General features: G+C 35.6%; 3 protein-coding genes and 2 pseudogenes across 3 annotated transcripts in view; all 5 read right to left on the minus strand.

Moving 5' to 3' along the window:
- The window catches only part of LOC116117117 (phosphatidate cytidylyltransferase, mitochondrial-like), a 23236-nt gene extending 20357 nt beyond the window's left edge, over positions 1-2879 (minus strand). The window contains exons 1-9 of the mRNA XM_031403141.1: positions 2732-2879; positions 2567-2621; positions 2393-2457; positions 2204-2272; positions 1898-1990; positions 1030-1134; positions 882-959; positions 503-625; positions 31-124 (exon numbers count right to left, since the gene is read on the minus strand). Coding sequence (XP_031259001.1) covers positions 31-124; positions 503-625; positions 882-959; positions 1030-1134; positions 1898-1990; positions 2204-2272; positions 2393-2457; positions 2567-2621; positions 2732-2839 — 790 coding nt within the window. The 5' untranslated portion in view covers positions 2840-2879. The remainder of the gene's footprint in view (positions 1-30; positions 125-502; positions 626-881; positions 960-1029; positions 1135-1897; positions 1991-2203; positions 2273-2392; positions 2458-2566; positions 2622-2731) is intronic.
- Positions 2880-8369: 5490 nt separating this feature from the next.
- On the minus strand, positions 8370-38248 carry LOC116117106 (annotated as a pseudogene).
- LOC116117095 (protein ACCELERATED CELL DEATH 6-like) lies at positions 13206-14616 on the minus strand. Its single transcript, XM_031403123.1, has 2 exons — positions 14165-14616; positions 13206-13969 (listed from the first exon to the last, which is right to left on the minus strand). The coding sequence occupies exons 1-2, from the start codon at positions 14567-14569 to the stop codon at positions 13355-13357; spliced, it is 1020 nt and encodes a 339-aa protein (XP_031258983.1). The 5' UTR covers positions 14570-14616; the 3' UTR covers positions 13206-13354.
- A 2426-nt stretch (positions 38249-40674) lies between the features above and the next one.
- Positions 40675-41807, minus strand: LOC116117092 (annotated as a pseudogene).
- A 5737-nt stretch (positions 41808-47544) lies between these two features.
- On the minus strand, positions 47545-52453 carry LOC116117107. Its single transcript, XM_031403131.1, has 9 exons — positions 52342-52453; positions 51099-51197; positions 50312-50568; positions 49951-50082; positions 49584-49706; positions 49187-49315; positions 48638-48855; positions 48133-48286; positions 47545-47870 (listed from the first exon to the last, which is right to left on the minus strand). Exons 1-9 carry the CDS (start codon positions 52451-52453, stop codon positions 47652-47654), a joined length of 1443 nt encoding a protein of 480 aa, XP_031258991.1. The 3' UTR covers positions 47545-47651.
- Between the last annotated feature and the right edge of the window lie 19636 nt (positions 52454-72089).

A 72089-nucleotide genomic window follows, 5' to 3' on the forward strand; every position in this document is an offset into this window, starting at 1 on the left:
TCTTTCCTATACGGATAGTATGGGAAATACTTCTCTTCTTCTCTCCAAGCTTCATCCCCATTTGACTTCTAATTGCAGGTGGAAGAGAAGACACGAGGGAGCAAGTGACTGGCAAGCCACAATCCTGATTCAAGCGACAGAAACATATAAGAACTTGGCGTTTTAAAGCATAAGATAACGAGAACAACGCTGTTCAAACAACAGTTTCCTTAACAAAACAAGTTTTTAAAACTGTTTTTCTTAAATTTATTATGAAATAACAATTTAATTTCACCAGAACAAAATATGTAGTAAACAATGGAACAATGAACTGAAAATGGAGAAATCATAATTTCAAAGAAAATAAAAACCAAGTTAGATGGATAACAGATCCCTTATCAAGAATTGATTATAAGTAACAAGAGTAAACAGAGCTTCTGCTAAATTGTACATATGTACGTCATATTTGGTATGAGGCCAATACATAATCAAGTATTTGGGTATTGATTCAAATTTTACAAACCTGTGATATATTTGCGTGGCCAGTCCCAGATGATGAGACTCTCAAGAAGTCTTTGGCCTCATATTCTTCAAGAAATGGCTTATACATTAAGTGGAATAAATCAAACTGTCCTTGCACAATCTTCTTCACCAGAGGCAAATTTTATACATGAAAACCAGAAACTTTTGGGGAACAAAAGAAATACTTGTTCACTTTCGTATAACTCTTATTATTAACATAACTGTAATATATTGATGGAGTGAAACAAAGGGAGGAAGAGAGGGACTCTTTCATAAAATTCACAACATGAGAGAGTCAACCATGAACTATGCAAATCAATGCTATTGAAAGCCACAAATCAATTTTCTCAATATTTTATATAGGTGTGATCAAGCTGTACCTTGTTTTTGTCCTCTGCAAAAAGCATACGCAAATCTCCCATATATGAAAGGCTACATATTTTGGCAAACAGATCTTCCTGCACAATCCAAGACCTAATCATAACTCTAGCAACTCTAAAATGAATGAGCAGTAACATGTAAGCAAACCTCTGTGAACTTGGAGGGCAAGGGAAGAAGAGCAGCAGACAATGCAGCCCTCAAATTAACAGAGTTTGTATTTGCCATATCCAGATTATCCACAAGTATGTGTACCTGCACAAGCAACACCAAGCTCCCTGAGATTGGTAAATAATACTGATATATGAGACCACAAACTCAATTTTCAGATCTCAGGTCATGATTAAGAACCAAAATCAGTGCAAAGAAAGCAGAAGATAGCTAATGAAAAGCACAGCTCAGGAGAAGAGGAATTAAGAATAATTAGCTAAACATAAGATCTCCTATCATTGATGTGATCACATGTCAAATGACATCTAAGCAACATAAGGACCATACACGCTCGTCAGTCATGCACATTATAGTAACATCATACTTGGCAGCTTGGCAGCCTACAACATCTTAGCTTCAAGCAATGATTGTTTCAGGGCTTTATATTGACTAGTTGGCATGACATCTAGCAATTTATCCATGGAGATGTTATTGTAGAAAATTAAGAAAAACTAGCAGGTTATATAGAAAAAGAAAAATGTTAAATCCAGGGATGAATTTGTTAGGGACTGAGCACTAAATGATTAAGGAAAGACAGGATAGTTGTAGCACAACGACTTTTGCTTTAGATTAACAGTACCTATGTCTAAAATCTTGTAAAACTGTCAATTTGAAAACAAACAAAATAAACAAGATCTTCAGCCACCTTTGAAGCTCTCTTGAAGGTGTGATCGCTAGGTCTGATTTCCTAGTCCCTTTGCTGAAATTATGACACTAGTTCCCAAGGAAGAAATGTTGATGCATATTACAATTAAGAAGAAATGATAAAAATTTATTAAAAAAAAAAGGGAAAATCAGGAAGGCAGACCGGTTTCTGTAGACGACCACTTAAATAGAATCTCTCCCAGTTCAGCATGTCCTGAACCAAGTCATGCATTCCAACAACCCCATACTTCAACATCTGCCCATAATTGTTTCATGCATTAAAACACAGGAAAATTTCAATTCATTACAGAAATAAATGCAAGAAAATGATTGGAGGTGCATTTCATGCCTAAATACAGAACTCCTTGGTCATGGACAATAAGTTGGAACCAGTTCCGCACAAGTGTGCACACACACATATAGTCCTTGTATTTAAGTCATCAGATTTAAGTTTTTGAAAAGTCAGTACCTTATCATTCCAGGTAACAAACGGGTTGAAGTGTACTCCTACCCCTATTTCATCTGCAATTTGTGTAATCTGGGACAAGACAACCAACCAAATTTTAGTCTAAGTATAAGAAAATGAAATTTCAACATCTGTTAGGAGTGTGCCAGAGAATTGAGAGATAGAAAGAGAAATAGGGAGAGAGAGAAACACCAGCTTTGCCCCGCCAAGCAACCTCAACCACGAAGCATAATGATCTGCATTCATTTTCAGATTCCAGGTCGTACGACGAACCAAATAAGATTTATTAGAAAATCAAATAGCATACTTTCCTAACAGAAATCAATTTTAATCAACAAACACTCTATATTATACATGATCACACCTGAGAATGCCATTGCAGAGGATCCGACACTCCGAGAACATAATCTACCATGGCTGACTGCATAAACATAAACCCATATGTTAAAAGATAAGAAACACTAATTTTTAAAGTAAAATGAACGCGACACTAAAAAAAATAAAGAACGCGAAAGTAAAACAAAGTGAAACCTTGTCTTTATTGTTTGGATGCAAAGTGGAACCATAAACACAGCAGAATTCTACAGAGGGAACAGCTTTCAAAAAGCTCACTAGCTCAGCTCTCTTCTCATTCTCCATTAGTTACACTACTGTTTAATCACAAACAAAAACAACTAAACCATCATAAACCCCCATGGCGAATACTTGTAATCAGTCCATAACAATGCTCATTCCATGAACCAGGCAGTAGTATTAAAGAAAAGCGAAAAGGGTTGGCATTTCAGCTCATGTTTTACTCCAAAACAAAAGTTGAAAACAGAACGATGAGTTTCGAAGAGAATTTTTATCAAACAGGTAGCGTGCACTTCAAATAATTAAAACTGTCGCCAAGATGTGTTTTTGTTTTTCGGAATAGCAAAATTCGAAACAAACAAAGCAAAAGAATCAAGCGGTGCTGCGGTTTCTCACGCTTCAGTTTCACTTTGGAGTAAATGAATGTGACCAAAAGAGTCAAAAGAAGGGATAACGACATGTTCCCACCCAAGGTTTGCGAAACGACCCTTTCCCACCCATCAAGTTTCAAAATAACATTTTTCCACCCTTTGTTAGGTTTTGTTATGTTTTTCATTAATATTTTATTGAAAAAACAAAAATATCCTTAAATATTTTACTTTATAAAGTTTTTATTATTTTTTAATTAGCCAAAAAGCCAAATATTAAAAATTCAAAAAAAAAAAAATAGTTAACCTCACTTAAAAAGTTATGAGTAATACTATAAAATTGTTTAAAGTTAAATAATCTTAATACTGTATTTATTTATAATGTCATCAATAATACATCACTATTATTTATAATATTTTTCATTTTTACTAATAAACATAAAAAATCAATATTCCTAATTAATTAAATAAAGAAAGAAAAAAATGTATTTTTATACTTGGACTAATAAATAATCGAATAAAGACTTTGAATTAACTAATTATAATTTATAATAAACTAATTAAGGAATAAACTATTTGAGGGTATTTTTATCTTTTCAGTCAAATATTAACTGAAAACACTAACAGAACCTAACGGATGGTGGAAAAGTGTCATTTTGAAACTTAATGGGTGGGAAAGATTGTTTCATCAAACCTTGGGTGGGAAAATGTTGTTCTCCCTCAAAAGAATGCCCTTTTTATTTCTTGTTTGCAGCTGGCTTAAATGGTTGCCTGTATTACCTTTTCTGTACTTTATATTTTAGTTGAAGTCTATTACACCAATTTATAGTTAGTCATAGAGATGAGCGCGGATAGTGGGTAGAATTGGAACCTGAGGGTAGAACCAGAACCAAAATTGAAACCTATCCAGAACCGACACTGTACAGTTCCGGTTTCGGTTCTTGTGTATGGAGGAACCAAAACCGAAACCAATAAAAAGAACCTAAAAAGGGTACCCTGTTTGGAACATGTAAGGGGTACCCGGTTTGGAACCGATCTTTGGAACCTGGATTGTAATGAAATATTTGTGAAATGTGAATAATGGGAGGTTTCTATTATTTTACATATAAAAAAATTTAAAATAGAAAAAGTTAAATTTTTAGAATAACCTAATTAAATAAATATATTAATACAATTATACTTATTTCATATAAATTACACCATATTAAAAACTTTAATATATTAATATTAAAGTTTTGATTAATTAAGTGAATAATTGGAATTATGATCCAATTAAAAGTGTTTTAAATTTTTAATGTTATTAAAAAGAACTATTTTTGAATAAAATAGTATATTTAATTGAATAATAATATATTTAGTTATTTACTTCAATTATCAAGTTCTAAGTATATCTATAGTAAATCAGTAATTAATTAATTATATATGATAAATTGATAAATATTAATAAATTTAATTACTAGATAAATATCATACTTAATCAATTATAAGTTTATAACATTACATTATAGTTAAATGATTACTTAATTAATTATAATTTTATAACATTACTTAATTGATTTATAGTATAATTAATTATAGCATTACATTAATTGATTGTTACTTAATTAATTGATTTATAAGTTATAACATTTAGTATATTACTTAATTAAATAATTAGAAATTTAATTAATTATAGCATTACATTATAGATTTATAGTATAATTACTTAATCAATTATAACATTTCATTATAAACATTAGTACAAACTTAATTAAATGATTAAAAAATTAATTAATTATAATATTACATTAAAAATTTATAGTATGATTACTTAATTCACTATAACATTACATTATAGTATGATTACATAATTAATTATAACATTATATAATTAAATGATTACTTAATTGATTATGACATTATATTATAAATATTAGTAATTACCCTGGATGAAGATGACTTGGATGATGCAAAGGCTTATGAAGCGGGTATAGTATCTAACTAAGTTACGATTATGTAATCATACTATAATATTACATTAAAAATTTATAGTATGATTACTTAATTCACTATAACATTACATTATAGTATGATTACATAATTAATTATAACATTATATAATTAAATGATTACTTAATTGATTATGACATTATATTATAAATATTAGTAATTACCTTGGATGAAGATGACTTGGATGATGCAAAGGCTTATGAAGCAGGTATAGTATCTAACTAAGTTACGATTATATTCTTATCTCTTAAATTTATTTCAAGTTATTAGTAAATAAATTTATTCAATGTTTTTACTTTTTGAAGCTACTAATTAACTTTCTTGTGTTTATTTTGTAGAAATGATTGGACTTCAATCACTTGACGAAGGAACATCCATGCCTAATTTGGAGAATTAGACATGGGTCATGTACTCATGTTATGCTTTTTGGGTTGTTTTGTAGTTTTATAATTGTAGTGATTGAAATTAGTGGGAGAATCAAAGAAGTTGGTGATAGTTTCTAACTTTCTATATTGTTGTTTGTTTGAATGATTTTAGTGAAGTTATTTGATGTGAATTGTGATGAATAATTGTTTCTGTTTTGGTTTTGATTGAAGAATTTTATGTGAATTGTGATGAATTGATTGAATTCAAGTATTGCCTAGAGATTAGAGGTTATGAGTTACATTAGACACAAATGAATGAGTAATCAAAATTTGTTAGAGGTGTATTTGTAAACTTTTAAGGTATTTTTATCATTTTTTAAACTAACAGGGGGTAATTGATTTTTTACAGGGTACCCGGGAAAGGAACCGGAACCTGCATTTTAGGTTCCAGTTCCTTGAATTTAGGAACCTGCACTGTGCGGTTCCGGTTCTGGTTCCCCCGAAAAATGCAAGGTATCCGGAACCGCTCACCCCTAGTTAGTCTTAGTCATGTTAAATTAATTTTATTTTTCCTTTTCAAGTTAAAACTGTTTAAACTCTAATAATCTAAATGTTGAAATTATATAATGATACTTCGTACATTATATAATTTCAAAAAAACATCACAATTTAATATTACTTATTTGTATTAAATAAGTATGCATGAATAGAGCTGGTCAAGGACCAGTCCTAAGTAGGACCAGGCTTGGGCCCGTTTGGGACTGGTTCCAAATGGGACCAGTCACTCATGGGGTCCCAGGCTTATGAGAAAAATGAGGATCCGGACCAGACCCTAAGACTGGTAGAGACTGGTCCTATCGGCCCAGGATCGATCCTATGGACTTAGATAATTTTTTCCCCCCTGATCTTTTTTTATATTTTAGGGGCGAAATAAAATTTTATAGGGGGTTTTTAGTATTTTTCAGGGGTTGATTAGTAAGTTTCCAAAAATTTAATTAAATTGAAAAAATAAATAATTAAATAATTAATTTTAATTTTTAACATAAATGTAATATTCACATTTCACACATTCACGCTTCACAAATAAACAATTAAATAATTTTTTATATTAAATTATTCATCTTCAATTTCATCGTCAACACTAGTTACATCATTCAAATCTGTATTCTTAAAGAGTTCGAGTAGTTTGGGATCTTCAGGGTGCTATTGTAGTCTTCTTTCTACATGAGTCCAATCCCGCAAACACGTTATCACTTCAATCATCTCATTGGTTAAAGAACATCTTCTGTCTTCAACAATCCGACCACTCGTTGAAAATGTTGACTCGGATGTAATTATAGAAACTAGCACAGATAAAATGTCACGTGCCATTTGGGATACAATGGGGAATCGACTTTCATGTTGGTTCTACCATTGAAGAATATCTATGTCAAGTTGCTTCTTTATCGTCATAAAGGTCAGGTCCACCTGTAGGTAGCGATTCAACTCATTTGGTCGATGTATGTATGAGTTGGAGCTTCCGCCACGTTCCACATACGTCCACTTGCTCGATCCTTGATGAAGGGCTGCATCAAGGTCCTGATCACCTCTCCTAGACGTTTCACTTCCACTTCCATTGTACCTGTTCTCATATAAAGAAAAAAGTCTATCCAATTTTTGTTTAAAGTCAATCAAATAAGACGTATAATCATATCCTAAATATTGGCCTAACTCAGTAATTACACTGTTAACTACGGGTAATTTAAACATATGATCTAGAAAAATGTCTAATTCATATAAGAATGAAATATCTAACCAATATCTCTTATATTTTTCTTCCATATTTAAAACAATTTCACGTAAAATGTTATTATATCTATCTTGAGCAAAAGTTTTAGCAATTTGAAGTAAAATATCTAACACTAAATTAGTAGTTGGATAATAAATACCACTTAATGTATTAGTAGCATCATAAAAAATTTTAAGAAATGAATAAAAAAGTTCACAAACCACCCAATCATCATAGCTGACAACTTCCTCTGGATGGTTTTTCCGGTTGACGAAATCTGTAATTTGTTTCGCGGTTGGCAAAGCTTTTTCCAACATCAAGCAGGTAGAGTTCCAACTGATAGGCATGTCTATACATAACTTCAAAGGTCGAACCAGTGGTTCCTCTTGCTTACAATATTTGACGTACTCCTGCCATCTTTTATTGCTACCGCTGACAATAAATCCGATAGCTTTGTGTAATCTCTCCATCTTTAAATGTATAACATCTAAACCTACTTTAACTATCAAATTGATGATGTGGCAAACACATCTCTGGTGAAAAAATTTGCCTTCACCACGTGAATCCAATCTCTTTTCAAATTTAACTCTGCCCGTTCCCTCCTCCTTAGGCCTAGTCCCGTTTTGGGACCAGGCCTCCTAGGACCAGTCCTCTCAAAGACCGATCCGATCCTAGGATCGGGTTTTGGGGCTGGGCTTTTGGGCCCGGTCCCAAATGCCCAGCTCTATACATGAACATGTAATATTTATATCAGATTACAGTAAGTAAATTCTTTATTATTTATTTCTTTTAATTATTCATTAGAGATTAAATTAAATACTAATACAAATATTTTCTACTGTGTTATTTTACTTAATCTTATGATATTTTATACATTGTATACAATTTTATAAGTAACTCGCGCAATGTGTGGGCCTCCTATCTAGTGACGATAATGAAGCATAAGACTACTTAATCTGCAAAATTTATGATTTATAGTTATAACAGCTTGTAGTAAAGATAATCAAGAGACAAAATCATCAGCTCACTTCCTCGTTTATCAAATCTCATATTGGAATTTTGAGGAAGAAAAATGGGAAAAATTATGTCCAAGATCTTCGAACTTTCTACATTTTGTTAGCAAGATATCTAGTAGCATTGATACAACCTACAGCAAGTAAACCAGAGACTGCTTGCCTTGCACTTGAAATCATTATAGTTCGCCGCAGAACAGTCTGCATGCATTTAGCTGCCTCTTCTCTTGAACCAATTATAACTTCATTTATAGCTCGACCAGCAAAAGGTATAGTACGTAATCATTCAAGTAGTTATTATCAAGTATATAAGGTCTGATGAAAAAATTTCGATCACATGCTCTATTGAAGAATATTTGATGCACCATAAGTTTTAGTTTGTACACTGCCTCAGAAAATAATATTTCCTTTTATTCTGTGCATACCAGCTAAAGTTCATACCATATAGGGCTGTCAATCGAGCCGACTCGCACGAGTCGGCTCGGCTCGGCTCGTTAAATATTCGAACTGGGCTTGAATTCGACTCGAATAAATTACCGAACCGAGTTCGAGTCTACCCCGACTCGGCTCGATTCGGCTCGCGAGCCAATAGTGGCTCGTTTAGGGTTTTTTGCGTATAATAAAAGTTTTTGGGTTTTTTTTGTAATTTGATACGTAAAAGACTAAAAGGTTTAAAAAATCATAAATTAACCCTTAACCAAATAACCCCAATTAACCCAAAATCAAATCGCATAAATTGATTCCCCCCCAAATCAAGAACCCTAAAACAAGAAACCCCAAAAACAATTTCTCGATTATCACACCAAGCCACCCACAAACACAGGAACCATTGGAGATTCAACTTCCGAAAGTTTGAGTTCTATGCCGTTTTGATGATAATTTTGATGGACATTTGTGTTTTTTTTTTTTTTTTTTTTTTGTTTGTTTGTTTGTTTGTCTGTCTGTCTTGGATTGTATATTTTGTTGTGTAATACGTTGTGTATGTTGATTTGGATGTGATTTATGTTGATTTAGATGCAAATTTATCAAAAATTGGATCTGATTTGTGTAAAACAAGATTTGTAGGTTATATTAAAAAAGGGCCAAACGAGCCGTAATTGAGCCAATTCGAGCTCGCGTTAAACGAGTCTAGTCACCAGCCAACTACCGGCTCGTTTATAAACGAGCCGAGTCACGAGCCGAATTTTCCTGACTCGGTCAACTCGTGACTCGTTTCGAACTCGTCTAATGCTTAACCGAGTCAGGCTCGTTTAGGGTGATATTTGGCTCGACTCGGCTCGTTTACACCCCTAATACCATATTCATTTATTATCTTCTTCTCTCCAAGCTTCATGCCCATTTGACTTCTAATTTCTGGTGGACAAGTGACTAGCAAGCCACAAGCCTGATTCAAACGACAGAAACATGTAAGAACTCGGCGCTTCAAAGCATAAGATGACAAGAACAAAGCTGTTCAAACAACAGTTTCCTTAATAAAACAAATTCTTATAACTTTTTCATGAAAAAGAATTTACTTACACCAGAACAATTATATTGTGTATAAACAGTGGACCATTGAACCAACAATGGAGAAATCATAAATTCCAAAAATTAAAAACCGAGTTAGATCCATAACAGAACCCTTCTCAAGAATTGATTATAAGTAACATAAGTAAATAGAGGTTAACCTAAATTTTACATATATATGTCATATTTGGTATGAGGCCAATACATAATCAAGTATTTGGGTACTAATAAAGGTCGAATTTTACAAACCTGTGATATATTTGCTTGGTGACTTCCAGATGATGTGACTCTCAAGAAGTCTTTGGCCAAATATTCTTGAAGAAATGGCTTACAAATTGAGCGGAGTAAATCAAACTGCCCTTGCACAATCTTCTTTACCTTAGGTAAATTTTATACATGAAAACCAGAATCTTTCTTAGAACAAATAAAAAAAAAATGCTTGTTCTTTTCTGTATAGCTCTCATTATTAACGTAAATTTAATATATATATGGAGCAAAACAGAGGGAGGAAGAGAGGGACTCTGTAGCAAAAGTTGGTTTTCTTACACCCATCAACGAATTATTTGTATGACTTTTAATGATCACCATTTATTATTGCATACCTCCAATGAACGGCAAATTTCTCACTCATCGGATACGACCATCTCCATAAAGACAAACAATTTTTTTATTTTTTTGGTGGTTTAATAAAACTACAGTTTTAACCACCACTCCAGAAAAATTCACAACATGAAAATGTCAACCATGAACTATGCACATTTGAAAGCCCCAAATCAATTTTCTCAATATTTTTATTTAGGTGTGATCAAGCTTTACCTTGTTTTTATTCTCTGCAACAAGCACACGCAAGTCTCCCATATTTTGCAAAGAGATCTTCCTGCACAATCAAAGACCTAATCAAAACTCCAGCAACTATAAAATGAATGAAAAGTGACATGGAAGAGGGGGGCAGCAGACAATGCAGCCCTCAAATTAACAGAGTTTGTATTTGCAGTATCCAGATTATCTACAAAGTATGTGTACCTGCAAGAGCAACATTTGAACTCCCTGAGATTGGTATATGAGTAACATATTATATATGAGATGACAACCTCAATTTTTCCATCTCAGGTCATAATTAAGCAGTAAAAGCAGAGCAAAGAAAGTAGAAGACAACTATGAAAAACACCGCTCAGGAGAAGAGGAATTAAGGATAATCGGTTACAAAATAAAATCTTCTCCTGCCATTGATGTGATCACACATCAAATGAAATCTAAGCAACCTATGAACCACACTTGTTTGTCAATCTGTACATTTTTGTAACATTACACTTGGCAGCTAGGCAGCCTACAATATCTAAGCTACTAACAATGATTGGTGGTTTATAATGACTAGTTGGCATGACGTCTAGCAATTTATCCATGTAGATGTTATTGTAGTCCTGTTCCTACATAATCAGATAAAGATAAAACAAGCAGATTATTAAAAGAAAAAAAAAATTGTTAATCCAGGGTTGAATCTGTTAGGTACTGAGCACTAAATAACTGAGGAAAGACAGGATTACTGTGGCACAGCAATTTTCACTTCGGGTTTAACACATTTACTTATGTCTAAAACCTTTTAAAGCTCTCAATTCGAAAACCAATAAAATAGACAAGATCTTCAGCCAGCTTGGAAGAAATGTCGACTGCATAATACAGTTAAAAGAAGAAACATAGGAGGAAAAAAAAAAGGAAAAATCATGCATTCGAACAACCCCATATTTCAACATCTGCCCATAATTGATCCATGCAAAAAAAATACAAGAAAACTTATTATCCATCATAGAGCCGGAGGTGCATTTCATGCTTAAATACTGAACACTCAAGTTGTAATCTAAACCAAGAAACCCAACCAATCTTCAGTTTCAGCTAATTAGAATGAAATTTCAACAGCTCGCGTGCTGAAGCGAAGAGCTTACCTGGAGGCCGTGACCTGCGTGGCGGCACTACTAAGAGCAGCTCCCGGCTCCTATGGCTGCCACAAGAAATTTGCTTGGTCATTTCGTTAGTCTTCGGGAGTTTGATAGCGAGTTTTCTTCTTAATTTTGTTATCTGTGTTTGACGGAGGTTTTGTGAGTATCCATGGTAAGATGATTTTTGTGATGGTTTAAGGTTGGTTTGAAGGTGGTTTTTGCAGTGGATGGGCAGGGATTTTGTGGTGATTTAGGGTGATTATCGGTGGTTTACGGTGGTTTTCATAAAATATCCAATTTTACTACATTATGCATAAGTAATTTATATATAATACATAATTAAAAAGTTTTCCCATAAATGAAATTAATATAATTACATAACAATATTTTGGCAACTTCTGAAATTAGAAATTTTTTTTTTTGTGTTACAATAGTTATATACAAGTAAATATAAGAATAAAGTAAAATTAAATAGAAGGGATGAGTAATACAATTACCTTATTATTAACACTATATTAATCCAAGGAAAGACTAATCATTGCTAATAAATATTGGTAAGTGAAGAGCAAGTTTTCGTTTAACTAAACACATGATTAGCCAATTATAATTAAAAGTATTTTTTTACATCAAATTTTTTTTCTTTCTCTTTTAATAATCCATAAATTCAACTGCAGTATATAGAACCTTATTATCTTTGAGAAGTAGAAAATAATGAGCTTTAATTATATAGATATCCATGCTAGGATTCAAACCCTAAACTTTGTGAAAGCAAACCGTAATTATGACTGTTCAACTAACCTCTTATAGATGAAATTTAAGTTTCTATTAATATATATGTTTTCTTTATAAAAAGATATCAATTTCATTTTTAAAGAAAGACTTATGCACATTACATTTATAGCATGTCTATATATGTACAAATTGAACATATAAATTCTTGTCCACAAAATAGTGTAACAGAACTCTATTCTTGAAATATCATTTATCTTCATTAATTTAATTGCTTTTTTACATGTGCTCGTCTCCACATCAATTTGTATATAAAAATTTATACATTTAGAATTATTCTAACTGAATCCTTATGAAAATGTGAGGTTCACTCAAGTGAGTTCAATCTCCCTTTAGCCCACGAAGATCAATTTATCAGGCCCATAAAGAAAGCTTCTCAAGACTACAATAGAGGTCCATATGACAAAGTGACTTTCTCTTAAAAGCCTGTAATTGATCATTTGTGGAAATTTTAAAAGATTTCATGCTTATAAATAATTCGAAACTATATCAACGGCCAAAAACCCTCCGGAGTAATAGTCTTGTTCATACTTAGCTTGTACAATATTGGTTTTTAAACCATCTTTATTTCCATGTGGTTCTATTTTTGATATCTGTCAATCCATGTGGTAGATACATAGAATGCATTTGCTGTCAGATTCAACATTCTCTCTGTTGATTTGCTCTCATATTAAGATAATTCAGAATCGGAACTAGATCGTGATAATAACAGTTTCATGTATTTCAGCCCATATGAAGATAGCAATACAGCAATGTCAGTAGAATTCAAAATAATAGAGCAAATCTTTTCTTATCTAATCACACTCTCTTAAAAGACTAATTTCAATATGTTTTATAACTTATCATCACTTAGTAGAGGACTCGTGTGCCTTGCTTGCGGAAACTGCCAGGGCCATATGTGGAAATCAACAGTTCCCGTAAGAGGGGAAACTGCGAAGCAGCGTACATGAACACAGGCACTAAGGCTGAGCCCACCACTAAACCAAATAACCAATTTGCCTTTTGGTCACAAAACACCAGAAAAACAATGGCACAAAACGCTACCATCAGGGTAATTAGAGAGACGTACAACATTAAAAGACCCTGTAATAACCTTGTGGGTAGGGAATAACGAAAATCATATTCTGCATACCGTGCCATAAGGATGGACAAAAACATTATGATGGCAGCAATTGATGAGGATAAAGAGAGTGCATCTGAAATGCTAAAGATCTTGAAGGCTGCCTCTCTGTAAAATTTTGGTACGCCGTTATCCGCGTAATCACCAGGTACAGTGATTGCTGCTGCAAATACTATAGTGGCAATCAGTGCCGCAGCTATTGAGCATGAGTTTGCTGTAACTTTCATCCATTTCTCACCGTCTTCAACAAGTTTCTTGTGTTGTTCAGTAAATATCATTGCTGGAGTTTCTTCTTTAGAATTTTTATCCTCTCTGTAATTAGGCTTCACAATTTTCTCTACTTCCTGTAGAAAAAATATTAATAATAAAATAACTAAAAAAATGAGACATTGAACTTCTAATAACAGTTTCCTTTTTAGACTAATTGCTATAGGTTAAGAAGTTTTAGCATACATATGGATATGGGATGCATTTGGCTTGGGGGAGAGACTGAAGTAAATGAACATGCATATATAATGTTTATAACAAAGTCATAGTACCTCAAACCACTGTAACTCACGCTGCATCTGTAATGCTGCACCAGGGATGCGATGGAGCTGATATTCGGGAGCCAATTTTCCAGCTAAGTGCAAGATATTATTTCCGTCAACATCTTGGGACATCAACAACAAATGTTTGTGACCGCTTATCTGAAATATGAGATTGAATACCTTCTCTTGACGCTTCAAGACTGCCAAGTGGAATACACTATGATTCTTTTCATTTGTAAACCAGATTGCATCTGGAAATGTTTTTATAATCTCTTCCACCACTTCGCAACGCCCCAATTCTGCAGCTAAAAGGAGCGGTGGTTTTAGTAACCGGATAGCTCTTTTATAGTCTGGCTTACTACTTTTAATTTCCCCACACAAGTATTTGACAAGTTGAAGTGCTTTGTGATGCATCAATCGTGTCTCTCGTATTTCCTTCCTATAACTTGGAACTGCAACTTAAACACACATTAATATATATATATAGCTAGCGAGAAATATATTGTAAATCAGAAGAAGAAAACATGCTAGAGTTTCATACGTAAAAGTTCAGATTCCTTTCAGTGGCATGCATAAAAAGGAGAGAAAGAGAGCAGCCCCTCGAGAGCTGGATTGTTTTAACAAAAATTTTGAAATTTTCTTCGCTCTTAATTTTTTATAAAAGATTGATGGTTTTTAATTTTCTTTAATTTCAACGTGTTATCATTTCATAATTAATTATCTCTCTATTAAATATCTTCATCTCCAGAGTAGGAATAATACTGGAAGAATAAAAATAACTTTTACTAATGCATGAAAAGGTAAGAGAAACTTAGAACCCAGAAAATAGGGATAAAAAAAAAAGTAATAGGGATATATGTGAGATGATGGACGCAATAGAAGATTTATTAGTGTGTAAGAAATATATGCTCACCTTTAGAGAAGTACAAGGGGTGCCAAACCTCTAGCTCTTGTCGCCTGCCACTTGAAAATGCCGATGGCTTTGCTGCTATTCTACTCAGAGGGGAGTCGCCACCATATAACTCCATTGTAGCAAAACTTTTATATTTTTCGAGCACGTCTAGTGCCAAGTCTGAGACATAATTATGATGGACAGGAATTTAGGATTATTAATTTCAAATTTATACGTCAACGAAATGGCTAAAAATATGCATCAATAAAGTAAAATGAAATTTGCACTACTAGCAGAGAATTTTACTGGCCATGGATTTGAAATCTGTTTAGAAGTATCAGCTATCTCATTAAAGTGTATTCATTAAGCAGTAGTAATAATAGCAAAAGAAAAAATTAACTCACCATAAAATCCAGCAGTTATAAGCAGATTTACGAAAAAAACACCAGACTTTTCTGCTTCAAAATGTGTTACAGAAACACGCTTCAAGTAGCTTCTGCTAAATGGCAATAAATATTTAATCATCTTCTTTTGGCCATGCTGAGCAGCCTCAATCAAAGGTATCCAGCCAGATTCGTTTCTAACTTCAATTAAGTGTAGAAGTTCTTCTTTCTTCAGTATCATGTTGGCTGCTTGGACATTGCCAACGATTGCAGCTACGGAGAGGACTGTGTTGCCCTCCTTGTTTTGCACTGCCAGTTGATCCGTTGACATTTTAATCAATAGATACTCCACAATATCATGAGCCTTGCCTGTACCAACAGCCACATGAAGAGCTGTGTCCAAGCGTATCGAGATCCTGGCTTCTAACGCATGTTTTTTTGGGTCTTCACAGATTTTTTTTACATGTTCCAGGTTCCCCTGGAGTATAGCTTCATACAGTGGCTGGTAATCCGTGAAATCATCTGCAATAAAAACATACCGAAAACTTTTTATTGTTATTTATTTACTTATGAAAATTTAATTTGATTTTCTACTACTTACTCGTATCTTTTTCTGACAAGGTAGTAGACCGTGATACAGAAAAGGCCATCTGTAAACCTCCACAAAATCAGATCCTACTCCAACAAATCCTCCACAAAATCGGCAATCTTCTTCACAACTAAATCAATCCACCACTAATCCAACTTCAAGAAAAATTGGTCAACCATTTTCAATCATCAATTTCACCCTTGACTTCAACAAAATCAAACTAGAAACTCACAAATCAAACCCTAACACAATTGAAAATTCCTTAAAACATCACAAATCAATCCATTGGAAGGGTTGTTGAGGCCATTTTAATCATCAATTCCACCCGTAACATCACTCTTCACGGCTTCACAACTTCAGTAGCTTCAGTCTTCAGTCGGAACCCTGGCGATCTGGCTGGCTGGCAAGATCTGGTTGCCAAACAGCGGCAACTAGAGGGTGTGATTGGGGAGGAGGAAAGAAAATAATGAAAGAGAAAGAGATGAAGGAAAGAGGAGAAAGAGAGTGAGGAGGAAGAGAACGGATTTGAAACAGAGAAGTGGAAGAAAGAAGAAAGAAGAAATGAGTTTACGAATAAATTTAAGGTTGCGTTTGGTTGGGGTAAGTCATCTTATATTAGCTAACTACGTTTGATTGTCATCTGTTGTAATACTTAAAGTAGCGTATTTAAGTTTACAAGTAATCTTATTTTTAATAAAATTTTAAGACAATAATATCCTTATAACACATTTAATTTGCATAAACCTATCATTATAATTTTACCTTTGATTAATTAAGTTTTTGGACATTTAATAAATTACAACCCACCCAATACCATCACATCACCCACCCATCGTCGGCCATCAGCGCCGTAACGATGCAAGGCCAATCGGATCTGGGCAGGCTTGCGTTGTTATTGTCTTTTCTGACCATATCTTTGGCACGATCTGGCTATTTTCGACCAGATTTTTTATGATCTCGACATGTGGGTTATGAATTCCAAGCTAATGAACATCAATATCACTCGTGAAATGGTCACTGGCTTGGTTAGACACACGTTTTACGAACACTTCTGCATTGGCGAATCCGTTGCAAAGGCCAAATGCTGCGTCGAGAAAGTTAACAAGGCTGGCTTGAGCGGGATGTTGGTTTATGCAGTGGAGCATACGATAATCGACAATCTAACGGTGCATGGAAGGCAAGAAATGGTTGTCGTTGTCTGTCAACGACGGCCAAAGATGGAGTTTTGTGGCCTCGTCGGCCAAATCTAGAAACGCAATTTTCTGGCCAAATTCCAGTGGTGGTGGCCGGAATTTGGCATTACGGGTGGTGGGGGTGTTTTTGTCATTTTACAAAAATTTTATATATTAGGGTGTTTAGTTAAATTAGCAAACCTATGGGGTTTTTTAGAAATTTTTAAATTTATAAAAAACTAAAATATCAAACTGTCAAGGGCATTCTAGTCTTTTCACTATTAGAAAACAAAAATCACTAACAGCACATGACGGAACGTACATGTTTGTCATTTCCAAACCTTTTGGATACCAATTTGTCGTTACGGCAAATCTTGGGTATGTGCAAGTCGTTCGGCCATGTATATATACTAAACTAAATACGGGGATGTTTTAGTGTCAATCTTCCTTCAGGAATTAACAGATAGTGGGAGTAGAAAGTACATCATCTGCGAAAATCCCTTTATGGTTTAAAACAAGCATCATGTCAATGGAATGAGAAATTCACAGCAGCTCTCACTAACATAGGATTTCTTCGGTTCAAACATGACTATGCATTTTTTACTTGGCATAGAGGTAAAACATTTATTACTCTAATTATCTATGTCGATGACATTCTCATTATAGGAAATGATGCAGTAGGCATCAAATCCTTAAAGAACATCTCAAAAGACAATTTCAAATAAAGGATCTAGGAGAGCCAAAATATTTTCTCGAAATCGAAATTGCAAGATCTCCAGTAGGGATATCTCTCAGTCAACAGAAATATGTCTTATAAATCATTTCTGATTCTGGGCTATTAGGATACAAGCCAAGTGTTATTCCAGTAGAACAGAACACCAAGTTAACCAGTCAAGAATATGACAATGGGACATCATCCTTAGAAAAATGATCTACCTTTAGAAGATCCTACAAACTACCAAAGACTTGTTGGTCGACTAATTTACCTCACAATGACTCAACCAAACATCAGCTATGTGATTCACATTCTTAGTCAATTCATGTACGGACCTAAGTAATCTCACATGGATGAAGCAATAAAGGTATTGAAATACTTAAAAGGGTGTCCTGGTCTGGGGCTCCTCATTCTTCGTAATAGAGGCTTAGATATCACAGCATATTGTGATTCAGACTTGGCTACATGTCCGATGACAAGAAAATCACTTATTTGGGTTCTGTATAAAGTTAGGGGGAGCGCTTATTTCTTGGAAAACTATGAAACAAACTACCGTATCCCTCTCTTCCCGAATACAGAGCCATGGCAAAGATGACATCTGAGATCATCTGGATTCTGGGGCACTGAGAGATCTAGAAGTGCAAGAAAATAAACCGGTTCTTTTATACTGTGACAACAAAGCTGCAAACGACATAGAAGAAAATCTAGTATTTCATGAAAGAACGAAACATATAGAAATTAATTGCCACTTTGTTAGGAGCAAAATACAAGAAAGGGTAATTAAGACTCTACACATCCGTACTTCTTTACAACCAGCAGCCATCTTCACAAAGCCATTATGTAGCAGACAACATTCACATCTACTTAGAAAGCTTGGAGTTTTTGACATCTTCAAACCACAAGTTTGAGGGGGAGTGATGAAATATAGAATGATTATTCCCTTGATCTTTGCTGGCTGAGATTATGAAGTAAATTGAGGTTCAATCAATCACCTTAAATCATGTGATTGATGGAAAAATTAAAGGAATTTTGTATTTATTGTTTTCCTTTTTTACATCTACACAATTGTATAAATTGTCTATTGTACAGACTTACAAAATACAATATACACAAAAGTTCTCTACATTTTTTTTCTCTTTTCTCTTCTCAGGCATGCTCTGACAGCATAGTCCTGCTTCTCTTGCCTTCACTTTCAAACTCTGACAATCTAGAGAAAGTTTATTGTCATCAAACTAAAGTACAAAACAAAACTGGAAGCCAGAGAAAAAAAAAAAAAAAACTTCCAAAAACAAGAAAAATCGGTAAATAAAGGCGAAGAATGTGTCCATATCACTGTAATATATAATGATTTTGTTGTTAAATTTTGAAAGAAACATAGTTTTCTAGCACATGGCCTCCTAGTCCCAAGGCTGAATTTAATCAATGTATATATACTAAACTAAATAGGGGGATGTTTTAGTCAATGACCTTATGTTTAACAAAGATTGGTACATGTTCTAGCCATTTGGAGTTCATACAGATTTTAAAGAGCTTTATAAGCTAACCATTATGAGTTTATACAGCCGAGTTTTCATCGTTTGTTTCATTTATTCTAGATTCTTACTCTTAAATTAACATCGTTAATGGTTGTTGTGTTCTGACATAGAATAGAGTGTTATTACAAAATTGTCTTTAAAAATATATAAATAAATCACCTTTCAACCCCCAATTAGTAGAATTAGAAAAATAACCATCTTATTTTCAAATTTATTTCAACAACACCCTCTTCTTCAACCTTCCTCCTCTCCATGGTGGCGGCGATAATATCTCTGCAGCTGGATCTGGTCGTCGAGATTGTGTCTTTTTTTTTTTTCCTCTCTCTCTCTCTCTTTCCTTTCCAGATCTAGGCAACAACCAGATCTAACATCCATCGTCGCTTCTTTGTTTTTCTTTCTCCTTATCTCTTCTCTTCCTCTTCCTCTTTCTCCTTCTCCTACCCTCTTCTCTGTGATGGATCTGGTTTGGAGTGAAGGGATTGCTGTGGCGACGGATCTAGGTTTTTCTATCGTAAGGGTGCGGTCGATATATTTCAAACTTGTAAGATTATTGGGCTATTTCATAGGGATGCTTATGATAGGAATTTGAGATATAGAGGGTTAGTTTAAAATTTTTATTTTTATTTAAGAATTAATTTAGTACAAATGACTACTTTACCTTTTAATTATTACATTAAATAATTTTCTATCAATTTAAAGTAGGAATCTAAGATAAATGAAAGTAGGGATGAAAACTTCTCTTTTTGCTAATCTTTAGTGAGAACATGTCGTTTGCTCTATGATTTTTAAAGACATAACACATCTTGCCAACTAAGAGAGTCACGTTTTACCAATCAAGTGAGCGCACACAATATATCCAAAATTTTGTTATGAATGACGCGTAGCAAATATTCTTTCAAGGGAAAACGACTACCTAACAAAAACGCGCAAATTGGTCTATTTACTAAATTAGACCTTAATGATAAAAAACGCTGCCGTTTTCATAATCCCTGCCCAAATTTGGATTTTTTATGCGTTTTTGTTAGGCAGTCGTTTTGATTGACTTTAGTACTGCTAATCACTCTTTTCAACACCACGTAGTCTTTTTTTAAGCTAAACATCTGGCACCAAATTAATTTATTGACCACTTAATTAATTAATTTCCACTAATTATTGAAGGAATTTTTTGAACAAGAGCAGTGTTACATGCCCATCCATGTAGATTGTGGAGTGCGTTGTCTTGGTTAGTGGATCCATGTGCATCTATATATATAAAAAATGTTTCTCGTAGTTTGCATATGTTGGCTAACTTGCTTTCTATAAATGAGAATATGTCTATTTATTTTTAAGATGAAGCTCCAGATTGACTTATCTATGCCGAAATATGGAATGATTATTCCCTTAATCTCTGCTGGCTGTGATTAGGGTGTAAATTGAGGTTCAACCAACTCCCTTAAATCATGTGATTGATAGAACAAATTACAAAGATTTTGTATTTATTATTTTTCTTTTTTATATTTACACAATTGTATAAATTGGCTATTGTACAGACTTACAAAATACAAAACACACAAAAATTCTCTATATTTATTTTCTCTTTTCTCTTCTCAGGCATATTCTAGCAACATAGTCCTGCTTCTCTTGCCTTCTGTTTCAAACTCTGACATGGTATCAGAGCCTCTGATCTAAATCCAGCTTCCGCATTCTCTCAAATCAGCTAGCCGATTTTTTTTTTCTTCTATCCCTGGAAATAAATAGAAACCCAGTTACTGATTTCCTCTTTATTTTGCAACTACTCAAAACTTCAAAATGGAGATAAACTCAAATCCAAATATCACAAACAACCTCAACACACGCCCAATCCTCACAGCTAATCCACACCCAACCATTACAGACAGCCCAAACCCATCATTCACAGAAGCCCAACATTCCAACCTAAACCACCAACCTCAATATGATCCAAGCCCAATCATCCACCTCCGTTCGTATGTCGAATGGAAACATAGCCCCATCCACTCATATAGGGACCGTAAAATTATCTACATATTTACAACTTACGAATGTCTTATGTGTCCTTACATTCCATTTTAACCTCATCTCCGTATCACAATTGTGTTCAGATAATAGTTGCACTGTGATATTTTGTCATAATACCTGTGAATTTCAGGACGCTTCGACTGGGACACTGATGGGTTTGGGTAAAGCCAATAGAGGTCTATACTACTGGGTTCCCAATGCATCTTCCAAAGTTATTTCTCTTTGTATTACATCCAATAAAATATCCAATTGTAATACAATGCTTAATAAAACTTCTGTTATTCTCCATCAAAGATTAGGCCACAGTGCCACTATCTCTCATCTCAAATGTCAAAAATGTCCCTTAGCAAAACAAGCAAGAATTAGTTTTCCACGTACCACATCCACCACCATTCAACCTTTTGCCCTGATCCACCTTGACATCTGGGGGCCATATCACACCTCCAATCATGATGAAACCAGATTCTTTCTTACTATTGTTGATGATTTTTCCAGGGAGACATGGACTTTTCTCATGCAATCTAAAACCCAAATACTTACCCACATTAAACACTTCCTCTCTATGGTCAATACCCAATTCCATACATCAGTCCAACGAGTTAGAACTGATAATGCTAGAGATTTTTTCAACCATAGTTGTTCTTCTATGTTTCTATCCCTTGGTATTCTTCACGAAAGTTCTTGCACATATACTCCACAACAAAACGGCGTTGTTGAAAGAAAAGACCGCTGTCTCTTAAAGGTAACCCAGTCCTTAAAACACCAAGCCACCATTCTTGTCTCATTCTAGGGTGAATGTGTGATCATAGCCACGTACTTGATCAACCACATGTCGACCAGAGTTCTTCATGGGAAAACTCCTTATGAGTTATTATTCAAGAAAACAACCAACCATTGATCACCTTCGAGTATTTGGTTGTCTATGTTATACTGCTACTCTTGGCTCTCGTGATAAGATCGGCTCCCGGGCCACCCGTTGTATCTTTATGGGCTATCCCATACTCCAGAAAGGTTACAGGCTTTATGATCTAGCTAAATACCATTTTATAATATCTAGAGATGTTGTGTTTCATGAAGACATATTCCCTTTTGCCAACACTGACCAGGTTTCATCTTCATCTCTGCAGTTGTTTTCTCATAATGATGCGGTCACTTCCTCAGATCCTCTTTTTTCTATGATAACTATTCCCGAGGCTCCTCAGCAACCTATTATTACTGATTCTGATACTGATTCAGCAGCTACTGACAATATTCCAACAGACTCTTCTCCTCCAGAGTCTCTTGATTCAGTCCACCTTTACCCATCCGTCGCACTACTCGTCAGACTCGACCACCAATCTAGACAGTTGATTATGAGTGTCCTACTATATCACATTCTTCAAGTACTCGGTATCGTACCTCTAATTATGTGACATATGATCGTCTTTCTCCTGTTCACCGAGGTTGTATCAGCCACATCTCTATCGACCGAAAACCAACTTGTTACTTAGATGCGGTCAAACATTCCCACTGGCGTCAAGCAATGGTTGATGAACTAGCTGCCTTGAATCGAAATCACACATGGGATTTAGTTCCTCATCTTACTCATAGAAAACCCATTGGCTGCAAATGGGTCTACAAAATCAAGCACCGTACTGATGGGTCAGTTGAGCGTTACAAAGCTTGTTTAGTGGCTAAAGGGTTCACTCAACTTGAGGGGTTTGATTATTAGGAAACATTTTCCCTGTTTGCCAAACATGTCACTATCCAGGCCTTCCTTACAGTTGCTTCTGTTCGCGACTGGTCTCTATATCAAATGGACATTCATAATGCTTTTCCTCACGGGGACCTCTATGAAGAAATCTATATGAATCTTCCTCTGGGAATTCACAGACAGTAGGAGCAAAAAGTACATCGTCTGCGAAAATCCCTTTATGGTTTAAAACAAGCATCTTGTCAATGGAATGAGAAATTCACAACAGCTCTCACTTTCATAGGATTTGTCCAGTCCAAACATGACTATGAATTGTTTACTTGGCATAAAGGTAAAACATTTATTGCTCTAATTATCTATGTCGATGACATTCTCATTACAGGAAATGATGCAGTAGGCATCAAATCCTTAAAGAACATCTGAATAGACAATTCCAAATAAAGGATCTGGGAGAGCCAAAATATCTTCTCGGAATCAAAATTGCAAGATCTCCAGTAGGGATATCTCTCAGTCAACGGAAATTTGTCTGAGAACTCATTTCTGATTCTACGCTATCAGGATGCAAGCCAAATGTTATTCCAGTAGAACAGAACACCAAGTTAACCAGTTAAGAATATGACAATGGGACATCATCCTCAGAAAAATGATCCACCTTTAGAAGATCCTACTTTGGAAGATCCTACAAACTACCAAAGACTTGTTGGCGGACTAATTTACCTCACAATGACTTGACCAGACATCAGCTCTGCGGTGTAACAACTGCTGTAAACTAGTACAATGCATGCATAATAACAATAGAAAGTGGGCCCAAAACTTTTCTTTTTATTATAAGTACTACGTCTTTTATACACAAAGAGCATCATTTACAAAAAAGCCATTTTAAAAGACAAAAACAGGGAAAACAGTGTAGCTATTGCTCCTCGCTTGCCGACGCCCCTCCGACTGCATCATCACCTAAATCCTGCATCCACAAAGGAAAATAATGGGGTGAGCACAAAATAATGCTCAGTAATTAAAACCCTCTATTTGTTTATCCCCGTGTGTATTTCTCTTAATTCTTTCCTCACACTTTCTGTTATTTCCTAGTAAACGTCATGGCCTCATCTTACCGAAGGCACGGCCGGATGGCCTTCACACAGCACCATCTCACTCTTCATGACTGTCGGGTGGAGTTCACAGAGCACCAACCCGTTCTTAGTGACTACCAAGTGGGGATCACGAAGCACCTACCCGGTTTTCGTAACTATCAGGTGGAGACCACAAAGCACCTACGGTAACGATCACAAAGCACTAACCCGTTTCTAATCACTGTCGGGTGATGATCACAAAGCATCAACCCACTTCTAATAAATGTCGGGTGATGATCACAAAGCATTAACCCCTACTAATCGGGTGATGATCACAAAGCATCAACCCCTACTAATCGGGTGATGATCACAAAGCATCCACCCGTTTCTACTACCTATCGGGTGATGATCACAAAGCATCAATCCATTTCTAATGGCTAATCGAGTGATGATCACAAAGCATCAACTCGATTCTCATAACTATCGGGTGATGATCACAAAGCATCGACCCATTTCTATTACCCTTCTCATTCACTCTACTCTAGCATTTCTTATTCTTTCTACCCTTAGAGTAGTTGCATTTACAAAGTTCTCTACTCATAGAGCAAGTGCCTACACAAAGTTTTCTACTCTTTCTTAAGTCATTTCTCCATGCACAACTAATGTCTATGGATGGTTCATCTCCACTAATGCACTTATGAAATGCCAACATGCAATGTTGCAAGAATTAAGGTTCACTACTCATACTCAAACCTCTATTAGGCATTTCATCAAACAACTCAAGTGAATAATAAAACTCTACTATAACAATAGTTCTATGTCTTTCTCTAACCATCCAAAATGGGAGAAAACTCCCTCACATAGCCATAAATCCTACCAAAGAAAGACACTTCCAAAAACGATTCCTCAATATCCTTCAATTCCATCTCAAACTATCTTTCCAACCCACATCTCACTTCTTATATTTGAAATGTATAAACAATCACAAAGCACTAGAAATCTCCATTTAAGATTCAATAACATGGCATATAACATTTATACAACATACATACATAATTGCTATCAAAACCCTAATCAAGAAAATTCTCAAATCTCAACTTGGGTTGGGATTTACTTACCTTGTTATGGAGAGATTTCACTAGCTCTTTCTTTCTCTTGGTTTGCTTGACTTTTTCTCTACTCTTAGACAAATGAACAAAAACCCTCAATAAACAATTATATTCAAAAACTCACAAAGCTTCACAACCAAAGCAAGAATCCTTACCTTAGGATGCCTTAGGTTGTTTTTCTATCCCAAATCACTCCAAAAGCCCTTCAAAACTCCTTGATCAAAAGAAAGAGAAATTGAAAGGAAGCAAGAGAAGAGAGTGGCGATGAAGAAGTAGAATGAAGGGTTTGCAATGACTTAATTCCTTTTAATGAAATTTATACACAAGCATTCCCATTTTGCCCTTACTCTTCTTTGGGAATTCTATCTATATCATTTGATTCATTACAAACACACCCCCACAACAACATATTCTTCAGGAAAATTCCTTACATTTTACTCCCCACTTTTCTTGCTAATTAGGGGTAGATTGGTCAAATTGCCCTTAGGGAAGAAAATATCTAAAACTTAACAAACATTTTGGTTGGCACGTCGCCGCGGCGAGGAATCCTCTGTCGCTGCGGCGAAACTGTCCAACAGCTTCCCCCGTGGCTACAACACCTCTTCGCCGCGGCGAAGATTATTCTTCGCCCCGACGAAGCCCGAAACACTAAACTTCTTCTATTTTCAACCAATATCAAGGCAAGTGTTCAACATTCCACTCAATCAAAGGTCAACCAAACAATAATACTAATAAACCAACTCAAATAAGAGCAAAAGAAGAAACGTTAGCTACGTACCTCAAGTGGGGCGTTACATGCGGTTTACATTTTTAGTCAGTTCATGCACGGACCTAAGCAATCTCACATGGATGCAGCAATAAAGGTATTGAAATACTTAAAAGGGTGTCCTAGTCCGGGGCTCCTCCTTCCTTGTAACAAAGGCTTAGATATCACAGCATATTGTGATTCAGACTTGGCTACATGTCCGATGACAAGAAAATCACTTACTGGGTTCTGTATAAAGTTAGGGGGAGCGCTTATTTCTTGGAAAACCAAGAAACAAACTACCGTATCCCTCTCTTCCCGAAAATAAAGCCATGGAAAATACGACATCTGAGATCATCTAGATTCTAGGGTCACTAAGAGATCTAGAAGTGCAAGAAAGTAAACTGGCTCTTTTATACTGTGACAACAAAGTTGCAAACGACATAGAAGAAAATCTAGTATTTCATGAAAGAACGAAACATATAGAAATTAATTGCCACTTTGTTAGGAGCAAAATACAAGAAGGGGTAATTAAGACTCTACACATCCGTACTTCTGAACAACTAGCAGCCATCTTCACAAAGCCACTATGTAGCAGACAACATTCACATCTACTTAGCAAGCTTGGAGTTTTTGACATCTTCAAACCACAAGTTTGAGGGGGAGTGACGAAATATGGAATGATTATTCCCTTGATCTTTGCTGGCTGAGATTATGGAGTAAATTGAGGTTCAATCAATCACCTTAAATCATGTGATTGATGGAACAAATTAAAGGGATTTTGTATTTATTGTTTTCCTTTTTAACATTAACACAATTGTATAAACTGGCTATTGTACAAACTTACAAAATACAATATACACAAAAATTCTCTACATTTTTTTTCTCTTTTCTCTTCTCAGGCATGCTCTGACAGCATAGTCTTGCTTCTCTTGCCTTCCCTTTCAAACTTCGACAATCTAGAGAAAGTTTATTGTCATCAAACTAAAGTACAAATCAAAACTAGAAGCTAAAAAAAAAAAATTCCAAAAACAAGAAAAATTGGTAAATAAAGGCGAAGAATGTGTCCATATCACTGTAATATATAATGATTTTGCTATTAAATTTTGAAAGAAACATAGTTTTCTAGCACATGGCCTCCTAGTCCCAAGGTTGAATTTAATCAATGTATATATACTAAACTAAATACGGGGATGTTTTAGTCAATGACCTTATGTTTAACAAAGATTGGGACATGTTCTAGCCATTTGGAGTTCAGATAAATTTTAAAGAGTTTTATAAGCTAACCATTATGAGTTTATACAGGCGAGTTTTCATCACTTGTTTCATTTATTCTAAATTCTTACTCTTAAATTAACATCATTAATGGTTGTTGTGTTCTGACATAGAATAGAGTGTTATTACAAAATTGTCTTTAAAAATATATAAATAAATCACCTTTCAACCCCCAATTAGTAGAATTAGAAAAGTAACCATCTTATTTTCAAATTTATTTCAACAACACACACCTCTTCTTCAACCTTCCTCCTCTCCATGGTGGCGGCGATAATATCTCGGCAACTAGATCTGGTCGTCGAGATCGTCTTTTTTTGTTCCTCTCTCTCTTTCTCCTTTCCAGTCTAGGCAACAACCAGATCTACCTCTGTCGTCGCCTCTTTTTTGTTTTTCTTTCTCCTTATCTCTTCTCTGCCTCTTTCTCTACTCCTTCTCCTACCCTCTTCTTCACGACGGATCTAGATTGTTGCGACGACGGATCTGGTTTTTCTATCATAAGTGCAGTCGACTATTTCAAACTTTAGGGATTATTGGCTATTTCATAGGGATGCTTATGATAGAAATTTGAGATGTAGAGGCTAGTTTGAAATTTTTTTTTTATTTAAGAATTAATATAATGTAAATGACTACTTTTCCTTTAATCATTACATTAAACGATTTTCTGTCAATTTAATGTGGGAAGCTTGGATAAATGACAGCAGGGACGAAACTTGTCCATTTGCTAATCTTTCGGTGGAGCATGTCGTTGGCTCTATGATTTTTAAAGACATAACGCATCTTGCCAACTAAGAGAGTCACGTTTTACCAACAAGAGAGTGCACACTATATATCCTAGATTTTTTTATGAATGACGCGTAGCGAAATTCTTTCAAGGGAAAACGAGTGCCTAATAAAAACGCGCAAATTGGTCTATTTACAAATTAGACCTTAATGAAAAAAAACGTTGTCGTTTTCATAATCCCTGCCCAAATTTGGATTTTATGCGTTTTTGTTAGGCAGTCGTTTTGATTGACTTTAGTACTGCAATCACTCTTTTCAACACCACGTAGTCTTTTTTTAAGCTAAACAGCTGGCACCAAATTATTTATTGACCACTTATTATTAATTTCCACTAATTATTGAAGGAATCTTTAGTGCGCATCCACGGATACGAACAAGAGCAATGTTGCATGCCCATCCATGTGAGTGAATTGTCTTCGTTAGTGAATCCATGTGCATCATATATATAATTGTTTCCCTAATTTACATACGTTGTCTAGCTTACTTTCTATAGATGAGTTTTTTTTTTAAGATGAAGCTCCAGATTAACTTATCTACAGCAAGTTTAGTGTCATCAAACTAAAGTACAAACCAAAACTGAAAGCCCAAAAAAAAAAAAAAAAAAAAAAAAAAAAAAAAAAAAACCTCTTTCCTATCTTATTTTTAAATTTGTTTCAATAATATCCTCTTCTTCAACTTTCCTTCTCTCCGTGGTGGCAGCGATAATATCTCGGTAGCTAGATGTGGTCGTCGAGATTGTCTTTTTTTTTTTTTTTTCCCTCTTTGACTTTCTCCACCTCTTTCTCTTTTCCAGATCTAGGCAACAATAAGATCTAGCCTCTGTCGTTGCCTCTTTCTCTTTCTTTCTCCTCATCTCTTCTCCGCCTCTTTCTCTTTCTCCTTCTCCTTCTCTCTTTTTTGCAGTAAGTAAAATTTCAGTATATTCATTTCAGTTAGTTCAACTGTATTTCAGTATTTCTCAAATTCTTTAATTTTTGTTAACTTTCTTTCCAAATCCAGTCAAGAATCTTTAGTTAATGCAACTTTTTTTAGTTTAATGTAACGTTACTCGAGCATAATAGTTAAATTTTATTGGGTTGTACGTGGATCAAGATCCTCGCTTGATCTGATTTTAATCTGAACAAAATATGGGGATATGATTGGTAATTGATTAAAACAATATTAAAAGGAAAATGTTACAGATACCGACGGGTGTGTACCGATTTTGTGCACCGAATGACGTGACAAAATTCTGACCGTTGATTAATATTAACTGATAATAAATAAACGGTTAGGATTTTACCGCGTCATTCGGTGCACAAAATCGGTACACACCAGTCGGTAACTGTAGCATTACTCATATTAAAAAGAAACAAATCACAATCATACATTATTATTAATGAACATGTGTTATGAAATCTTTAAAAACTGAAGAGAGCTCATATCAAAATAGAATTCTAATTCATTGTAAAATCTTGTAACAATGTTGGGTTGTATTCTAAGTCCATGGTTCACCCCATGAGCTCGTAAATGAAGTTCTCTTCTTACAGTATAAAGGTTTTGATCTTGACTCCAACAGATTAACCAAATAACAAAATTCACTTTGAAATTTAAGAAAATGTTGATGCTCGTTTTCTGCACCAACCAACTGTCACATGGGTGACACTGTTTTATGAATTTTATGCTCGTGATAATGGATGCGTTTAATGAAAAGAAATGAAAAGAGATTTTTTAAGTGGTTCGGATGCTAAGGTAGTAAATCCTACGTCCACTGATTTTGTATTGATGTTGGTGTGGGTCAGGTCGCTAAGTGGACTGACGTACATAAGAGTTAATGAAAGTAATCTGCTCTTTCTTTTTACAAGAGAGAGAGAGTTGTCTTTGGGTAATGCATGAACCAACCCCCTTAATGGTGAGGTTTTCTACATTTTATATCGTATTGAAGCGTGTAATCATCATTAAATCTACGGGTTAGTGTGATTGTCAGGATATCATCTATCTTCACGTCCTGTTTTCCCTTTTTCCAAGCTGACTTTGTATGACTTGCTGCAGAGAAACAGACGCGTGTGAGCTCCATGTTTATTTGCAGGTCTGACGTGCGTACATTGTCCTGACGGGGGCAGGTTACTCCTGACGCGACTCCTTCCACGTCAGCTCTTCATTTTCCCGTGCATAACAGAAAAAAACATAAATCTCTTTACCTTTAGTAAGTTATTAATGTGATGTTAGAATCTACTCCCTCTGTTTCTCTTTAAAAATCTTTTTAGCCTTATAAATTTTTTCTAAAATAAATGTCTTTTGGCCAAATGCAACTCTCTCTCTTTCTCGAAGTATGCCCTGTCTCCTCTCTCTCTTTCTCTCACCCCTCATCTCCTCTCTCTCTCTCTCTCTCTCTTTTTCTTTTTCTTTCTCTTTAGAAGCCATTTATTTTTCATCAATCATCATTCCCATTTACCACGCACTCTCTCTTTCTCTCACCCCTCATCTCCTTTCTCTCTCTCTCTCTTTCTCTTTTTCTTTTTCTTTCTTTTTCTCTTTAAAAACCATTTATTTTTCATCAATCATCATTACCATTTGCCACGCACTTTTAGAGGAGAGGAAGGAGCAAAGAGAAAAAAAATTTATATTAAAAAATTAATTTATTAAAAAACATACAATGACTTGCAACAACTTTTATTTCCAAACGGAAGGAGTATAATATGATGGGTTAATAAATAAGTTATTAATGTGATGTTAGAATCTATAATATGCTGGGTTAACAAATATTTACCTAATTGCTTCTCGATTATTTATTTTAACTAACAAAAACTTGACAGCTGGAAGATTTCTCTTATTATTATATCTGTTAAAAGATTATTGTTATTTAATTATAATTAAAAGGAGACTTATGAGATTAGCCCTTCCATATTAGCAATTCGTACGAAGTTAAAAGCATCATTTCTCACGTTGTACTCCACAGCTAATTCATTACCCAATAGTGCATCCTTTTTTCTTCCTTCCAGTCAAAGAACATGCAAGACCCACATCCCTTTTTTAAAAAGCTTGATACTTTTGAGAAGAAAACAGGTCTTCCGAGGAATCTTCGAAAAACAATAACGAAGCTCCGACGAACGGCGTTGGTACTCTTGGATGATGAGATTCAGACATCACAGAATAGACTGGCAGAGCCTTCACGGATGTTGGATGATGCTGATCCTCTGTTGAGAATATTGGCAAGGGACATATCCAAGGTACGCAAAATCGCACCTTCTTATCAGATCAAGAACCTTATAAAAAGGTTAGAAGCAAAGGCAGCTACTATTATACGTGACTATAATCAGATTGCGCCTGTCATTAGGTGTGATTATCCGAGTGACTGGGTAGCAAGTGACACCTTCGTGGATACTTCCGAAGTTTTCGGGAGAGACGCTGATAAGGAAAAGGTTATAGAGTCTTTGCTGAGACAAGACAGTGACTCATCTGTGACTGCTATAGTTGGGAAGGGAGGTATAGGAAAAACCACCCTAGCCAAACTGGTTTATAATGACAAAAGGATAGCTGATCGCTTTGATCTCAAAATGTGGGTATGTGTACCTCCGGACTTTGACATAAATATCTTGATGCAACGAGCTTATGGTTTTGTAACCGAACAAAATCCTGATAAATTAGCATTGGAGGATGGTTCGGAATTCTGCTTGCTAGAAGCATTGTCTGGGAAGAAAATTTTTCTTGTTTTGGACAACGTGTTGAATATAAATAAGGAAAATATGAAGTATTTGAAGAAAGTACTGGATGAAGCCGATGAAAGTAAAATTTTGGTTACTACCCACATAGAGCTAGCTGAAAACGGTATAGGCACAGTTGACAATCATGCTTTAAAAGGTCTTTCCAATAAGGATAGTATGTCGTTGTTTGTGAAATATGCATCTGGAGATCGAGCAAACAATGAAGATCAACGCCTCAAAACAATTGTCAAAGTATGTGATGGGATTCCTTCAGCAGTCAAAATTTTAGGAACCCTACATTCGCGTAATCGGCCGCAAATTGAAGATCCTGACTTCTGCAGGGAAATGGAAGAGAGAAATAACATCGAACCCATGTTGAAATTAAGCTATGACAATTTGGAATATGATTTGCGAATTTGCTTGAAGCATTGTTCCTTATTTCCAAAGGGCTTTTGTTTTAACAGTCATTATCTGATCCATTATTGGATGGCCGAAGATTTTCTTCGATCTCGGGATAAGAACGAAGAGTTGGAAGATATTGGGGAGAGATATTTGAAGGAATTATTTGATACGATTTTCTTTCAAGACGTGGTAAATCATGGTTATTATTTTACATTCAAATTGCATGATTCTATGCATAATCTTTTGCTAAAAGAGGCACGAAATGATTGCCAAAGGGTGGATCTTAGAGTCAGGTATTCTAAAATACAGGCTAAATATTTGTCATTTTATGGTATTCAACATGGTGATGAAAAATTTCCACATGTTGCACCGTCCCTGTTGGCAATCATCATAAAAAGTTCTCCGTTTAAGCCTGTTAGTAAATCCTTCGTTAATAGATTGACATCGAAGTTTAAGAAGATCCGCCTGTTATGCTTAAGTGGTTTACAATTTGAAGAGCTACCGTATTGTGTCGGTTCATTGGATCAATTGAGATATCTTGACCTATCTTGGAATTTAATTATGATGGAACTCTCGGAGGCAATTTGTAAACTTAAGAGTTTGCAAACCTTAATACTTCTTGGTTGTTTACGTCTTAAGAGGTTTCCTAAAAATATGCGAAAAATTATCGACCTCAGATATTTGGAAATAACCACAAAAGTGCGGCGTCTACTGGGAAATGAACTTGAATATTTGCCCTCTCTCCGATGTCTGCACTTGTATCACTGTCACCATCTTGAAAATTTGTCTGGAACGATGCAAAGTCTCACCAACCTCCGAACATTGATTTTGCAAGGTTGTGATAGCTTGAAGTCCTTGCCAGACGATATGAAATATCTAGAGAGATTGGAGAAGCTTGTGATACACAGTTGTTCAATCCTTAATCTGAGGATGGACTTGCAAGAAGAAGACCGCCGCCTGAACCTTAAAGTATTTATGATTTATGAACTAGAAGAAGCATTAGATTTACCCCAATTGATTCTTCAAGGGTCGGCGAACACTTTAGAGTACATGCGGATTGATTCATGTTCCAGTCTCACAACACTACCACCATGGCTCACAAATATCACATCACTTAAAAAACTTGAGATTGTAAGTTGCCCAGGATTGTCATCTCTGCCAAGCGGGATGGAGAAACTCACTGCCCTTAAAGAATTGAAGATACAAAAATCTCCTACCCTTAGTGAAAGCTGCAGAAGGAATCGGTCAAAGATTGATCATGTCCTGAACATTCATCTTGACCCTGAAATTGCTTCATCATCGAGATCAGGTATGTGTAAAACTCTCTGTTAGTTTCATTGTTATAAAGCCTGGTAAATGTTTTAAATAAGCTAGCTTATAATGTTATTGTTGGAATACCCTTCAAAAAAAAATTAATTTATTTCTAATTCTTGACCCTGCAGTTCCTATCATCATCCGGGACCAATAAGTGATCAGGTATGCGTAAAAATCTCTCTTATTTTCATTGTTATAAAGCCTAGTAAATTGTTTATATATATGAGCTAGCTTACAATATTATTGATGGTACATACCCTTCAAGAAAAAAAAAAATGATTTATTTCTATTTCCCAATAGCTTATAAACATTACCGATTTCAAGGATATGCTGTATTCTTGGCATCCACTGCAAGCTATGAAAATATTTTTATAACTTTGGGATTCATATTTTGTTGTTGTGGTGTCCAATTCCATGTGCATTGTTTCTGCTACCTTTTTAATTCAAACCGTGTTAACTATACTACATGGCTCAGTGAAATGTGATAATTTATTATGATATTTAATGTATAAATCCTTCTCATAAATTTTTTTATTCCAATATATCCTATGCCAATTTATATCTTTTATTTTGTGATCCGTATTTGATGTTGAATGTCAAAAAGGTCTGATTATGCCCTCTATATCAGTCAGTTTTCAGGTATCCTGTAGGAAGATTTTTAAAGAAAGATATTTGGATTTTTGATGCTCGTCTGTGGAATATAACTTTACTAAGAATTTTATTGGTAAAAATTTAATACTTTGCTCTGACATTTTTACTTATTAACTTGTATTGTTATTTATTTATTTTTTGCAGCGTTCTGGAGAATCTGTCAAAAGTCTTGAGCAAGTGCAAGACGTATCAATTCTGATTCGTGCTTATTGTGATGTTTTTCTTTTTATTTTTGTCAAGAATTTTTATGTTCGGCGTATTTGTTATTTTCTGAAACTTATGGTGTGTTGAATAATTTCATGAAACCTCAAGGGAAGATATACTTTTCCCTATGTTACAACTGGATTCATGTAAATAATGTTTGCACTGGATAATGCTACTGTTTGTTTGGTTATTTTTGTTCCCATTCAAAGACTATGAATAATCTCAAAATAAAAGTATCTTAAATGGTGTTTTCTTTTTTCTTTTTGATATTGTTCATTACAAAGGGAGTGGCTTGCTTGCTCGCAAAATTACCTCAACAAACGAACAACCAACTATGAAATGGAAGTATAAAACTAGTTGATCTGCAAAATTCATAACTTACAGCTAGGGCAAGGCAGCTTGTGGTAAAGATAATGCATTCTCATTTTGAAAGTTATAATCTACCTCACCAAATCTCATGAAAAATGAGAAAGAGAAATGGGTAGTTTTATGTCCAGGATTTCCAAGCTTTCTGCATTTTGTTAGCAAGATATCTAGTAGCATTGATGCCACCAACAGCAAGTAGACCAGACACTGCCTGTCTTGCACTTGAAACCATTACAGTTCGTCGCAGAACCTTCTGCATACATTTAGCTGCCTCTTCTCTTGACCGATTTAAACTTCATTTATAGCTCGACCTGCAAAATGTATGTTATGTAATCATTCAAGTATCCAGGATTAAGTATGGAAGGTCTAATGAAAAATTTTCAATCACTTGTTCTCTTAAGGAAATTGGATGCAGATAAGTTTTGATTTGTACACTGCCTCAGAAATATATCTTCTTAATCTGGGCATACCAACTGAAGTTCATACATATTCATTTATTCTCTTTTTCTCTCCAAGCTTCATCCCCATTTGACTTTTAATGGCCGGTGGGAAGAGAAGACACAAGGGAGCAATGACTGGCAAGCCACAATCCTGATTCAAGCGACAGAAACATATCAGAACTTGGTGTTTTAAAGCATCAGATGACAAGAACAAAGGTTGTTCAAACACAGTTTCCTAAACAAAACAGTTTTTTAAAACTGTTTTTTCATAAATTATCATGAAAAAAGAATTTACTTTCACCATAACAAATATAGTAAACAATGGAACATGTGAACTGAAAATGGGAAATCATAATTTCAAAAAATAAAAATAAAAACCAAGTTAGATGCATAACAGTGCCTCCAATATTGATTCTAAGAACAGAGTAAAGAGTTTAGGCTAATTGTACATATATATGTCATATTTGGTATGAGGCCAATACATAATCAAGTATTTGGGTATTGATTCACATTTTACAAACCTGTGATATATTTGCTTGGTCAGTTCCAGATGATGAGACTCCAATAAGTCTTTGGCCTCGTGTTCTTGAAGAAAGGCTTATACATTGAGTGGATAAATCAAACTGTCCTTGCACAATCTTTTTCACCTGAGGCAAATTTTATACATGAACACCAGAAACTTCGGGAAACAAAGAAATGCTTGTTCACTTTGTATAACTCTTTATTATTACATAACTGTCTATAGTGATGATGAACACGAGGGAGGAAGAGAGGGACTCTTTCGTAAAATTCACAACATGAGAGAGTCACCATGAACCATGCAAATCAATGCTATTGAAGCCACAAATCATTTTCTCAATATTTTATATAGGTGTGATCAAGCTGTACCTTCTTTTGTCCTCTGCAAAAAGCATACGCAAATCTCCCATATATGAAAGGCTACATATTTTGGCAAACAGATCTTCCTGCACAATCAAAGACCTAATCATAACTCTAGCAACTCTAAAATGAATGAGCAGTAACATGTAGCAAACCTGTGTTTAACGGAGGCAAGAGAGAGAGCAGCAGACAATGCACCCTCAAATTAACAGAGTTTGTATTGCAATATCCAGATTATCCCAGTATGTGTACTGCACAAGCAACACCAAGCTCCCTGGATTGGTAAAAATACTGATTATGAGACCACAAACTCAATTTTCAGATCTCATTCATGATTAAACCAAAATCAGCGTAAAGAAGCAGAAGATAGCTAATGCAGACACAGCTCGGAGAGAGGAATTCAGAATAATTAGCTAAACATAAGATCTCCTATCATTGATATGATCACATGTCAAATGACATCTAAGCAACATAAGGACATACACGCTCATCAGTCATGCACTTTTAGTACATTATACTTGGCAGCTTGTCAGCCTACACATCTTAGCTTCAAGCCATGATTGTTTCAGGGCTTTATATTGACTAGTTGGCATGACATCTAGCAATTTATCCATGGAGATGTTATTGTAGAATATTAAGAAAAACTAGCAGGTTATATAGAAAAAGAAAATGTTAAATCCGGGCTAATTTGTTAGGGACTGAGCACTAATGATTATAGGAAAGACAGATAGTCAGCACAACCACTTTTGCTTTAGATTAACAGTTCCTATGTCTAAAATCTTGTAAACTGTCAATTTGAAACAAACAAAAATAAACAAGATCTTCAGCCACCTTTGAAGCTCTCTTGAAGGTGTGATCGCTAGGTCTGATTTCCTAGTCCCTTTGCTGAAATTATGACACTATTTCCCAAGGAGAATGTTGATGCATATTACAATTAAAATGATAAAAATTTATTAAAAAAAAAAGGGAAAATCAGGAAGGCAGACCGGTTTCTGTAGACGACCACTTAAATAATCTCTCCAGTTCAGCATGTCCTGAACAAGTCATGCATTCCAACAACCCCATACTTCAACATCTGCCATAATTTGTTTCATGCATTACACACGGAAATTTCAATTCATCATAGAAATAAATGCAAGAAATGATTGGAGGTGCAGTTCATGCCTAAATCAGATTCCTTGTTCATGGACAATAACTAGTGTGCACACACAAATATAAGTCTTGTATTTAAGTCATCAGATTTAAGTTTTTGAAAAGTCAGTACCCTTATCATCCCGGTAACAAACGGGTTGAGTGTACTCCTACACCTATTTCATCTGCATGAGTTAATCTAGGGCAAGACAACCAACCAAATTTTAGTCTAAGTATAAAAAATGAAATTTCAACATCTGTTTAGGAGTGTGCAGAGAGTCGAGAGATACAAAGAGAATAGGGGAGAGAGAACACCAGCTTTGCCCCGCCAAGCAACCTCAACCACGAAGCATAATGATCTGCATTCATTTCAGATTCTGGTCGTCCGACGACCCAAATAAGTTTATTAGAAAATCAATAGCATACTTTCCGAACAGAAACAATTTAATCAACAAACACTCTATATATACATGACACACCTGAGAATGCCATTGCAGAGGATCCGACACTCCGAGAATATAATCTACCATAGCTGGACTGCATAAACATAAACTCATATGTTTAAAGATAAAAAACACTAACTTTTAAAGTAATTAATGCGACACTAAAAAAATCAACAGAACGCAAAGTAAAACCAGAGTGAAACCTTGTCTTTATTGTTTGGATGCAAAGTGGAACCATAAACACAGCAGAATTCTACAGAGGGAACAGCTTTCAAAAAGCTCACTAGCTCAGCTCTCTTCTCATTCTCCATTAGTTACACTACTGTTTAATCACAAACAAAAACAACTAAACCATCATAAACCCACATGGCGAATACTTGTAATCAGTCCATAACAATGCTCATTCCATGAACCAGGCAGCAGTATTAAAGAAAAGCGAAAAGGGTTGGCATTTCAGCTCATGCTTTACTCCAAAACAAAAGTTGAAAACAGAACGATGAGTTTCAAAGAGAATTTTTATCAAACAGGTAGCGTGCACTTCAAATAATTAAAAACTGTTGCCAAGAAGTGTTTTTGTTTTTTGGAATAGCAAAATTCGAAACAAACAAAGCAAACGAATCAAGCGGTGCTGCGGTTTCTCACTCTTCAGTTTCACTTTGGAGTAAATGAATTCGACCAAAGGAGTCAAAAGAAAGCCCTTTTTATTTCTTGTTTGCAACTGGCTTAAATGGTTGCCTATATTACCTTTTCTGTACTTAATATTTTCGTTTAAGTCTATTACACCAATTTATAATTAGTCATGTTAAATTAATTTTATTTTTCCTTTTCAAGTTAAAACCGTTTAAACTCTAATAATATAAGAGTAATGTTATGTTTACTCACCATCTTACTAACCATTTTATTATCCTTGGTTAATATAACGCATAGTACCGGTACTATACATTATATTTACAAAAAATAATAACATGATTAGTAAGATGGTGAGTAAGTATGGTTTTATTGATAATCTGAATGGTTCAATTTATACTCATTCTATATGGAATATAATCAATTCAAACATATGTAGGACGGGGTTTTAGTGTGATACATCATTGAAATAATACACCAACGTAAAACTTGTAAACTCATAATGTGAAATTTTTGAAAGCGCAAAACTTGTAACCCTAAACCCACCCAGAAAACCGGTCCTATGAGCCTGAAGAATTGTAATATGCCCTTCTAATAGATAAAATTTCAGTTTAACCCTCCTTATATTTATTATCTACAAAATAAGGGGTTTTAGATATTTAGCGGAGGCTTAAACAAAATTGGGCCGGAAGGTTTGGGACTGGGCCTTAGAGGAGAGACCAAACCTAGGCCCGGGCCGTCCTCCATGGGCCTGGTCTGATTTTGGGACCAAACTTTATAGGACCGATCTTTGTGACGATGCAGTCCTAGGCCCAGTTTTTTGGGTCCGGGCCCAAATTCCCACCTCCAATTATAGCGACAGACCTGCAAGACAGAAGTGTATACAAGCAACTCGGTCTCATCAAAATGTATAATCCCAAACTAGATTAAATTTCATTCACATAGACACATAATCAAAGATTGTTGAGAAAAAAGCCAGAATAGCACTGATAACATTAGAATCAGATATCTTTATAAGTGAGCAAGTGAAAACTGCCATTACAAAACCTGGCATCTTCTTCCCCATTGGAACCCCACGCAAAAAGGTCTCAATGGGTGTTAAAATAAGCTANCCACATGGCGAATACTTGTAATCAGTCCATAACAATGCTCATTCCATGAACCAGGCAGTAGTATTAAAGAAAAGCGAAAAGGGTTGGCATTTCAGCTCATGTTTTACTCCAAAACAAAAGTTGAAAACAGAACGATGAGTTTCAAAGAGAATTTTTATCAAACAGGTAGCGTGCACTTCAAATAATTAAAATTTGTTGCCAAGAAGTGTTTTTGTTTTTTGGAATACCAAAATTCGAAACAAACAAAGCAAACGAATCAAGCGGTGCACCGGTTTAAATGAATGTGACCAAAAGAGTCAAAAGAAAGCCCTTTTTATTTCTTATTTGCAACCGGCTTAAATGGTTGCCTGTATTACCTTTTCTGTACTTCATATTTTAGTTTAAGTCTCTTACACCAATTTATAATTAGTCATGTTAAATTAATTTTATTTTTCCTTTTCAACTTAAAACCGTTTAAACTCTAATAATCTAAATGTTGAGGTTCATTTTATACCAATTCTATATGGAATATAATCAATTCAAACATATGTAGGACGGATTTTAGTGTGATACATCATTGAAATAATACACCAATATAAAACTTATAAACTCATAATGTGAAATTTTCAAAGCTTAGAACTTGTAACCCTAAATCCACCCAAAAAACTGGTCCTAGACTCCTAATGCGTAAAATTTTCGTTTAGCCCTCCTTATATTTATTATCTACAAAATAAGGGGTTTTAGATATTTATCGAAGGCTTAAACAAAATTGGGCCAAAGGGTTTGGGACTGGGCCTTGGAGGAGAGACCGAACCTAGGCCCGAGCCCTACTTCATGGGCCTGGTCTAGTTTTGGAACCAAACCTTATAGTACCGGTCCTTCTGATGATGCAGTCTTAGGGTCGGCTTTTTGGGTGGGTTTTTGGGTCCGGGTCCAAATTCCCACCTATTATAGCAACATACCTGCAAGACAAAAGTGTGTACAAGCAACTCGGTCTCATCAAAATGTATAATCCCAAACTAGATTAAATTTCATTCATATAGACACATAATCAAAGATTGTTGAGAAAAAAGCCAGAATAGCACTGATAACATTAGAATCAGATATCAAAACTGCCATTACAAAACCTGGCATTTTCTTCCCCATTGAAACCCACGCAGAAAGGTCTCAATGGGTGTTCAAATAAGCTAAAAAAGCAGAAGGCAGCAATGCCGCAGAGTCACAACTAGTAATAATATTCGTCAATGGAAAGGACATTAAAAAATAAAAATTGTACAAAGGACAACTTGTTTTTTTTTTGGTGAAAAGAAGGCTTTTTTAACAGTTTAACTTGTCTGAAGTAAGTCCATCCTGTACTGCGACCAAATCAGGAAGCACAAGGGCACCAGATTTTTTCCATTCCTGAGCATCAGGTGTCTTGAACCTATCTAATAGTATTGCATGCATCCCCACTTCCTTTGCAGGGAGATAGTCTTTGCGAAAGCTGTCTCCAATGTGCAGAGTTTCATCAGGAGCAATATTTCCAGCTTTTTCAAGGGCAATCTCATAAATTCTTGGGTTAGGTTTCTCGACGCCTTCAAGACCAGAAAATACACCAAAATCCCACTCGGTTCCCTGAATTGTTAATTGTATGAGACTGTTAGGACTTCTATTGCTCAGAAACCACATTTATAACAAAAAGGACAATCAGTAGCATTAATGAGGAAAACCTATGAGACGTTCGTACATGTCAAATAAATTTTGAAAAAGATATATAAGAACATATTGACCTGGCTCAAACCCAAAGCTGGAAGAATTACATCCTGATAACGGTACTCTGCATTGCTAATAATCCCAACTTTTAGACCCTGTCCATGTGCCCATCTTAAGAATGGTTTAGAGTCTGGGAAGATAGTATACGGTGCAGATGAACCAAAGGATGCGTATATACGTTTAAATATCTTCTCAAATGTCTCCTCATCATAATCATATCCTGCCTGTAGGTGCAACAATTCATGTCATATCCAGAAGTACAATCATAAAGCATATATTGATACAATTATGACTTTAGAAATATCTTCTTAAAAACATTACGATTACAGCATGTTGCAAAGCATTCAGGATCCGGGCTGCTACATATGCAATAAAAATGGCATGCTAATCAAGCCAATGGCTCAGTCATATATCTTACCCTGACAAAGGAATCTCTAACACAAGTTGGGCATCTTTGCTGCATAACCAAAACATGGATACTTTGTTGCCATCTCTTTATATGCCAGTTTAAAGCCCTCATGCACACGTTTGTAGTCAGGGCATGGCAGTCCAACAGATTTGGCTGCCATGCAGTAGTAGTCACCAAGCTCCCCTTTGTAAGCCATAAGAGTACCAGTAACATCCACAGTGATACAGCGTAATCTTGACAACAAAGACATTGCAGCAGAAGTTGTGCAGCAGGTTTATTGAGATAGCTATGGTCTTTAACTTATGATAAATAGGGTCCTTCTTGACTATGGATCAACCTGTTTCTTCAAAGAATCCAAGAAGTTTGCATCTGCTAATTCAACAGTGTTGGTTATATATTGTCACCAAAGAGAGATGACTACAAAGCAATGAGGTTTTGGAATAAAACATGAATTTTACTTTAGTCTTCTAGAAAGGGTCAATTGACAAAGTTGCCAGAAACGTGACAAGGCCACTGGAAAATCACTCACCATTTTAACATCTAGATTACTCTTAGCTCAAAAGGAGGAAATAGAAGCTTAAACTATAACAACTAAGACACAAGTTCTATGCTTTCATCTTTGATCATGATAAATTAGGCATATATAGTTGGAAAAAAGCAACATGAACAAAGCCAGGGAGCAAAGTTCACAATCAAGGAAGATCCCAAATTATAGCACTTTCACACTTAAGTGTTAGCTCAGTATGGACAATAAATTAGTTGCTGAAATTTATCAAAAATTTTCCAAGAAAAGGAATCATTATTAATCTTACAGGGCTCTGAACCATTATAAGAACACCAAATAGCTAGTTGGGTGAAATATAAATAACTTGGAAACTGATATTCGAAAGAAAAATGAAAAGAAAATTATAGAAAAAAGATGGATTCCTTTGGCATATGAATGGAACTACAATACCATTGACTATGGCAGCTCACAGTGTTTATATGGTTCCTTCACCAAAATCTAGAAACAATTTTTTTATCATTGACACTATAACATAAAAGCAATCCGATTCACCTTTGTTTTCAATTACATATGTTGCACTCTTAGAAATTACATCAATCTTAATTCCAGATTTGATCAAACACAGTTCCCTTCTTGTCACTAAGATTATTCAGCAAATTGATCAAAACCTCCAATGATTTCTTTTGATCTCCTTCATACATGCCCTTTAAAAAGAAAGATTAAATACAATCACCATAAAGACACAATACAGAAACAATCATCCACAACAGAACAAAAACGACCAGAAAACCAAATCACACTCATATAAACAATTCAACCAAATCAAAACTTTTGACTCCCAAAAAGCAAATTAATTTCCTATAAGCACAATCTGGACATTGCATAACAATGCAGATAACACAACTCTCCTCCAACCCAGTTCACAAAATCATTTCTTTTTCCAATATCAAAGATAATTTATAGAATCCATTCACAAATAAAACAACAGATATCACAACATCGACTCTGTAAAACAAAAATGAAAACACATAACCAAAATTAGTCAAATAAAAAAAAAAAAAAAACCGAATAGAGCTATGTTGGGTGCACAAGGCAATCTGATGATCTCAATTCTAAGGATCACATGTACTACCATCTATTAGAGGATTTATTCCATAAATATTGGCGTTACCATCTATGTGGAATCCTCTAGTGGATCTATCCAATGAACTTGCCTATGACAAGCACCCATGTGTTGCACCAGGTTATCGACAAACAACTTTGACAAGTGAGATCTGTCAGTATCTTTTGACAAGGTCATTCAATACTATGATAGCTTTACCATATTATATGTGTCCTTAGGCAAAATAATATTGGGGCTACGGATGTTTCCAGAATGACCATTATATGTGATCATAGAGTCTTTACTATCGAGATTTGAAGCACTCGATACCCTCATCACGATTCTACCATTCTAAGGACATACATTATAACATATATTAAATACAAATTACATAATATAGAAAATACTTTTTATTAATTATAGACATTATTACCAGAGTCAACATTTACAAAATGGATTGCTCTAACGCTGTGTTTAGCATATAATGGTTTAAAACCTATCAATTTTTGTTGTAAACCTCAACTATGATCTAGATAATGTATTATGACACTCAAAAAATATGTTTTCAATTTAGCAACCCATATGACAGAAGTAAGTGCAATAGATATATTTTGATAATTTTCAAATTCTTTTTTGAGTTTATCACTTATTTTAGTATAAAGTTTTGTTATGTCCCTTCTAATTGTACCACTACTAACAAGCCTATATTGTGGACAAAAAACCATTGTTTTAAAAACCGGACCGGAGAGCAAACCGCTTTGATGGCTGGGTCACGGTTCAACCGGTCCAACCGGTTGAACCGTCGGTTGGACCGGTGATGTCATCACGCATCATATATACATTAAACAGCAAGGCTAGCTTCTAGTATCTTCAAGTTTTTCTCTTCTCTTGTTGTATATTATAGTATTTCTCTCTTCAAAAATATTTTAAGAAGTAAATCCCACCTAAAATATAGGACTGATATGTATAGTATGTATATAATTTCCATTTTTTTCCTCTCATTCATTTAGTATATAAATATATATATAAATTATAATACAGTACTAACATTATAAATACTATAGCTAACTTAAAAAGGTTTATAAGATCGCTAAGTTATAATCGAACAAATGAAACGTTTACAATATGATTAGGTTTCCAGGACTTCCAATCTAAAAAAATTACACCATCTGTCTGAAACTTGAAAAACATGTACTAAACATGCACTAAGCAATGAAAAGTGATGAGGTGCTCATGTAAACCAGCTGCTTTGCTATCTTAAGAAAAGAGATCAATCTCCTAACAATTAATTGTTCATAAAGGATCTCTTTCCTATTCGGCACATGTCATCTTCAACCCAACTAATCACCATTTACACATGAATTAATTAGTAAAAATAAGCAGAGATTTTGCGATTACAGTCAAAACTCAAAAGTTCCATATCCAGCCACAGCCAAGCCTACACAAAATACTATGATTACAGTCAAAAGTTGCATATCCAGCCACAGCCAAGCCTATACAGAATACTACAATTACAGTCAAAAGTTTTATGAAGAACAAATGACTAAAGCCATGCCGCATTGATTATTGCTCCAGATTAAGTTTGCATCATTATAAAAAGTTTTTACTGCATTTACCAAATGCTTATCCAAAAACCACAAGCTATGAATCACGAAATTATCCATACACAGACACAACCAAGAACCACTCACAACAATGGCCTCACTCTCTTCATCTCCTTCCCCATTTCTGTGATTCTGTCCTCTTCTAAAACCCTTAAAACCCTCTCAAAAAAGTCAACTATGTGATCGAAGAAGGGCTACCTGGATCGAGGAACGGAGCTATCGTCAACGATGGAGCTGTCGCCGTCGATCTCCAGCGAGGAACGGAGCTTTCGTTGTCGATTTCCGGCGAGGGAGGAAGACGTCGTCGTTGATTTCAAAGAGCTCAGATGCGATTTGGGTGGGTTTCAGAGATAAATTTTCGCAGAGAACAGACAACACACACAGACGAAGCTGATAAATATTCGCAGAGAAGAGAGAACTGAGAAGAATCTGAGAAAATTTCGTAAGAAACTGAGAAAATTTTCATTAGAAACTTGAGAAAATTTTCGTAAGAAGCTGAGAAGGAGTGAAAGAGAAGAACTGAATGCGATGAAAGGGGTTTTCGCGTATTAGGGATTTTTAGATTTGGACCGGTTTATCCGCCGGTCCGGTTGGACCGGCGGTTCGCTGCAAAAATCCGGTTTTCAAACGGTTTAAAACGGTCTATTGTTTTATAACATTTTGACATTGAACCGAACCGGACACATGGCCGGTTCACAGTCCAACCGGTCCGGTCCGGTCCGGTCCGGCTTTTAAAACAATGCTCCAAACCGAAGGAATACTAAAGCCACAATTGCAAATTTCCAGCAGTAGAGAAGACTCCAGCACCCCTGAAAAGCGCCCAAATCACAGCACCACAACAGCAAAAATCCGTAAAGGATTGCAGTCCCCAACAAACTCAAAGACCAACACCATAACTGCATGAATCCAGAGCAGAGAGCTACAGAACTGAAGACTCCAGACACGCAAAATAAGAAGCTGAGGGGAAAAGCCAATACAACCAGCAAACCCAAACAGAAAACTCTCAACCAAGAGGGGAGCAAACCCAAGCACCAGCACAGAGAAAAAACTAAAAAGCTGTTGATGTTGGATGGGTGTTCTGGTGTTTGTTTCTTTGCTTGTTACTCTACCAGTCTTTGAACTTAAAGAAAAACTGACTGTGATGAGTTCGATCTCCTTCCTAGTTCGTTCTCCCTACTTGCATGGTGTCGTTATTGCCGAAGTCACGATGAAAATGGAAGCTGCACTTTGGAGAAGAGAAGAAAGAAATGAAGCAAATTAAAAATTGGTGTTTTTAGGGATTAGATTTGCTAGTTAATGAACCAGTTTAAGCCTCGAGTCGGTCGGACCGGCGGGTTGACACTATTCAGCCAGTTTGTTACCGGTCTAAAGTGAATTTTATATTATTTTCGATTCTCATATTTATCCGGATCGGGTCCTAGTTGAACTGGTCGATCCAGTTCGAGTTTTAAAACAGTGACTTAAGATAGAGCAATTAGGAAACATGCTGGTCACTTGTCCAGTAAATTTAAATTATTAATCGTGAACCTAGTGTAGGAATGGAAGCTCTATGTGCAGAAAAGAACATAAAGCATTACCCTCCATTGTATATTTGCACACTTTTTTGGCTTTAATGAAGCTGTACAGTGAACTGGGTTCTGTATTAACAAATAAGAAACTAATGCAAATCATTTAATGATTGTGCTTTTATATCAAGTAATCATTAGAGCTAAGTAATAGTTAAACCCTCTATTGAAGTCTTAACTTTCCAAATCGATTACAAAGGTTTCCTTTAGTAGAGATTCAAGTCAAAGCAATCTCTTTGCATTGAAAATGTGGGCATGGATGATGCATCTTATTTACAAAACGTGCGACATCATTTCGTACGTAAAGTGATGAGGGATATTTAATTGCACAGCTTACAAAATGTGAATACTTAATATGGCAATTGGCATTTGGCAAGACCATGAAAAATGTGAATACTAACTTTAAAGGCCACCCCATTTGGATTTGGATTCGAGAATGTGTCCGTAACCCCATGTTTTCAAGAACATTTACTCATATTTCGAGCTTCCTGTCTCTTGACCAAAAGATGTGCCTCTCGGAAATTTCAACAAGCGAAACTTCTATAAAGGAGATGGTGGGCCTTTCGAGTTTGATTTGACAAATAAATATAGTATAACGAATCATTACATTACCATAAATTAAATCAGTATCTGTTATGGTAAATAGTGTCAATCTAATAGTTCATAAAAAAACTAGCAACGGTATCTAGGTCAACTTACATATACTTCAACTAATCTCTGGAGTTCATTAAATATTCTACAAACCAAATAAACCAGATAAAACACAATTATACATTAAAATAGATAGTCTCAAAGTTTAAACCTAGAAAGTCAAGGAAAGGGATATACCTCCTTGACCATCAAACTAATCCCTTGAGGTTAACCTTAAGGTTTCGTTTAGAGAATAATATTAAACTTCAGTAAATTTTTAACAAAGTCTGTTTGTCTTTAAATATAATAATTTTTTGAACGAATTACAGAACTGCAAAACTAGAATACATGCATTTCTGGGACAAGTGCACTTGTGCATGAAACGGATCAAATTACAATTGATAGCAAAGCCTCAAAATCATACAAAAATGTCTACAATTTACAATGTTATCAAAGCACTCAAACGGGGTATACTCTATACACACACGTTGATATTTAGGGTATCACTCATTTTCTGTTCACTACACACATCAAATGCGAGAACATGTATACATAAAATGTAATTCTATGACACAAAGCAGAATTCTCTCCTTATCTCCGCTTTCGGTCCATGGATTTGTACCTAATGGAGGCACAGGGATTATTGTGTGTAGCTGACAAGTCAGTATCACCAGCACTGTTGTGTTGAAACGAGTACAAGGGGACTTGCAACCCTGTTAAGATAATATCATGCTCTCAGCAAGAGCTCATATACATTACTATTGTTATCCCCGCTTACGTGCTTCAACATCTCAAAACTTCTACGGCTTCCTAAGAATTCAATTCGTTTAAAATTTACATAACCGTGCTCTGCTGTCTCTTTACTGGAGTACACCGCACGTAGCCGGTCAGCATGCCTTGAATCAGTGTGAATAGCTGAAATGATCTCATGAGGTGACATGTTCTCCTGCAAAAGGGTATCAACACACATTGAGGATTCCAGAAAGAAACTCCTTCCACTCATGATCAATGGAGAAGCTTCCAAGCTATATTAACCATATAGTTCTAATGAGGCATACAAAAGGGACATAACAGTATTCATAAGCATTTTCAATAGAAACCTGAAACAGGTTCACGCACACCCATTCTCCCACCCATTCAGACATACAGACACAATATTTATTGATCCACAAGTGGTAGTCCTAGAAGCAAACATCTTGAAATCATACCTGATAAAATTCATAGATATGATCTAACACCTGCAAACATGTGAAGCCATTATCACTGAAATATGTTCGCGAAGAAGGCCCCATCTCAGTAAATCGATCAACAGGAAAGAGTATGGTCAGAAAATGGTTCTTAAATATCAACTCGCTTTTTTCACTGCAGAGCCACATGTAAAAGAAATTTAGTGAAATAAAGCACTCTTCATTGAATCAGACAAATTATCAAAAAAGATTTTCAGTTAGTGGTCCAGTTAACCAGAGAGAGCATAAACACTTTTAAAAAAAAAGCGAGGTTTTCAAAATGGTCCCATCTAATAGGTCAAAATCGGCATACATCATTTAAATCATTCTCCACATTTGATAGCAAGAAGTGACAACAGGTTTTTGTAACACTAAATAATAGGATCCATGAGCTGGAGGGTCAAATCTCAGCCACAACCTTACACCTAGAAGCAAAGACAAAATCTCTACAATAGCAGAGAGAGGGAGAGAGAGAGAGATCAACAACCTTTCTGTAAGCAATCTGGTCAAGTTAGCAAATGAAGCTTCTGAATACTTGCTATCCTCCTTTGCATCAAAGAATATGGATGACTGATGTTCACTAACATCCTCACCACTGAAAGAGTCTGTGTATATAGAAGCAGTTGAAGTTGGCTCAGAGACAGACCAGCATATTGAATCCAGAAGGCTACTTGGGGTTAATGGACGTATTGGGGTTTGGCAAGTCTGTAAGAACAAAATCCAAAAACAAGTTCTATGATTTATATTTAACACAAAGTAATCAGTTCAACAGTGAAGCATTCAACAATAAGTCAAATTTTAATCTGACCCCAACAGTAATACAATCACAAATAAATAGAACTAACATGTAATGTAGTTAAAAGCAAACGACATAAAGATAACTTTTTAAATGTCAGCTGTATTACATGTCAAAACCACTACATTAAGATGGAGCATGGAGAAAATGGAAAACTTGCAGTCTAGGAATAATCAGACAAACAGAACCAAGCATGCATTAAGTAAAAACTTGCCGACAAATTCATGACTGACTACTTGCCTGCATACGACGACCACGCCGATTTCTGACACCAGTTTTAGCCAAATTTACAATCTGTTGCCTTTCTTCATAGCTTGCTTTACTTATACAGCTCTTACCATCTTGAGGAACATTTCCACCATTAATTTCCTTAAGAAGATACAGGGGACGGAGGTGATAGTCAACACTAACAGTACCAAAAATCATATGGGAGGATATAAAAGAAACAGTATTTCATGATAAATTCTTTCACTATACTTGTTTCGCCACACAAAGAAAGTAACTTATAGCTGAAATTTTTTACAATTACAACTGTGTCATTTACACTTGAAAGTGTATATGGATATATTAGAATCCTGTATTATTCTTTTGTCCAAAAAAGCATCTAAAAATTCTGAAAGCAAGTAACCAGAACTACCTCTCTTACAGTGCCATTTTGAAGATTTTCAAGCATAGTTCCAACCTGCCTGGCCAAATCAGCTGACATGTGAACAAGCCTCTGCACATTCTTCTCCTTTGCTGTTTTCAGAACCCAAAGAGGCTGAAACACATCACGTATCAAATCAATTTTATCATGATAAAAGCAATAAACAAAAGCACTCTTGATAATTTGAAGCTCTTCCATGTTACAGGTGATGTCATTTTTAAGACTTTCCAAAATGCGTGCAAGCATTATACAGAGACAGCCAGAAAACTTTATTCTTGTAGAGCCTAAAATTTTGAGCAAAGAAACTATTTCAAGTCTACAAATATGTCCAGTTTCAGTAGAGGTATAGAATACTGACCGTGACAATGTTGTTAGAAAGGCCAAGATATCTCTGGACAGAAGTCTCTTCACATACTACATGACTTGCATTGCAACCAACAAACCATTGATCTACAAGTGTAGCACCTTCTCTAGCAGCTGCCTCAAAGACCTATAAAACATATTAGATCTTTCAGTGATTGCCCAAGTCACTAACACAGATGATGAAATATACTGCTTCAGCTTAAACTGGGAGTAACAACTTATTGAATTTAACATTTATGCATAGATATCACATAAGAACTGTATCAGAAAGCTAATCGTAAACCAAGAGAGAGAACATATTCTTAATCAACATTGTACACAATAAAAGTTTTTCCAGCATCAAATTCAATGTTCACCTTATTCCGAAGTTCTTCTGAAATGTCTGAATCAACATACATTGAGTGGCCAGATAGGGTTGAATCCATGCTTCTATTAGAGTCTCTTTCAGAGAAATGTTTATTTGGTTTTGCATTCACGTCAAACTGCTTTGCATCATAAATGCCAGCTGGAAAACATGAGTTGTTGGTACCTGTTTGAAGTCGATTCAACTTGTCCAAGTGCATACCATATTCCTTTATACTCTTAACAGTGTAGAGCGATTCTTTCAACCTCACTACAACAGATAAGAACAATTGAATTTCAGATGATAAGCAAAAAACATATGTCAAATTAGTTCTCATATTTTTTCTTACTTAACAAAGAAAAGAAGTTTTTCATTGGAAGAGTTTTGAAAAACATAATTCCAACTCCTCAAATCCCAAAAAAAAAAAAAAAAAAAAAAAAAAAAAAATGAAATTATCCTTAACTTTGTGTCCATGTAATGTAAGCCCATGTAAACCGTTTATTAAATATATAAACTGTAGGAGCAACTCTACTTCAACAGAACACTAAGTCATACTTCTGATACTTTTATGACCACTGTCCAGATCGCAGTCTGTGACTTACAACGTAACAAGTATTGAGTACTTTAAAAATTTGTTAAACATATTAATACCAATTTCTGAGAATATAAGGTGCAACAACACCAACATAGGAGCCTTCCGTCAAAGTTAATACGCCAGGGTGGAAGTATCAAATCGGACTGAGAAACAGAAACAAAATGGATCATGGCATTTCATTATGAACTATTGTACGGACTCTTACCATTCTTCCTTACACTATCTAACAAACCATCCAAGGTAACAACAAGGTAACATTCTGATCCATGTTTCATAGCATGCTCACATTTACGGTCCCCAAGCGTAAATCAGTGTTAAGTGGTAACAACCACATCACAAAATGGGACATCTACATAGTAAGATATGCTTGGTTCCAAGGACATAGAGAAATACCCTTGATGTTTATGATTAGCATAAATCAATATGGAAGATTGTCTAAGACTTTTTCAAAAAACTATAATTTTCTCTCATTAAACCAACCAAAGATGAGTTATGAAAATGTGTTCCACATACAAGCAAAGATACTTTTAGTGATAGTAGAACAAAACGGCGAGCCAGAATGTCATTTCAATATTCTTTTAAGGTCAAATCTTCAAAGCTCATAATTAAGGTTATAGAACAAATGTATATTGTTTCCCAATATAGTTTAAAGGATATCGCCCTACTAAATGGGTGCATTGAGGATGCAAATGGGGCCTGTACTGGCCACCTCAATACTTTCGTGCTTCCATGACTTAGATTCCTGCTTGGCCAAACTAAAGGATGCACAAACTATGAATAGCCTTATTTTCAGCTACAAAAGTAACCGTAATCGCTAATGCACCATATTTATATGATGAAATAAAAGATAAAGCTATCATACCAAAGTGAAATTTTAAAAAAACCAACTTTTTTTTTTTTTTCGAGCCAGAATAACTAATAACAACAGACTATCATTTATCTATAAAACCATTTCCCCTCTCAAACCCATTCGCTCTCCTTATTAATCATTTGAATGTTTTCTTATCATCAAAAAGAAAAAAAAATTATAAGTGCTCTATTTCCTTTCGTCAGAAAGACTTATTTTATTTATTTTGAGTCTAACAAGTGAACTGGGATTGCGGTTAGAATAACTCTCAAGTGATACTAGCCAAATGAAAGCAGTTAAAATTCATGCAGGGAGATGGGAAATAAAAACAAAAATACAAAAAAAGCGAAATTCGTTGAAAAACAGAGCAAGATAGGGACAAGTAGAGTTGAAAAACACAAGATAAAGCATGAACGGTGAAGCATATACCTTTGGAAGAAGAACGGGGACACAAAATTACCAGCCGGAAAAGGGAGCGTTGGACCGAAAAGATTGAAGCAGCGCGAGTCAGAGCAAAGAGGAGGAGGCAGGAGACATGTGATTCAAGGATTGCACGCTTTTCAAAAGAAGGAGAGAAGGAGACAATCCAACAAACACAAACCGTGACATGCCCTTGTATTATCACTTCCCAACTCTACCGCCACGGCCACGGCACTGCCAGCGCCAGCGCCAGCAACCAGCACCAGCACCACCACCATCATGACTTTCACCATTCTATAAAATGTTCCAGAAACTGTTGACGGAACAAGAAAGAAAAGAAAGAAGAAGAAGAAGAATATGAATCTTAAGAAATGGGAATTTTGTTTTAGGATCTTGAATATTAAAAAGACGGTTTAAAAGAGTGAATTTTTTTGAAGCCTAGTGGCTATCTGAGTCTGAATACTCTGATGAGAGTTTACGCTTTATTCGTTTCAAAAGAAAAATTAAAGTTCACAGAGAAAGAAAAGAGCACGGGTAGTTTTTTTCACTTTCTTGTCAACAAAATTGATGGATCTTTGAAGGGCTTGTGTTTTACTAATTTACAAGTTTACCAATCCTTTCAAATTAAAGGGTTTAATATAAGGTAAATTCATGTAAATTATTAAATCATTTATTATTTCTTTAAGAGATATCAAAATACCTCATTAATAAAATCATTTTTTGTCTTTAAACCACCACTGCCTGATAGTAAAGTCTCCTAAGTCGAGTCTCCTTGAAAATAAAAAGTAAGAGGAGGATATTAACATGGTCGTGAGTGTAAGTCCTAATATTAATAATAGGGATGACTACTAGAGCTCGTACCTAGTAAATAGTTTTAGGATCTCGATGTTAGTTAAGGTACAGTAAAGGTGACTCGAATTCCTCAATTATGAAAAAAAAAATTATTAAAAGATATTTAATAATAATTCTGAATTTTAAATTTAAATAAATATATATTAAGTGACTACCACAACCATCCCAGTCAACTGTGGTTTCACTCAATTTTGGTGTTATTGTTGTTTATTTAAGCTTAGACACATCCTAACCACAAGCAGCAACATAAATGATATGAAAACCAAGAAATAAACTTCAATTTGTTAAAATAAAACATTATAATAAAATTAAATTTAAAATTAAAATTCATAGAACCTAGTAAAGAAAGCGAATTTGGAGATGTAATATAATCAACATATATAGTAAGCTTTCATGACACGATTTGTCGGATAAAAAAGGTGAAAACTTAGAGTATACCTAAAGACATTGATTAAATTCTCCTATTCAACCTAAATTTTATTGATTTTATTTAATGGTAAATGACATAAAAAGAAAACTTAAAATCCAAATCAAATTAATTCCTATCACACCAATAATTGCAAAGATGAGTGTGACAGAATTACACTCTTTAATTTTGTATAAAATGACTTAATTATTAACTCGATAAACATCTGATATTTAAGTATATGTATGGTTTATAGTTTGGGCTGCAGTTCCCAATTTTGTAAATTTGTAAGAAGAAGGCAGCAAGAAGCATGTGGAGAAGGGGTAATTGGGTGTCCATTTTGTCACGGTTAAAGGTCATTTTCTGTTAAAACACTTCGGGTCACATTTAAAAGTTGACCACTCTTATTAAAATAGCATTTATAATAAAGGGTATTCTATACCCACCACAAGTCCACAACTATAGCATAAACCAAAAGCATAATTGACTTTAACGTTATTCTGTTAATACCCATTAATGTAATGTACAAAGCTATAAGCTTCAACTAGCTTTCTCTTCAAATAAAAGGTGCAGCTTCCATAAGCTTTCAAGTGGGTTCAAAAAGCAGTTAAACTTATTGAATGTGGTCAGATTGCATCCAAGGAAGATTTTTGAAATTAAGAAGAACAAATATTAGTTTACAACCCAATCTTACAAACTTTCTAAACTTTCTCCAAAAAACCTGACATATTAGCTCAAAATTGGGCAATCGGGACATATAACGAGCAAACAAAACCCATTTACGAATTGACTAATTGAGAGCTACCACGTCGGAACTCTAAGAGAAAGTTTGTAAAATTGAGTTATAAGTGTAGAAACCTAACCAAAGTTAGTCGTTGAGCAAATGATGACACTGCAATAATCTGATTCTTTTGATATTGGTGGGTCCGTTACCCACATTCAATCTACACTATTGCCTTGACAAATTATAATAACTTAGTGTGAAATTGAAGGAAAAGGATCATGTATTTTGTAGTTGAGCTAACACTAACTCTTGTTATATGTTCCTTGTGATTGTGGAGAGGTGAGAGGAAAACTGTAAAATATTTAAGCTGAGCCAATAATAATATGGTGATGTTAGTGAGATACTATAAAATATTTACGAAAGTGGTATTTTAGCCACTAGTGAACCATGTCTTAAGTTGAAAGCAATAGGTTTATGTTTAAGCATCATACCAAAACTTGTGCAGGAAGGTTTTAGTTGCAGTTGGATGAGCCAAACACAATCACATCATGATCAAGTTTCTTGTAGCCATAGAATTATAAACAAAGTGGAGAGTAGTAGTAGGTCAATGAAGCTGTCCTTTTCTAAGATACACTCTGAAGCGGACTTGTTCTTTTATCCTAATTTTATATTTGAGTCTCTTGGATGAGGAGAATATTAGAGGGCGTGTTTGTTTATCATATTTTGTCCTTGTAAGGACGAAGGAGTGGCTTTGGCTCCGTTACAGAAGCTGGCGTTGCATACGATAAAGAGAGGCTTTCGGTCCCTGAAAACAGTCACCTCATTCTGCATAAACCATGTGATGATTGATGGCGCTACTGAAATTTTGCACATGTTTAGATGGTCCTTTTACCTTTGGGAATACTACATAAATTGACATTTGTAATTTTCTTGCCATTTTGAGGATTATTCATGATACTCGTGTACACACCAATTAATGTCAACTTTGTAATTTAAACAATAAATGTGATGATCTAATTTTCTCATTTAAACTCACGGATTTTAAGCCTACTTGTATTCATGCACTTTAAGATGATGGGCTCAAGCCCATTCTCTGTTACGCAGAAAGAGACTTAGATCATGGTATTGGTAGACATATATATATATAATGAGATCAAACAGAAACAACTTCATCTTTTCATGAAAATTTGCAGTATTAATTTAAGTTCCTTTTTTTTTTTCGCATTGGAAATGGAAAAAAGAAGTTCAAAGCAAACAAAAGGTAAAGATGAAGCCAAAAAGCAACAACCCTATGTACATGAAGATTCTCACCTTTCTTTCCAGTTTAAGATCACTTCATAATCCCTGAAGAAAAGCATTAAACAAACAAAATAAATGAGGTAAACTATATTATTGCATTACTTACTTTCTGATGCACATTTTTTCAGGCATTTATCTAATGCAAACACACATATTCACACTACCTTTGTTTTCTGATGAAACTTGTTGCAATCTTTTCTCAATTGTCCCACACAAAGTAACGTTCAATATTCCCTTCTTCTCTTCTTGTTGACTATGATCAGAATCATCACTCTTCTCATAGCCACTGGCAACCAGCCCCCTTTTACCCAGGGAATCTCGCAAATTACTATTTTCTCTAAAAATTAAGTTGACTATCAGTTCATATAAACTTCAGTGTGATAACTGAACAATGTTTATGTAATCAGCTAATAGCATCTATTTGAATTTCTATGACCATTAATAAAGAGAACAGAAGGTAAAATCCATCCAGTGAAGTACCGATTAGCAAGGAAGTGGCGACTCTGGCCATTAAAATCAACCAGAAAACAAAACATACAGTTCATAATCAATACTGATGATAACATTAGACGTTTACTTGCATTCTTGGTCCTGCCATTACAAATAATTTGTATTGATCACGAATCGTTGCAATCTTTCCTCATGTGCCCTCTCCTTAGTAAGAAAATCTCCGAAATTGAAATCACAATTTAATAATGTACAATCATCATTCAATAAATTTCAGAATCCCAAAATCGCGTATAGGTTATAAAATACTGAATTATTTATTAAAGATTATAGACAAACCTGTTTGTATCATGATTGTCGATTCTTCGACCCTTGATAAGAGTCACAGATATTTATAAGTCTTCCTTTCCTATAACGCGCATTGAATTGAATGACGATTTACAATAGGTTAAGTTGTTCTAATGCGTTTGAAGAGGGAATTTACCCAATTTTAATATTGGTCAATTGGACCCTTCCATTAAAGCCCAATAAACCTTGAAGCTCATTAAAAGCTTAACCCCATACTAGTCGTTTACCTAGATTATTATAATAACAATCTTAGAACGATCACATAAAACTCATCTAGATATCTCATTTGGAGTACACATTTATCCGGTTTTAATTAAAACAAAATTATAATTAATGTTAGCCCACAATCATGAAAATTTATAACATTCTCCCACTTGAACAACATTAATTGTTTTGATTTTAATTTAGGAAGAGAAAACAATTTTGGCTTCCGGGTAAACAAATTTTTTAACTTCAAAGTGGCCACTATTTTGAGAAAATAACGTTGTCCAAAGATAACATTTCGTTCAATAATCCGGTCAATATGATTATCAATAATGAACCAAGATAATCTTTACGTCTTCAATCAACATAAAATCAATCTGTGATTGTAATTACTAAAATCATAAACATATGCTATTTTGTTGTCAGTTTTCTTTATGATTTCTTTATAACCTCTACACTTCAAAGAAAAGTTAGAGAAATCTCATAGTTTCCAACGAAGCCTGGATGTTTCAACCAATAAACCTTAAGGATATCCAACCACGAAACATATCTATACAATTGTCATTCTCAAAAGAAACCTTCTTCTTGTGACATAATGTTGTATTTCACCTACCATATATGATACGTTTACAAGTCCTTAAAACACTTGTAAACATAGTGGACAAGGAATTACAAGTCCTAAACACTTGTTAATTCGGTTGAATCAAAGAATTTCATTCCAAGTCCTAAAACACTTGGATGTGGAGTGTGAAAGCATTGGAGGAGATTCGGCCCAAGCAAGTCCCAAGGGGAGAGAGAGCCCAAGCACTTCGGCCCAAACCATTCCAAGTCCAAGCCCAACAAAGGAAGCTCAAGTCCACCAAGAGAGAAGCCCAAGTGTGAAGTAAGCCCATTCGGCCCAATTCTCATTCCAAAGGGGAAAGTCACTGAACCCTATTGGATCCATTGCAAGATCTTCAAGGCCCAATCTCTTGCACCCTTATTAGTAGACTTGATTAGGATCATTGATCAAGTTTGGGCTAATAAAGTGAGTTTTTTCAACTAATAGGGTGGTTAAAGACAGAACCCTAGAATTAGGGATTATGTCCCTTTTTTGCATTAAATGGGTATGGCCTTAATTTTGAATGGAAGGCTTGTATTTTGTGTAATATTTATTATTTTCATTTTTTGTAATGTATTGTTGTTTACTCTTTAACCTTGTAATTGCCTATATAAAGGCAACTATTCTCTTGAAAGTAGTTCATGAAAATTATCAAAAACTGGTTTAACCATTGAGAGAACTTGTGTTCTTATTGAGATTTCTTTATCCAAGTCTTGGCAAGGAGATTTGGTGGTGAATCGATTCAAGTTGGTGGAGAATTCTTTATGCTTGAAGTGTTCATTCTTGTCTTAACCTAAAATTGCAAGTAAGTGCAACATTGCTCCATTTGTGTTGGCCGAATTGAGCTTGAGCTTAGGGCATATTTTGTGTTGTTTGTTGTTGAAAATTGGTTGGATGGATCATTTGGTATCAGAGCTTAGGTTGTGAATGGAGTAGGATGATTTAGGATTGATGAAAGAAGGTGGCGATTTTGGAGTATACATTGCGGATTTGGAGTTCTTTAGCTAAGTGTTTTCAAAACTTCTCTTTGTTACAAGTGAATGAACAATTTTTCTCTCTCATCAAACACTATTCCCCAACCAAATCCCTTACACCTTGTTTCCTTGTAACCAAACTCATTGCCACCTCACCCAAACCCTAACCAATTCCCTCCAAAGTCAACTAAACCCATTCCTTTACAAACAAACCTTAAACCCTTAATCCAAACCCTAAACCCTAAACACAATTAAATTAACCTAATCTCACTCCATAAAAACCATTCCTTAGCCTATTCACAGAACACTATTCAAGAATACTATTCACAGAATACTTACACTTAACCAAAATCACCAAAACTCATACACTTGACCTTTCCCATTTTCCATTTTCTTTAAATTTCAAAAAGTTACTGTTCATCCAGAGTTACTGTTCACAGTAGCTAAATTTTCAAAATTCTTGGCAAACAAGTCCCCTTCCTCCCCAATTCCACCCCCAACACCATGGGAAAGTGCCAACAAAAGAACAAGAAGAACTTGATGAAGTAAAGAGAAATATGTCAAGCATGATGGAGTTGAGGTTAACATGTCTAAGGACATTGCCACCTTTCACAAACCAAACCTACTTTTGAGGGAAACCCCACAACCACCCCCACGGGATGGCGCCCACACTACCATCAACGAAGAGACTTAGGACACCATTGTATATGGAAAACCTAGGAGATATAATGATTCATCTAGTGAATCCGAAGTGCCTAGGAGGAGAAAGTTTGATGATGATAGGGGTCTTAAAGTAGACTTACCCGAATTCAATGGAAGTCTTGACCCAAATGACTTCATTTATGGTTGCATGAGATTGAGCGGGTATTTGAATTTAAGGGCTACAATGATGAAAAGAAGTGTAAAGTAGCCATATAAAGTTCAAGAGTATGCCTCCTTGTGGTGGGAAAATACAAGGAAGAAGAGAGAAAGAAAAGGGAAGGCTAGAATTAGATCATGGGAGAAATTGAGGAGAGTGTTGAAGAAAAATTCTTGCCCGATAACCACAAACAAGACTTATCTTAAGCTCCATAATTGAATCAAGAGATGAAAAGTTGAGGAGTATATTCGGGAATGAAGGGTTGATGTTGAAAAGTGATATTCCCGAAGAGAAAGAGCATACAATTGCAAGGTTCATAGGCGGTTTGAGTAAGGACATTGCATAAAGCTTGAGTTGCAAGCTTACCATTCCTTTGGGGATGTTTGCAAGCTGTCTACACAGGATTGAAAGGCAATTGAAGAACATGAAGTCCTTGGCTCCCAAGAAACTCTTTAAGGAAAGTAACTACCAAAGGGGTTCACCTTCCTCCACCAAACCATATGTGGCACCTACGGCTTATGATAAGAACAAAGCCAATGAAACACCAAAGGAGAAAACAGGTTCTGTGAGGAATGATGCTCCACGGCTGATTTGAGGAACAAGAAATGTTTCAAGTGTCAAGGTTAGGGCACTTCCAAGCAAATTGTCCAAACCGAAGAGTTATGACCCTTAGAGAAATAAATGAGATGATGATGCTTGTCAAAGGGATTCTAGTGAAGAAGAGGAAGTAGATGAGAGTGAGAATGAGGTTACTGAGGAAGCTGAAGTGGAGAGATGCTTATGCTCAAGAAGTTGCTGCATACTCAAGTAAACCCCCAAGAGAACCAAAGGGAGAACTTGTTCCATACAAGGTGCACTATCAAGGGAAAAGTTTGTTCAATGATCATTGATAGTGGAGTTGTACCAATGTTGCTTCCACCAAACTTGTGGAGAAATAGGGCTGCTGGGTGTGGATCATTCTCACCCGTACAAGCTACAATGGTTAAGCAATGGAGACACCATACAAGTAGTCAAGCAAGTAGTGGTACCATTCTCCATTGAGAGATATTCGGATGAGGTACTTTGATATCATTCCCATGGATGCTTGCAATCTTTTACTTGGAAGGCCATGGCAATATGATAGAGAAGTGATCATGATGGCCGCAAGAATACATACTCATTCAAGCTCAACAAGAAGTCTATTACCCTTGCACCCTTAGCCCCCACCCAAGCCATTATCCAAGCTCCCACACAAACAACTTCCAAGCACTTTCCCAAAACACATCCAAGGCACCAACCCGTAAAACCCTCTTCCTAAATAGCACTCAAATAGAAAGAGCTTTCCTAAAACACAAAACCTTCATTGCCCTCCTTATAGTCGAGACAAACCAAGAGAGAGAGCAACCTGAATTTCACCCAAAAGTTCACCATCTTGGATGAATTTGGAGATGTTTTTCTAGTGAGTTACCAAGGGGTTTGCCACCACTTAGGGGAATAGAACAATCATATGATTTGGATCCCGGTGCACCTCTTCCCAATAGACCAGCATATAGGTGCAACCCAAAGAGTCAAGAGAGCTTCAAAGACAAGTTAAGGAATTGATTTCCATGGGATTTGTGAGAGAAAGCATGAGCCTTGTTCAGTTCCAGCCTTGCTTGTACCCAAGAAGGATGGCACTTACCGGATGTGTTGATAGTCGGGCCATCATAGGATAACTATCAAGTATAGGTATCCCATTCACGGTTAGATGACATGTTGGATGAGCTTCATGGTGTAACCATCTTCTCAAAAATGATCTAAGAAGTGGTTACCATCAGATTAGAATGAGAGAGGGAGATGAATGGAAAAACGGCATTCAAGACCAAGGGAGGATTGTATGAATGGATGTGTGATGCCTTTCGGCCTTTCCAATGCACCAATTACCTTCATGAGGTTAATGAAAGAGGTACTAAACTTTCATTGGAAAAATTGTGGTTGTATATTTGATGATATATTGATATATAGTACTGTGGGATAGTCATGTAGAACACCTTAGCTTAGTGCTTGAATTATTGAGGCAAAAGAAGTTGTATGCTAAGCTTGAAAAATGTGAGCTATTTATGAAACAATTGGTGTTCTTGGTTATGTAGTTCGGGGAGAAGGCATTAAGGTAGATCAATCCAAGGTAGAATCCATTTAAAATTGGCCTAAACCTGGTTCAATTACGGAAGTTAGGAGTTTTCATGGTTAGCCTCTTTCTACCAGGTTTGTCCCTAATTTTAGTTCCATTATGGCTCTCATAACTGAATGTTTGAAGAAGGGATCTTTTGAGTGGACTAAGGCAGCAAATGAAGCTTTTAATTGATTAAAAAGAAGTGTGTGTGAAGCTCTCATCTTACCTTATCCGATTTCAACCAAGTGTTTGAAGTAGAATGTGATGCAAGTGGTGTTGGTATTGGGGCAGTTTTGAATCAATCCGAGGCCAATAGCATATTTTAGTGAGAAGCTTAGTGATTCAAGGAGGAAGTATAGCACTTATGATAAGGAGTTTTATGTCTAGTGAGAGCACTGAGCCATTGGAGTCATTACCTTCGGCCGAAACAATTTGTCCTCCATCGGACCACCAAGCTTTGAGGTTCATCAATGGGCAGCGTAAACTCAACACAGACACTGCTGAATGGGTTGAGTTCATCCAAACTTTTCTTTTGTGCTGAATTACAAACAAGGATCACACAATGTTGTAGCCGATGCATCTCTAGAAGGTATGCCTTACTTTCTTTGCTTGATTCTAAAGTTCTAGGTTTTGAATTAATGAAATTGTGCTATGAGGAAGATTTGGAGATGAAAACATGCATAAATGAATGTGGGAAACCTGGTTTTGAGAATTATATTATGCATGATGGGTAATTGTTCAAGGTAGAAGATTATGTGTCCCTAAGGGTAGTTTTAGAGAACTAATTATGAGGGAAGCACATAGTGGTGGGTTGGCAGGCCATTTTGGGGTTACTAGACTTTAGAAACCATCAGGAAAATTTTTATGGCCTAAATGGTAGGGGATGTTCAAGCTCTTATTAGAAGGTGTGGATCATGTCAAAGAGCTAAGAGTCAATTCAAGGCCGGACCATACTACCCTTACCCATAGCCGAGCACCCTTGGGAGGACAGCATGGATTTTGTGGTTGCATGCCTAGGACACAAAGAGGAAAAGATTCCATCATGGTAGTGGTTGATAGGTTCTCAAAAATGGCATTTCATATCATGCCATACCACGCATGAGCCTCCCAAATTGCCGAATTGTTCTTTAGAGAAGTGGTGAGACTTCATGGCATTCCGAGGACCATGTCTCGGATAGGGATACAAAATTCTTAAGTCATTTTGGAGAAGTTTATGGGGGTAGACTAGGGACAAAATTAATGTTTAGCACCTCACACCACCCGCAAAACGATGGTCAAAACGAAGTGGTGAATAAAGTGTTGGGTAATGTCCTAAGGAGTTTAGTGAGTAAGCATTTAAAGGATTGGGATTTGCAATTGGCACCTGCTGAATTTACCACAACAGGAGTCTAGTTCTACTAGGGCACACTCCTTTTGAGGTGTGTATGGAGTAAACCCACTTATCCCTTTTGATCTCACTTCCCTACCCCTTGATTTTGAGCCAAGTGTGAAGCTAATGAGAAGTTGAAACAAATGAAGAAACTCCATGAAACCGGTGAGAGCTCAAATAGAGAATTCAAATGAGAAGATCAAGAATAAGGCAAACAAGCATAGAAAACCTAGCTTTTCCAAACGGGGGATTTAGTTTGGATTCACTTGAGAAAGGAGAGGTTTCCAAGTAAAAGGAAGAGTAAATTAGCTCCTAGGGCTGATGGACCTTTGAGATTGTTGAGAGGGTAAATGATAATGCTATAAGGTGGAGTTGCCTAGTGAGTATGGGGGAGTCTCGGCCACCTTCAATGTGGGGGATCTAAGCCCATACTTGGAGGCGATTTGGATTTGAGGGCAAATCCTTCTCAACCCGAGGAGGATGATACGTTTACAAGTCCTAAAACATTGTAAACATGAGTGGACAAGGAATTACAAGTCCAAAACACTTGTTAATTCGGTTGAATCAAAGAATTTCATTCCAAGTCCTAAAACACTTGGATTGTGGAGTGTGGAAAGCATTGGAGGAGATCGGCCCAAGCAAAGTCCCAGGGGAGAGAGAGAGCCCAAGGACTTCGGCCCAAACCATTCCAAGTCCAAGCCCAAAAAGGAAGCTCAAGTCCACCAAGAGAGAAGCCCAAGTGTTGAAGTAAGCCCATTCGGCCCAATTCTCATTCCAAGGGGGAAGTCCACTTGAACCCTTATGGACCAATTGCAAGATCTTCAAGGCCCAATCTCTTGCACCCTTATTAGTAGACTTGATTAGGATCATTGATCAAGTTTTGGGCTAATAAAGTGAGTTTTTTCAACTAATAGGGGGGTTAAAGACAATGAACCTAGAATTAGGGAATCATGTCCTTTTTTGCATAATGGGTATGGTCTTAATTTTGAATGGAAGGCTTGTAATTTTTGTGTATATTTATATTTTTCATTTCTTGTAATGTATTTGTTGTTTACTCTTTTAACCTGTAATTGCTATATAAAGGCAACTATTCTCCTTGTAAAGTAGTTCATGAAAATTATCAAAAACTTGGTTTAACTATTGAGAGAACTTTGTGTTCTTATTGAGATTTCTTTATCTAAGTCTTGGCAAGGAGATTTGGTGGTGAATCGATTCAAGTTGGTAAAGAATCCTTTATGCTTGAAGTGTTCATTCTTGTCTTAACCTAATATTGCAAGTAAGTGCAACATTGCTTCCATTTGTGTTTGGCCGAATTTGAGTGAGTGTAGGGCATATTTTGTGTGTTGTTGGTTGAAAATTGGTGGATTTGGATCAATAACATAAGTCATTCTCAAGGGAAACATTTTTCTTTAGACATAATGATGTATTTCATCATTCATACGCATTCTCCACAAGGCAACATTCGCATCTCACACATGCACTTACACAACCAATTACACAACAAACTAAAAGAAATTATATTGTGGGTTACACTGCAGCCCTAATTTCTGGTGGTGAATTGGAAATATTACCAGAGTCACCCAAAATACGACCAAGAGGACAAAATATAGGTACATCATTGTATAACAAATACTGAATAAATTTGATATATAAGTTGTCATGTATATATCCATATAAAGATCATCAATCATGCTAATTTGAATATTCAGAAACTTCACTTCTCTCAGACATTCATGCTAAACTTGTTCTGTTGTCTAAGATATTTCTCCCATCGTGAAACAATGCAATAACATCATTTAGTTTCACCCATCGCTGCTGCAGATATCCTGACATGATCAAACTGTGAAGGAAGAGACAATAATACAAACTCCAAAGTAATTCATCAGAGATCTCTGACCACACATCTTAGTCTATCGGCAACACTGCACATTTCGAATATGTGTTCAGCCATTATTCCCTTCTCCAATATATATTTCACCTTCCAAAACTTTCCATACAGTAATTGAGACGAGTGCTTCTCAAATTGTATAACCAATTCTATGCCTGCAAATATTGTTTGGCTTCATCGCTTTGAGGCACAAAGCTGCGTACGTGATTCGCCATCTTGTTCTCATTAGCATGAGACTTATGCGATTGCTTTCTCCCATTTTTCAATTTAGCTTTCTTTTCTGGCGAGCTAGTGTGAGTTGGCTTGGGGGGTTTGGGTTCAAGAAGAGCAAGATCCAAGTCCATCAAGGCGAGGAAAATTCAACATCATGTTTCCAGTTTGTCCAGCTCTCATACTCTAGATCTTTCAGCCTCCCATGGTCGAAATACGTTGAACCCAAAGTTTGTCCTAGCTGTTATGGCATGGAAAAACAAAACACATTAAGGTAAAAGATCTCCATCTAATGCATATTGTTATGCCTGGGAAAATAAGGGTGACGTGGGAAAGTCACGTGAAGAGTGACCTACTCCGTCAGAGCAACAAGCACACGTCAGACCTGCCAAATGATATGGAGCCACACGTGTCCCTTTGCCCTGCATAAATCGTGCGAAATCAGCTTGGAAGAGAGCAATGGGACATAAAGCCGGATTATATCCTGACAATCCACCAACCTATGGATTTAATGATGATTACACGCTTCAGTTTGATTAAAATGAAGAAGACCCCTTCATTAAGGGGATTCGGCCATTTTTTGCAATGAGAAACTCTCTTCTCTTGTAAACAACACATTACTTTTCCTAATCTTTGTAAGTCAGTCCGCTGTTGCGACCTGACCCAAACTATCAATATCAATACAAACACATCAGTGGACGTAGGACTTGCTACTTAGCATCCGAAATAGGGTGAGCGGTTCGGGTACCTGCATTTTTCGGGGGAACGAAACCGGAACCGCACAGTGCAGGTTCCCAAAAAAAGGAACCGGAACCGGAACTGCACAGTGCAGGTCTTCAATTCAAGGAACTGGAATCTAAAATGCAGGTTCCGGTTCCTTTCCAGGGTACACTGTAAAAAATAATTACCCCCTATTAGTTTAAAAAATAACAAAAACACCTTATAAGTTTACAAATACACCCCTAACAAATTTCATTATTCATTCATTGTGTCCAATGTAACTCATAACCTGTAATTTCTAAGCAACACTTGAATCAATCAATTCATCACATTCACATAAAATTCGTCAATCAAAACCAAAACACAAACAATTATTCATCACAATTCACATAAAATAAATTATTAATATTATTAATTATGTTATAATTGGTCAATTGGGGATTTATAATATACCAAATATAATTTAGTAAATTTAATATTAGAAACTAGTAATGTTATAATTAAATAATTGATCATACTACAATGTAAATTGTAATGTTATAATTATTAAGTGATCATACTACAATGTAAATTGAAATGTTATAATTATTAAGTAATATACTATTTAATTTAATGTAAATATAATTAATTAAATTGTTAATCATTTAATTAAGTATTGTAATATTGTTTATAATGAATGTTATAATTAATTAAATAATCATACCATAAATTTATAATATAATGTTATATAATAAAATTATAATAATTTGATATAGTATTGCGTAAATTAGTAAATTACTAATGTTATAATATAATGTCATAATCAATTAAGTAATCATTTAATTATGTAATGTGATATTATTATATGATCATACTATAATAGTATAATGTAATGTTATAATGAATTAAGTAATCATACTATAAATTATAATTTAATATTATATTAATTAATTTCAAATCATTTAATTAATATACTAATGTTTATAATGGAATGTTATAATTGATTAGTAATTATTATAAATATATAAAGTAATGTTATAATTAATTAAATTTAATCGTTTAATAAGTAATGTAATAGTATAGTAAATACAATATTTATAATGTAATGTTATAAATTCATAACTAATTAAGTAATTATGTGATCTTTAAATATAATGATAATAAGTAAGTGATCATAATATAATGTAAATAATAATATTATAATTTAATGAGTAATTATTTAACTATAATGTAATGCTTAATTAATGTTATAATGAAATGTTTATAAGGTAATTTATAATTAATTAAATTTCTTATCATTTAATTAAGTATTGTGCTAATGTTTATAGTAAATCAGTAATTACTAATGTTTAAAACATAATATCATAACTCATAAAATTAGTAATCATTTAATTATGTAATGTTATATAATTATATGATCATACTGTAATAGTATAATGTAATGTTATAATGAATTAAGTAATCATACTATAAATCTATAATTTAATATTATAATTAATTAAATTTCAAATCATTGATTATATACTAATGTTTATAATGGAATGTTATAATTGATAAGTAATTATATTATAAATATATAAGGTAATGTTATCATTAATTAATTTTTAATCGTTAATTAAGTAATGTAATAATATAGTAAATTAGTAAATACTAATGTTTATAATGTAATGTTAAAATTCAAACTAATTATGTAATTATGTAATCATTTAACTATGTAATGTTATAATAAGTAAGTGATCATAATATATAATAATATAATAATATTAAATTTATGAGTAATTATTTAACTCTAATGTAATGCTTAATTAATGTTTATAAGGTAATGTTATAATTAATTAATTTCTTATCATTTAATTAAATATTGGCTAAGTTTATGTAGTAAATTAGTAATTACTAATGTTTAAAACATAATATCATAAATCATAATCAATTAAGTAATCATTTAATTATGTAATGTTATATTAATTAATGATCTACTATAATAGTATAGTGTAAGTTAGTAATAAAAATCATACTATAAATCTATAATTTAATATTATAATTAATTAAATTTCAAATCATTTGATTAATATAATAATGTTTATAATGAAATGTTATAATGATTAAGTAATCATATTATAAATATATAAGGTAATGTTATAATTAATTAAATTTTAATCGTTTAATTAAGTAATGTAATAATATAGTAAATTAGTAAATTACTAATGTTTATAATGTAATATTTAAATCATAACTAATTATATTATGTAATCATTTAACTATGTAATGCTATAATTAAGTAAGTGATCATAATATATAATGTAATATAATAATATTATAATTTATTAAGTAATATTTAACTATAATGTAATGCTTAATTAATGTTTATAATGAAATGTTTATAAGGTAATGTTATAATTAATAAATTTCTTATCATTATAAGTATTATGCTAATGTTTATGTAGTAAATTAGTAATTACTAATATTATAATATAATGACATAATCAATTAAGTAATTATTTAATTATGTAATGTTATAATTAATTATATAATCATACTATAATGTAATGTTATAGTGAATTAACATTAAGTAATCATACATAAATTTTTAATGATATATAATAATTAAATTTTTAATCATTAGTTAAGTTTGTACTAATGTTTATAATAAAATGTTATAATGATTAAGTAATTATCTATAAATCTATAACGTAATGCTATAATTAATTAAATTTCTATTATAAGTCAATTAATTAATATTTAATTGTTATAACTTATAAGTCAATTAATTAAGTAGTAATCAATTAATGTAATGCTATAATTAATTATACTATAAATCAATTAAGTAATGTTATAAAATTATAATTAATAAGTAATCATTAACTATAATGTATTATATAATGATTAAGTATGATATTTAACTAGTAATTAAATTTATTAATGTTTATCAATTTATCATATATATTAATTAATTACTAATTTATTATAGATATACTTAGAATTTGATAATTGAAGTAAATAACTAAATATTATACTCAATCAAATATACTATTTTATCAAAAATAATTCTTTTATAACATTAAAAATGTAAAACACTTTTAATTGGATCATAATTCCAATTATTCACTTAATTGATTAAAACTTTAATATTAATGTATTATAATATATTAAAGCTTTTAATATGGTGTAATTTATATGTAATAAGTATAATTTTTTCGTATATTTATTTAATTAGGTTATTCTAAAAATTTAACTTTTTCTATTTTAAATTTTTTTATATGAAATATAGAAACTCCCCCATTATTTACATTTCACAAATATTTCATTATAGTCCAGGTTCCAAAATAGGTTCTAAACAGGTTCTAAAAAAAGCTCCAAACCAGGTTCCAAACAGGTTCCAAGCAGGTTCCAAATAGGTTCCAAAACAGGTTTCAAAACAAGTTCCAATCAGGTTCCAAAACAGGTTCCAAAACAGGTTCCAAAAAGGGTACCCCCTACAGGTTCCAAAACGGGTACCCCCTACAGGTTCCAAACAGGGTACCCTTTTACAGGTTCCGGTTCGGTTTGGGCCTCCACATGCAAGAACCGGAACCAGAACCGCATAGTAGCGGTTCCAAAAAATTGGAACCGGAACCTACCCGCACAGTGCAGGTTCTGGGATGGTTCTGGTTCCGGTTTCGGTTCTTACCCCGGTTCGGTTCTACCCGCTACCCGTGCTCACCCCTAATCCGAACCACTTTAAAAACTCTCGTTGCATTTATTTCGCTTTTTATATCATTATCACGTGTGTTATTGGCCAATCAGCGTTACGCATGTGACAATTAGTTGGTGCCAAAAACCAGCATCAACAGTTTGGCGCTAGAAGAAGGGCCTGATTAGTGTCTACCCTTCATCAGGAGAATCTTCGACCCATTGGTCCTACAGCTGCAAATGGCCCGTCAATCTGAACCTGAGCAGGTCAACCAGCGTGCTGAAGGAGTCCCCCTAGCCAGAGGGACACCCTTCCAACATACCTCCAGTTTTGCAAATGCTGTGGGGATATCCCGGCAACTCCGCAACTCGACCCTGTCATCAGAAGCTACCTGGAGAGGTTCGACAATACTCTCCAGACGGTCAACCAGAGGTTGGACCGTTTGGACCAAGGCATGTCATCTACGATAGCCGGAGCGGTACAACCGCCAAAGACGCTGCAGGTCGCGCGAAAGCGAGGCAAAGGGCGATACCCGTGCCGCGAGCAATGCAGCGCGTAGGCGCAAAGGTAAGCAAGTGGCAAAAGTAAGCCTACGGGCTCCCAAGGACCAGCGAATACAAAAGGCGCCCCGAGCAGGGTGTCGGCGAAGCTGAGACTCGGTGAAAAAGAGAATCCCGAGCTCTCCCATGCCACGTCGCAGGCAAACCCAAGCGAAAATGCTGGGCGCGATGATTCCTATCACCACCAGCAGACGATCCGATCGTTATCATGCGGGTGGCCCCCACACCTGCGGGGCGGTTCGTACCACCACGAGGGTCGTGAAATGCCCCGCACAATCCATCGCCTTCACACGCCTCTAGTCAGCGTGTGTCAAGTGCGGCCGAAAATGCCGGTCGAGGTGAGGAGGAATCTGACCTCCAGACTTTCCTGAACCGCAACCGAGAAGGCTGGGCTCGCACGGGTGAAAGCAACCCCAATTGGCTCCATTACCACAAATCGAGGAGCTGCAGCGAGCTCTGGATAGGTTAAGGGAGCAGCAAAACGAACAAGCGCAGGCACTCTGCATCCCCTTTTTCTCCTGAAGTGCTAGCTGCCCCACTTCCACCAGGGTTCAGGATGCAGATATGCGGCCGTTTGATGGAAACTTGATCCGCATGATCATTTATATGAGTTCAACGACCTGATGGAGCCACCAGGTTTCGGACCTTGCAAAATGCGTTGTTTGGGCGTGACGCTGACTTCCCACGCCAAGCGGGTGGTTAAGGTCGCCTCCCAGGGACGATCAGTTCGTGGCCTCAGATGAGCACGAAGTTCCTGCGGCATTTCCAAGCCAATCGGAAGTTCTCAATGCCTTTGAGCTACCTCAGCAACATAAGGCAAGAAAGAGACGAATCCCTGCAGTCACATTGATCGCTTCCACAGGGAACTCAACAAGGTGGCTCATGCTCCAGAAGAGTCATCCGAACTCTATAATAGCTGGAGTTCGCCCGCAAACCGACCTGTGGAAGGAACTGCAGGTGAGGACGATATTTCCCTCACCAGATTCTATAACATGGCAGAAAAGTATCTCCGAATAGAGATTCATTGGCGGCACTCCGCCGTCGCGATCACGGCACTTCCAGCAGTTGTCTGGTCAGGGAGATAATAGGCAAGCTGATGCAAGGAGACATTGACGACAGCAAAAAGGGAAGAGAACCCCGCTACGAGCAGGAAAAGTCCTATGCCCCTGTTCCCCATCGCGACCGTGACAGGACTCAATACACTCCGCTGAACGTGTCCATATCTGCAATCCTCAACAAATCCGAGGAGGCCAACCTGCTCGGTGAGCCCGAACCCATGAAAAACCCTGCTACGGCCAGAAACAACAAAAAATACTACTGTTACCATCGGGATAATGGGCTCTCACTGATGAATGCCGAGCTCTAAAGCAGGCTATCGAAGAGCTCATCAAGAAGGGACACTTCAAGGAGTACAATTGATGACTCCCCAAAAGAAAACCAAGGGGGAGCGAAAGAAAAAGCGTCGTGATCGCAGCGGGTATAGCAGTGAAATATAATTTTCGGAGGTCCGCACCTCGCGGGAAACACGCGAGAAGCGCAGGAAAGGTATGCTCGCGAAGTGCACCATGACCCGATTAGGGTAATGAACACTTCGCAGCGACCTGAAAAAGCTAGAAAGGAAGAAACAATCACCTTCTATGAGAAAGAGGCAGCTCGCTTGCACCATCCTCATGAGGATGCTCTGGTGATCACCCCCCTGATAGGGTATCATAATGTATGCAGAATGCTTGTAGACAACAGAAGCGCTGTGAACATCCTGTTCAAGTCGTTTTCGATAAAATGAACTTGGTCGAGGCCGACCTGAAGCAGACCTCGATGCCTCTGTACGGTTTTATAGGGGACCACCTGATCCCCAAAGGAACAATCCAACTACCAGTCACGCTCGGCGACTACGACGAGGTGACTAGGGTTACCGAATTTTTGGTCGTGGACTGCCCATCGGCCTTCAATGAATCTGGGGGCGACCTCTGCTGAGAACCTTCAGGGCTGTCACTTCCATTTATCTTAAGATGAAGTTCCCCATCCAACGGGATAGGGGAGGTAAGCGGATCGCAAAGCGCATCTCGCGAATACTATGTAAAAGCGGTCCAAATGGCCGACAAGGGAAAGGGCATTTCACGATGTGCGCCCCGCCAGCTATGGCGATCAGCCAGATCGAGCCACAGCCTGGTCTGGGGGAGGATAACATAGATCCACGAATTCAAGAAATCCCCCCGAGCGGCCCGGTTGAGGATCTGTCCGAAGTTTCGGTGATCCAAAAGAGCCGAGTCGAGTGCTAAAGATCGGAAGGTATCTCAACCCTCAGCTCGATTCCGAGTGGGTAAGCTTCTTGAAGGAGAGCATTGACGTGTTCGCCTGGTCGCATGTAGATATGGTCGGGATCAGCCCGGACATTATTTGCCATTCACTGAACGTCAGCAGCGAAGCCAAGCCAGTTCGCCAAAAGAAGGGCGATGGATCGGAGCGGTACGCGCACTAAATCAGAAGTGGAGAACCTTCTCCGAAATGGATCCATTCGCGAGGCTCTCTACCCGACCTGGGTTGCCAACCCGGTCCTGGTAAAGAAGCCAATGGCAAGTGGCAGACCTGTGTAGACTTCAGCGACCTCAACAAAGCTTGCCCGAAAGACAGCTTCCCTTGCCAAGAATCGATCAGCTCGTTGATGCCACCTCGGGGCACGAGCGCTTA

The sequence above is a fragment of the Pistacia vera genome, unplaced genomic scaffold (genome assembly GCF_008641045.1).
Source record: "Pistacia vera cultivar Batoury unplaced genomic scaffold, PisVer_v2 Contig8, whole genome shotgun sequence".
Classification (NCBI taxonomy): domain Eukaryota; kingdom Viridiplantae; phylum Streptophyta; class Magnoliopsida; order Sapindales; family Anacardiaceae; genus Pistacia; species Pistacia vera.

Coding starts and splice junctions, on each gene's coding strand:
- LOC116117095 (XM_031403123.1), bottom strand. CDS start 14,569: ATGCATCACAAAGCACTTCAACTTGTCAAATACTTGTGTGGGGAAATT. Junction 13,970..14,164: donor GTGAGTTACAGTGGTTTGAG/GTACTATGACTT, acceptor TTTTTTCTACAG/GAAGTAGAGAAAATTGTGAA.
- LOC116117107 (XM_031403131.1), bottom strand. CDS start 52,453: ATGGTGAAAGTCATGATGGTGGTGGTGCTGGTGCTGGTTGCTGGCGCT. Junction 50,083..50,311: donor CAGAAGAACTTCGGAATAAG/GTGAACATTGAA, acceptor TATGTTTTATAG/GTCTTTGAGGCAGCTGCTAG. Junction 47,871..48,132: donor ATATCTATGAATTTTATCAG/GTATGATTTCAA, acceptor ACCCTTTTGCAG/GAGAACATGTCACCTCATGA.